The following is a 70,000-nucleotide window of genomic DNA, read 5'->3' as shown; positions in this document are numbered from 1 at the left end:
CTGGTCACATGACCCTGTCTCGTCCAATCAGTGCTGGTGCTGCAGACAGTCATGCCGGTGTTGGAGGTGTTCTGCAGCCTGATTGGCTGGTTGTGTCTGTACCTGCTGTTTGGTTCCGCCTTCCCCCTGCGTGGACCTGAGTGGAACTGTCGTCTGGTGACGCTGACCCATGGCCTCGCCATCGTCATGACGACGGCATACGTGGTCTTCATAGACGGACCCTGGCCCTTCACCCATGCAGGTGGGTGAGAGAGGAGGGGGGGGGGTAATTAATGAGGTCACAGAGGGGTGCAGTATTTGCTCAGTATTTGTAGGTGTGTACTGGTACTTCATGTTCTTGTACTCTTACTTGTACTCTTACTCCTCAGGTACTGCGAACACCCCTCTGCAGACCCTCTCCTTGTCCGTGTGCCTGGGGTACTTCTTCTTCGACCTGGGCTGGTGCGTCTGGTTCCGGTCCGAGGGTCCGCTCATGATGGCCCACCACGGCGCCAGTATCCTGGGCATCCTGCTGGCGTTGCTGATGGGCGTGTCCGGCTGCGAGACGTGCGCCGTCATCTTTGGCAGTGAGCTGACCAATCCGCTGCTGCAGAGCCGCTGGTTCCTGCGTCAGCTGAGCATGTACGACGGCCTGCTGGGAGACGCCGTCGACCTGCTGTTCATTCTGCTGTTCGCCACCGTCCGCGTGGGCGTGGGCACCGCCATGTTCTACTGTGAACTCACCTCCCCCAGGACGCCATTGGTCATGAAACTGGGGGGCGTGGTCATGTACGTCCTGGCCTGGGTCTTTATGGTGGACATCGCCAGGTTCGGATACAAGAAAAGCAAAGCCAAGTATAAAAGGTGGATGGAAAAGCTCCGCCTCCAAGAAAAGGACCACCTCCAGGAAATGGACTGCCTCCAAGAAAAGGACCGCCTCCAGGAAATGGACCGCCTCCAAGAAAAGGACCGCCTCTGAGAAAAGGACGGCCTCCGACAAAAGGACCGCCTCCAGGGAAAGGACCGCCTCCAGGAAGTGGACCGCCTTGAACAAAAGAACCGTTTGACAGAAAACCAGCATCAGAAACTGGATTTCAGCCTCACTGGGTTAGTTCTGGTTCTGGTTTGCCCTCACTACCCTAACCCTAACCCCGCTGTCTCCTCTGGCTTTGGTTCTGGTCCATGGATTTGTTTGGACTTTTATACTTTTTTAAAGGTGCTTCAAATTGTGGAATACTACCCCCCCCCACCCCAGTTTTGACTTCCACATGAAAATCGAACCTGAACGAGCTGAACAGACACTGAAGTCGTGTCCAAATGTTTACGAATGATGAGGGGTTTCTGAGTTTTGGACTGTCCTGCTCTCTTCTACTGACTGTTAATCATATACTGTTGTCAAATCAAGCTTTTACAGTTTTATATGTTTGTACGGACGTCAATTTGAACTGTTTTGAAAATGTTTATTTTAATTCTGGATTAATGTGCTGATTATTTTCTCCTTCACTTAAAGGATTTGGTTGGTTTGTAAAATCATGAAAACACTGACGAATAAAACTAATAAAATAAATAAAAAATAATAAAACTAATAGAATGAATAAAAACAAAAAATAATAAAACTAATAAAATAAATACAAATAAAAAATAATGAACCTAGTGTGGATCCAGGGCTTCTACATGTGCTAGTTTTTCTGCGGTTATGTATTTGTACACGCTATACCGCATTTGTCCAGCAGGCACCGCCAAAGCCTTCTGGTCATATATAAACACATATAGACACATGTATGACACACGTATGACACAAGTATGACACAAGTACGACATGTATGACACAAGTATGACACATGTATGACACAAGTATGACACATGTATGACACATGCATGACACAAGTATGACACATGTATGACACAAGTATGACACATGTATGACACAAGTATGACATGTATGACACATGTATGACACAAGTATGACATGTATGACACAAGTATGACACAAGTATGACACATGTATGACACAAGTATGACACATGTATGACACAAGTATGACACATGTATGACACATGTATGACACAAGTACGACATGTATGACACAAGTATGACACATGTATGACACATGTATGACACAAGTATGACACATGTATGACACAAGTACGACATGTATGACACAAGTATGACACATGTATGACACATGTATGACACAAGTATGACACATGTATGACACATGTATGACATGTGTGACACAAGTATGACACATGTATGACACAAGTACGACATGTATGACACAAGTATGACACATGCATTACACAAGTATGACACAAGTATGACACAAGTACGACACACGTATGACACAAGTATGACACAAGTACGACATGTATGACACAAGTATGACACAAGTATGACACAAGTACGACATGTATGACACAAGTATGACACATGTACGACACATGCATTACACAAGTATGACACAACTATGACACAAGTATGACACATGTATGACACACGTATGACACACGTATGACACATGTATGACACAAGTATGACACACGTATGACACAAGTATGACACACGTATGACACAAGTATGACACATGTATGACACAAGTATGACACAAGTATGACACAAGTATGACATGTATGACACAAGTATGACACATGTATGACACATGTATGACATGTATGACACAAGTATGACACATGTATAACACATGTATGACACAAGTACGACATGTATGACACAAGTATGACACATGTATGACACAAGTATGACACATGTATGACATGTATGACACAAGTATGACATGTATGACACAAGTATGACACATGTATGACACATGCATTACACAAGTATGACACAAGTATGACATGTATGACACATGTATGACACAAGTATGACATGTATGAGACATGTATGACACAAGTATGACACAAGTATGACACATGTATGACACATGTATGACACAAGTATGACACATGTATGACATGTATGACACAAGTATGACACATGTATGACACATGTATGACACAAGTATGACACATGTATGACACATGTATGACACAAGTATGACATGTATGACACAAGTATGACACATGTATGACACAAGTATGACATGTATGACACATGTATGACACATGTATGACACAAGTATGACACATGTATGACACAAGTATGACACAAGTATGACACATGTATGACATGTATGACACAAGTATGACACATGTATGACACACGTATGACACAAGTACGACATGTATGACACAAGTATGACACATGTATGACACAAGTATGACACATGTATGACACAAGTATGACACATGTATGACATGTATGACACATGTATGACACACGTATGACACAAGTACGACATGTATGACACAAGTATGACACATGTATGACACAAGTATGACACATGTATGACACAAGTATGACACATGTATGACATGTATGACACATGTATGACACAAGTACGACATGTATGACACAAGTATGACACATGTATGACACATGTATGACACATGTATGACACAAGTATGACACAAGTATGACACATGTATGACACAAGTATGACACACGTCTGACACATGTATGACACACGTATGACACATGCATGACACATGAATGACACATGTATGACACAAGTATGACACAAGTATGACACATGTATGACACAAGTACGACACAAGTATGACACATGTATGACACATGCATTACACAAGTATGACACAAGTATGACATGTATGACACATGTATGACACAAGTATGACACATGTATGAGACATGTATGACACAAGTATGACACAAGTATGACACATGTATGACACATGTATGACACATGTATGACACAAGTATGACACATGTATGACACATGTATGACACAAGTATGACATGTATGACACAAGTATGACACATGTATGACACAAGTATGACATGTATGACACAAGTATGACATGTATGACACATGTATGACATGTATGACACAAGTATGACACATGTATGACACACGTATGACACAAGTATGACATGTATGACACATGTATGACATGTATGACACAAGTATGACACATGTATGACACATGTATGACACAAGTATGACATGTATGACACATGTATGACACATGTATGACACAAGTATGACATGTATGACACAAGTATGACACAAGTATGACACATGTATGACATGTATGACACAAGTATGACACATGTATGACACACGTATGACACAAGTACGACATGTATGACACAAGTATGACACATGTATGACACAAGTATGACACATGTATGACACAAGTATGACACATGTATGACATGTATGACACATGTATGACACAAGTATGACACAAGTATGACACATGTATGACACATGTATGACACAAGTATGACACAAGTATGACACATGCATTACACAAGTATGACACAAGTATGACACAAGTACGACATGTATGACACATGTATGACACAAGTATGACACGTATGAGACATGTATGACACAAGTATGACACAAGTATGACACATGTATGACACATGTATGACACAAGTATGACACATGTATGACATGTATGACACAAGTATGACACATGTATGACACATGTATGACACAAGTATGACATGTATGACACAAGTATGACACATGTATGACACAAGTATGACATGTATGACACATGTATGACATGTATGACACAAGTATGACACATATATGACACACGTATGACACAAGTATGACATGTATGACACATGTATGACATGTATGACACAAGTATGACACAAGTATGACACATGTATGACACAAGTATGACACACGTCTGACACATGTATGACACATGTATGACACACGTATGACACATGCATGACACATGAATGACACATGTATGACACAAGTATGACACAAGTATGACACATGTATGACACAAGTACGACATGTATGACACAAGTATGACACATGTATGACACATGCATTACACAAGTATGACACAAGTATGACATGTATGACACATGTATGACACAAGTATGACACAAGTATGAGACATGTATGACACAAGTATGACACATGTATGACACAAGTATGACACATGTATGACATGTATGACACAAGTATGACACATGTATGACACATGTATGACACAAGTATGACATGTATGACACAAGTATGACACATGTATGACACATGTATGACACATGTATGACACATGTATGACATGTATGACACAAGTACGACATGTATGACACAAGTATGACACATGTATGACACATGTATGACACATGTATGACACATGTATGACACAAGTATGACACAAGTATGACACAAGTATGACACATGCATTACACAAGTATGACACAAGTATGACACAAGTACGACATGTATGACACAAGTATGACACATGTATGACACATGTATGACACACGTATGACACAAGTATGACACAAGTACGACATGTATGACACAAGTACGACATGTATGACACAAGTATGACACAAGTATGACACATGTATGACACATGCATTACACAAGTATGACACAAGTACGACATGTATGACACAAGTATGACACATGTATGACACAAGTATGACACATGTATGACACACGTATGACGTACGTATGACACAAGTATGACACACATATGACACATGTATGACACACATATGACACACGTATGACACATGTATGACACACGTATGACACACGTATGACGTGTATGATGTACGTATGACACACGTATGACACAAGTATGACACACGTCTGACACATGTATGACACATGTATGACACACGTATGACACACGCATGACACATGAATGACACATGTATGACACAAGTATGACACAAGTATGACACATGTATGACACAAGTATGACACATGTATGACACAAGTATGACACATGTATGACATGTATGACACAAGTATGACACAAGTATGACACACGTCTGACACATGTATGACACATGTATGACACAAGTATGACACAAGTATGACACATGTATGAGACATGTATGACACAAGTATGACACAAGTATGACACATGTATGACACATGTATGACACATGTATGACACAAGTATGACACATGTATGACACATGTATGACACAAGTATGACATGTATGACACAAGTATGACACATGTATGACACAAGTATGACATGTATGACACAAGTATGACATGTATGACACATGTATGACATGTATGACACAAGTATGACACATGTATGACACACGTATGACACAAGTATGACATGTATGACACATGTATGACATGTATGACACAAGTATGACACATGTATGACACATGTATGACACAAGTATGACATGTATGACACATGTATGACACATGTATGACACAAGTATGACATGTATGACACAAGTATGACACAAGTATGACACATGTATGACATGTATGACACAAGTATGACACATGTATGACACACGTATGACACAAGTACGACATGTATGACACAAGTATGACACATGTATGACACAAGTATGACACATGTATGACACAAGTATGACACATGTATGACATGTATGACACATGTATGACACAAGTATGACACAAGTATGACACATGTATGACACATGTATGACACAAGTATGACACAAGTATGACACATGCATTACACAAGTATGACACAAGTATGACACAAGTACGACATGTATGACACATGTATGACACAAGTATGACACGTATGAGACATGTATGACACAAGTATGACACAAGTATGACACATGTATGACACATGTATGACACAAGTATGACACATGTATGACATGTATGACACAAGTATGACACATGTATGACACATGTATGACACAAGTATGACATGTATGACACAAGTATGACACATGTATGACACAAGTATGACATGTATGACACATGTATGACATGTATGACACAAGTATGACACATATATGACACACGTATGACACAAGTATGACATGTATGACACATGTATGACATGTATGACAAAAGTATGACACAAGTATGACACATGTATGACACAAGTATGACACACGTCTGACACATGTATGACACATGTATGACACACGTATGACACATGCATGACACATGAATGACACATGTATGACACAAGTATGACACAAGTATGACACATGTATGACACAAGTACGACATGTATGACACAAGTATGACACATGTATGACACATGCATTACACAAGTATGACACAAGTATGACATGTATGACACATGTATGACACAAGTATGACACAAGTATGAGACATGTATGACACAAGTATGACACATGTATGACACAAGTATGACACATGTATGACATGTATGACACAAGTATGACACATGTATGACACATGTATGACACAAGTATGACATGTATGACACAAGTATGACACATGTATGACACATGTATGACACATGTATGACACATGTATGACATGTATGACACAAGTACGACATGTATGACACAAGTATGACACATGTATGACACATGTATGACACATGTATGACACATGTATGACACAAGTATGACACAAGTATGACACAAGTATGACACATGCATTACACAAGTATGACACAAGTATGACACAAGTACGACATGTATGACACAAGTATGACACATGTATGACACATGTATGACACACGTATGACACAAGTATGACACAAGTACGACATGTATGACACAAGTACGACATGTATGACACAAGTATGACACAAGTATGACACATGTATGACACATGCATTACACAAGTATGACACAAGTACGACATGTATGACACAAGTATGACACATGTATGACACAAGTATGACACATGTATGACACACGTATGACGTACGTATGACACAAGTATGACACACATATGACACATGTATGACACACATATGACACATGTATGACACACGTATGACACACGTATGACGTGTATGATGTACGTATGACACACGTATGACACAAGTATGACACACGTCTGACACATGTATGACACATGTATGACACACGTATGACACACGCATGACACATGAATGACACATGTATGACACAAGTATGACACAAGTATGACACATGTATGACACAAGTATGACACATGTATGACACAAGTATGACACATGTATGACATGTATGACACAAGTATGACACAAGTATGACACACGTCTGACACATGTATGACACATGTATGACACAAGTATGACACAAGTATGACACACGTATGACACATGCATGACACATGAATGACACATGTATGACACAAGTATGACACAAGTATGACACATGTATGACACAAGTATGACACATGTATGACATGTATGACACAAGTATGACACATGTATGACACATGTATGACACAAGTACGACATGTATGACACAAGTATGACACATGTATGACACAAGGATGACACAAGTATGACACAAGTATGACACATGTATGACACAAGTATGACACATGTATGACACAAGTATGACACAAGTATGACACAAGTACGACATGTATGACACAAGTATGACACAAGTATGACACAAGTACGACATGTATGACACAAGTATGACACAAGTATGACACAAGTACGACATGTATGACACAAGTATGACACAAGTATGACACATGTATGACACATGCATTACACAAGTATGACACAAGTATGACACACGTCTGACACATGTATGACACATGTATGACACACGTATGACACATGCATGACACATGAATGACACATGTATGACACAAGTATGACACAAGTATGACACATGTATGACACAAGTACGACATGTATGACACAAGTATGACACATGTATGACACATGCATTACACAAGTATGACACAAGTATGACATGTATGACACATGTATGACACAAGTATGACACAAGTATGAGACATGTATGACACAAGTATGACACATGTATGACACAAGTATGACACATGTATGACATGTATGACACAAGTATGACACATGTATGACACATGTATGACACAAGTATGACATGTATGACACAAGTATGACACATGTATGACACATGTATGACACAAGTATGACACATGTATGACATGTATGACACAAGTACGACATGTATGACACAAGTATGACACATGTATGACACATGTATGACACATGTATGACACATGTATGACACATGTATGACACATGTATGACACAAGTATGACACAAGTATGACACAAGTATGACACATGCATTACACAAGTATGACACAAGTATGACACAAGTACGACATGTATGACACAAGTATGACACATGTATGACACATGTATGACACACGTATGACACAAGTATGACACAAGTACGACATGTATGACACAAGTACGACATGTATGACACAAGTATGACACAAGTATGACACATGTATGACACATGCATTACACAAGTATGACACAAGTACGACATGTATGACACACGTATGACACACGTATGACGTGTATGATGTACGTATGACACACGTATGACACAAGTATGACACACGTCTGACACATGTATGACACATGTATGACACACGTATGACACACGCATGACACATGAATGACACATGTATGACACAAGTATGACACAAGTATGACACATGTATGACACATGTATGACACAAGTATGACACATGTATGACATGTATGACACAAGTATGACACAAGTATGACACACGTCTGACACATGTATGACACATGTATGACACAAGTATGACACAAGTATGACACATGTATGAGACATGTATGACACAAGTATGACACAAGTATGACACATGTATGACACATGTATGACACATGTATGACACAAGTATGACACATGTATGACACATGTATGACACAAGTATGACATGTATGACACATGTATGACACAAGTACGACATGTATGACACAAGTATGACACATGTATGACACAAGGATGACACAAGTATGACACAAGTATGACACATGTATGACACAAGTATGACACATGTATGACACAAGTATGACACAAGTATGACACAAGTACGACATGTATGACACAAGTATGACACAAGTATGACACAAGTACGACATGTATGACACAAGTATGACACAAGTATGACACAAGTACGACATGTATGACACAAGTATGACACATGTATGACACATGCATTACACAAGTATGACACAAGTATGACACAAGTACGACATGTATGACACAAGTATGACACATGTATGACACAAGTATGACATATGTATGACACACGTATGACACAAGTATGACACAAGTACGACATGTATGACACAAGTATGACACAAGTATGACACATGTATGACACATGCATTACACAAGTATGACACAAGTATGACACAAGTACGACATGTATGACACAAGTATGACACATGTATGACACATGCATTACACAAGTATGACACAAGTATGACACAAGTATGACACATGTATGACACATGCATTACACAAGTATGACACAAGTATGACACAAGTACGACATGTATGACACAAGTATGACACATGTATGACACAAGTATGACATATGTATGACACACGTATGACACAAGTATGACACAAGTACGACATGTATGACACAAGTATGACACAAGTATGACACATGTATGACACATGCATTACACAAGTATGACACAAGTATGACACAAGTACGACATGTATGACACAAGTATGACACATGTATGACACAAGTATGACACATGTATGACACGTATGACGTACGTATGACACAAGTATGATACACATATGACACATGTATGACACACATATGACACATGTATGACACATGTATGACACACGTATGACACACGTATGACACACGTATGACATGTATGACGTACGTATGACACACGTATGACACAAGTATGACACATGTATGACACATGACACATGTATGACACAAGTATGACACATGTATGACACAAGTATGACACACGTCTGACACATGTATGACACATGTATGACACATGCATGACACACGTATGACACACGTATGACACACGAATGACACATGTATGACACATGTATGACACAAGTATGACACACGTATGACACATGAATGACACATGTATGACACATGTATGACACATGTATGACACAAGTATGACACAAGTATGACACAAGTATGACACATGCATTACACAAGTATGACACAAGTATGACACAAGTACGACATGTATGACACAAGTATGACACATGTATGACACATGTATGACACACGTATGACACAAGTATGACACAAGTATGACATGTATGACACAAGTACGACATGTATGACACATGTATGACACAAGTATGACACGTATGAGACATGTATGACACAAGTATGACACAAGTATGACACATGTATGACACAAGTATGACACATGTATGACATGTATGACACAAGTATGACACATGTATGACACATGTATGACACAAGTATGACATGTATGACACAAGTATGACACATGTATGACACAAGTATGACATGTATGACACATGTATGACATGTATGACACAAGTATGACACATGTATGACACACGTATGACACAAGTATGACATGTATGACACATGTATGACATGTATGACACAAGTATGACACAAGTATGACACATGTATGACACAAGTATGACACACGTCTGACACATGTATGACACATGTATGACACACGTATGACACATGCATGACACATGAATGACACATGTATGACACAAGTATGACACAAGTATGACACATGTATGACACAAGTACGACATGTATGACACAAGTATGACACATGTATGACACATGCATTACACAAGTATGACACAAGTATGACATGTATGACACATGTATGACACAAGTATGACACAAGTATGAGACATGTATGACACAAGTATGACACATGTATGACACAAGTATGACACATGTATGACATGTATGACACAAGTATGACACATGTATGACACATGTATGACACAAGTATGACATGTATGACACAAGTATGACACATGTATGACACATGTATGACACAAGTATGACACATGTATGACATGTATGACACAAGTACGACATGTATGACACAAGTATGACACATGTATGACACATGTATGACACATGTATGACACATGTATGACACAAGTATGACACAAGTATGACACATGCATTACACAAGTATGACACAAGTATGACACAAGTACGACATGTATGACACAAGTATGACACATGTATGACACATGTATGACACACGTATGACACAAGTATGACACAAGTACGACATGTATGACACAAGTACGACATGTATGACACAAGTATGACACAAGTATGACACATGTATGACACATGCATTACACAAGTATGACACAAGTATGACACAAGTACGACATGTATGACACAAGTATGACACATGTATGACACAAGTATGACACATGTATGACACACGTATGACGTACGTATGACACAAGTATGACACACATATGACACATGTATGACACACGTATGACACATGTATGACACACGTATGACACACGTATGACGTGTATGATGTACGTATGACACACGTATGACACAAGTATGACACACGTCTGACACATGTATGACACATGTATGACACACGTATGACACACGCATGACACATGAATGACACATGTATGACACAAGTATGACACAAGTATGACACATGTATGACACAAGTATGACACATGTATGACACAAGTATGACACATGTATGACATGTATGACACAAGTATGACACAAGTATGACACACGTCTGACACATGTATGACACATGTATGACACAAGTATGACACAAGTATGACACACGTATGACACATGCATGACACATGAATGACACATGTATGACACAAGTATGACACAAGTATGACACATGTATGACACAAGTATGACACATGTATGACATGTATGACACAAGTATGACACATGTATGACACATGTATGACACAAGTACGACATGTATGACACAAGTATGACACATGTATGACACAAGGATGACACAAGTATGACACAAGTATGACACATGTATGACACAAGTATGACACATGTATGACACAAGTATGACACAAGTATGACACAAGTACGACATGTATGACACAAGTATGACACAAGTATGACACAAGTACGACATGTATGACACAAGTATGACACAAGTATGACACATGTATGACACATGCATTACACAAGTATGACACAAGTATGACACAAGTACGACATGTATGACACAAGTATGACACATGTATGACACAAGTATGACATATGTATGACACACGTATGACACAAGTATGACACAAGTACGACATGTATGACACAAGTATGACACAAGTATGACACATGTATGACACATGCATTACACAAGTATGACACAAGTATGACACAAGTACGACATGTATGACACAAGTATGACACATGTATGACACAAGTATGACACATGTATGACACGTATGACGTACGTATGACACAAGTATGATACACATATGACACATGTATGACACACATATGACACATGTATGACACATGTATGACACACGTATGACACACGTATGACACACGTATGACATGTATGACGTACGTATGACACACGTATGACACAAGTATGACACATGTATGACACATGACACATGTATGACACAAGTATGACACATGTATGACACAAGTATGACACACGTCTGACACATGTATGACACATGTATGACACATGCATGACACACGTATGACACACGTATGACACACGAATGACACATGTATGACACATGTATGACACAAGTATGACACACGTATGACACATGAATGACACATGTATGACACATGAATGACACATGTATGACACATGTATGACACAAGTATGACACATGTCTGACACATGTATGACACATGTATGACACATGCATGACACACGTATGACACACGAATGACACACGAATGACACACGTATGACACATGAATGACACATGTATGACACATGTATGACACAAGTATGACACACGTCTGACACACGTATGACACAAGTATGACACATGTATGACACATGTATGACACATGCATGACACACGTATGACACATGTATGACACATGAATGACACATGTATGACACATGAATGACACATGTATGACACACATATGATGCCACACTCCTGCCGTTTCCAGTCGGGCACTTAAACTCATGTATGAAGCTCTGAGTCACATGGACGTGAATGAAGCTGATCATATGCTTTGATGTGTAATTAGTTTCATCATTGATTGGAGTTGGACGTGTTGGTGGGTTTGTGTGAGTAATTAGACGGAGCGTGGCTCTGACAGAATCAGGACATCCTGATCAATAAGCTGACACTGACATCTGGATTCACACCAACAGTCCACTTCTGAACTGCTGGTCTCATCACTGCCCTTCACTCTGGAATTATGGGGATTCAGGCTTGAATTCATTTAACCTGCATTTGTGTTCTGTTTTATTTCAACCAGAACCAGTACATATGATCCATATAAACCAGTACATATGATCCATATAAACCAGTACATATGTTCCATATAAACCAGTACATATGATCCATATAAACCAGTACACATGATCCACATAAACCAATACACATGATCCACACAAACCAGTACATATGATCCACATAAACCAGTACACATGATCCACATAAACCAGTACACATGATCCACATAAACCAGTACACATGATCCACACAAACCAGTACATATGATCCATATAAACCAGTACACATGATCCACATAAACCAGTACACATGATCCACATAAACCAGTACACCTGATCCACACAAACCAGTACATATGATCCATATAAACCAGTACACATGATCCATATAAACCAGTACATATGATCCACATAAACCAGTACACGTGATCCATATAAACCAGTACACATGATCCATACAAACCAGTACACATGATCCATACGAACCAGTACATATGATCCATACGAACCAGTACACGTGATCCATATAACCCAGTACACGTGATCCATACGAACCAGTACACGTGATCCATACGAACCAGTACACGTGATCCATACGAACCAGTACACGTGATCCATACGAACCAGTACACGTGATCCATACAAACCAGTACACATGATCCATACGAACCAGTACATGTGATCCATACGAACCAGTACACGTGATCCATACGAACCAGTACACGTGATCCATACAAACCAGTACACGTGATCCATACAAACCAGTACACATGATCCAAATAAACCAGTACATATGATCCAAATAAACCAGTACATATGATCCATATAAACCAGTACATATGATCCATATAAACCAGTACATATGATCCACATAAACCAGTACATATGATCCATATAAACCAGTACATATGATCCATACAAACCAGTACATATGATCCATATAAACTAGTACACGTGATCCATATAAACCAGTACACGTGATCCATATAAACCAGTACATATGATCCACATAAACCAGTACATATGATCCATATAAACCAGTACATATGATCCACATAAACCAGTACATATGATCCATATAAACCAGTACATATGATCCATACAAACCAGTACATATGATCCACATAAACCAGTACATATGATCCATATAAACCAGTACATATGATCCATATAAACCAGTACATATGATCCATATAAACCAGTACATATGATCCATATAAACCAGTACACGTGATCCATATAAACCAGTACACATGATCCATATGAACCAGTACATATGATCCACATAAACCAGTACATATGATCCATATAAACCAGTACATATGATCCATATAAACCAGTACACATGATCCACACAAACCAGTACATATGATCCATATAAACCAGTACATATGATCCATATAAACCAGTACATATGATCCACATAAACCAGTACACATGATCCACATAAACCAGTACATATGATCCATATAAACCAGTACATATGATCCACATAAACCAGTACATATGATCCACATAAACCAGTACATATGATCCACATAAACCAGTACACATGATCCATATAAACCAGTACATATGATCCATATAAACCAGTACACATGATCCATATAAACCAGTACATATGATCCACATAAACCAGTACATATGATCCACATAAACCAGTACACATGATCCATATAAACCAGTACATATGATCCATATAAACCAGTACATATGTCACATGTCACTGGTTTTCTCTTCTGGATAAAAGACTTTTTTCTTAATAATTTGTTCAACAAAGTCAGTTCCACAGAAGAAATGAAAACACCTCCAGCTTCACTATTCATTTGTTTTTCTTCCCAGTTTAACCCTTTCATGCATACTGGTCACTCCAGTGGACAGCTATTCTCCAGCTGTTCTCCAGTATATTTTATATGCATATTATATTTTTAGGTTTTGTTGTTTCAGTTCCATATCAGCCGACACAGTGGACACTTCTGCACCATCTCATACACTGTATTTCAGACCAGTACTGTAACTGTGCTGTTCTACATAAACCTGATCTGCACGAACATGTTTGAGTGGAAATCAATTGTTAATTGTTAGACTGTAAATAACAGTTGTTTTTTTAAAACAAAAAGGTTTGTTTTTTTGCATATTATCTCCATGAAGTGAGTAATAACTAGTATTAGAATATGTTCAAATGTGAGAAAACATCAGTTTAGCTGCATTAAACATGTTTTTATTTCATTGTTTTCATATCACTTTCTGATATTGGGATTTAAACACGTTTCTTTGCTTCAAGAATAAAATTCATGGTGTAGATGAGTGGACAATTTTGTAAGTCTTTGAAAAAAAAAAAAAACCCTCAATCTCATTGTTTTTTTTTCAGGCCTAAGGAAAAATAAAAACACTATAAAAAAAAAAAAATAAATAAAAATAAAAATAAAAAAAAACTCGACTAAGGTTCTCATAATTCATGCATGAAAGGGTTAAATCTAATTATTTGCAGAAAATGACCAGTGGTCCAACTCCAGACCCATTCAGATGCTAAAGAACGTTTTCCTTGTTTGGACCCAAACCTGTGAACAGATCTGGAGCTGTGAAGATGGAATGCTGACCATGTCCACAGTGGGTTTCCCCGTCGTTGGATGAGTCTGGGCTAGGGCCAGGGTCTGGGTCTGGGTCAGGGTCAGGGTCAGGGTCTGGGTCTGGGTCTGGGGCAGGGTCTGGGTCTGGGTCTGGGTCAGGGTCAGGGTCAGGGTCTGGGTCTGGGTCAGGGTCTGGGGCAGGGTCTGGGTCAGGGTCAGGGTCAGGGTCAGGGTCTGGGTCTGGGTCAGGGTCTGGGTCAGGGTCTGGGTCAGGGTCTGGGGCAGGGTCAGGGGCAGGGTCTGGGTCTGGGTCAGGGTCTGGGTCTGGGTCTGGGTCTGGGTCAGGGTCAGGGTCAGGGTCTGGGTCAGGGTCTGGGTCTGGGTCAGGGTCTGGGTCTGGGTCTGGGTCAGGGTCTGGGTCTGGGGCAGGGTCTGGGTCTGGGTCTGGGTCAGGGTCAGGGTCAGGGTCAGGGTCAGGGTCTGGGTCTGGGTCTGGGTCAGGGTCAGGGTCAGGGTCAGGGTCTGGGTCTGGGTCAGGGTCAGGGTCTGGGTCAGGGTCTGGGTCTGGGTCAGGGTTTATCCTAAACTGTGTTCATGTAAATCAGGGCTGTCAAACTCATTTTCTTCCGGTGTGTGTGTGTGTGTGTGTGTGTGTGTGTGTGTGTGTGTGTGTGTGTGTGTGTGTGTGTGTGTGTGTTGGGGGGGGGGCACATTCAGCCCAGTTTAATCTGCAGTGGGCCGGACCAGTCATGATAATCATTAAATAATGACAACTGACAATGGTTTAGTGCAAACAATATTCAATTCTGCCAATATTTACACTTACAAACTGTCCAAACAAAAAGGATGTGAATAACCTGAAAAATGACATTTGTTAAGAAAAATAAGTAGAATTTTATCAATGTTCTGCCTGGACTTTTCATTTATACATGTGCAATACAGATCAGATCTTTGAAGGCACAAAACATTTAGTAACAGGCAGCATATTCTTCAAATTGCACTTATTTTTCTTAAGAAATTTCAGGTTGTTCATATTTGTTCAGGTTATTCACATTTCATTAAAGAATAGTTTCTTAATGTAAATATTTTCATAACTGAATGTTTTTTTTTGCTCTAAATCAGTTCTGTCAAACTCATGTTAGTTCAGTTTGATCTGCAGTGGGCCGGACCAGTGAAATAATACCAGTGAAAAAAGTTAAATTCTATTCTGATCAGGTTTACACCTACAAAGTTTCCTTAAAAATCTGAACAACATGAACAACTGGAATTGTCTTAAGAAAAACAAGTGTAATTTGAACAATATTCTGCCTCAGTTTATCAGTTTATCATTTACACATGTGCATTACAATCACACAAAACATTTAATAACAGACAGAATATTGGACAAACTGCATTTACTTTTCTTCAGACATTTCTGTTTGGTCATATTTGTTCAGGTTATTCACATTTTTCCTAAATGTACAGGGTGTGGAAGCCAAATGTACACTGAACATTTAGTTGTTTTTTCTCAGCAGACACTACGTCAGTTGTTTTGAACCCAAACATATACTGATGTCATAATCATACCTAACACTATTATCCATACCTTTTCACAAACTTTTGCCCATATGAGTAATCAGGAAAGCAAACGTCAAAGAGTGTGTGATTTGCTGAATGCACTCGTCACACCAAAGGAGATTTCAAAAATAGTTGGAGTGTCCATAAAGACTGTTTATAATGGAAAGAAGAGAATGACTATGAGCAAAACTATTACCAGAAAGTCTGGAAGATACTATTAAAGAAGAATGGGAGAAGTTGTCACCCCAATATTTGAGGAACACTTGTGCAAGTTTCAGGAAGCGTGTGAAGGCAGTTATTGAGAAAGAAGGAGGACACATAGAATAAAAACATTTTCTATTATGGACATTTTCTTGTGGCAAAAAAATTCTCATGACTTTCACTAAACTAATTGGTCATACACTGTCTTTAAATCCCTGCCTCAAAATATTGTACATTTTGCTTCCACACCCTGTACAGTTTGGTAATGGAAACATTTTCATGTAATTTTACTTTTTTTTTTTTTACACCAAAAAACAAAGAGAACATGTGGGGTTGTCATTATTTATAGGTTATTCTGATCATATTTTACTGGTTCTGACCCAGTTCAAATCTAACTGGACTGTATGTGTGTGTATGTGGAACCTGAATTAAAAGGATTTGGACACCATTGGTTGTTGATATCTTCAGTGTAATTTTTGCATTTCATAAATTCATCCCAGGGTCAGATTGGACCCTTTGGTGGGCTGGATTTGGCCCCTGGGCCACATGTTTGACACCTGTGGTCTACAGTATGAGCAGTAAAAGGACTGGGCCTGGTGTTGTGGGATGGTCTGGGGGTAAATATGGATGCGTGTGCGTCACTGGCGTTTGTTGTGTTCAATTATCAGATGCATCCTCATCAGTGGGTCTGTGTGGGTCCAGTTTCATTCTGCTGCCATCGTTCACAGGGTGAGTACATGTTCTGCACTCACACACACAAGTGAATTACAACCGATTCTGAACTGTCATGGAATAGTACCGAGGTTTTACTACTTACATCTGTACATTTATCAAATTATTGTGTGTGTTTTGTGTATGTATTTGACATGTTTAACCTCCTGAGACCCAGGAAATGTCAGCGAAGCAAGGTAGTAATAGTTCTGGATTTTTCATTCTAGTTTAGTTTTATTTAGTTTGGACTTTTTTCCCCCTCTAATTCAGTTTGTTTTAATTCATTTTTAGAGCAGGTTTGGTGGTTTTTATTAGTTTTCATTGTTTTCTAAATCAGTGGTTTCCAACCTCTTTTGCCTCCTGACTCCATTGTAACATCACAAATTTCTGGCGACCCCAGACGTTCAAAATGGAGACTTTTTTTTTGTGTTAAAATCAGTTTGTTTTTGATCATGTAGTAGTTTTCTATACTATGTTGCAAATAAACATTAATTTTAGTCGACATTTAGTCTGTATAATGTCTATTATTGTGGACAGAGGCAGTAAATCCAGGTGTAGATTTCTGCACAAAGGGAGGGTTGGATTTTCCTCGGTCAGGATCTGTCCAGTCAGTCCAGCTGTGATTCACAAGGAGGACAGTTAAAGGTGGGCTCTGAGATGGCTTTCAGGAGCATTTTTTATTATATTCCTTAAAATCCCCTTCACACCCCGATTACCACTAATTAATTAAATGCTCTAACACAAAAATTTTAAAGTCACCTGTGGAACGGACAGGACTGAAAAACACCAGCCAATCATTTTGAGCGCCCACTGGAAATGATTGAACGGTGATATGTCAATCAAACTCAACTGTCATTCACCCCTCCCCCCTCTGCGCGTTCCCAGAGGCTGGAACACTTATACAGGAAGTGAAGCCAGAACCTGGTTCTGTTAGTTCTATTAGGATGGAAAGTTCACCAGAAATGGACCATTAGTCCCATCGGTCTGAACTGGGGCTGTTCTGGAAGAGTGGGGGGGTTAGAGGAGACCGAAGGAAGTATCCATGGATACACCTGCTGGAGCCTCAGGTGGGGCTGGAGCCGGGGGAGGAGCCTGAGGTGTATGGGAGCGAAGCAGGGGGCGGAGCCTCAGCCGGTGTCGGAGACAGTTCAGCCGGACCGGACCGGACCGTAGACGGCGTCGGAGCCCAACCCGGGTCCAGAGCAGAACCTCAGCTGGTGAAGCCTCGGGAACAAGCACTGGGCGTGTCACTACTCTGGAGGCGTGGCTTCAGAGGGACGTCTGAAGAAAGGGGGTTGGACTGTTGAACGGAGGATTTTCAAAACCGTTTTTCCAAGATCTCAGACCCACCTTTAATACTGAACAAACTAGAACTGAAACTATGAATTATGAAAGAGCTGCAGCATCTGAAACTGACCACAGTGAACATGTGACACAAACAGAACCACAGAGCTGCACTTTCACAACCACAGTTTGTCTGTTATGGATGGGATTGGCTCTGTCAACTCAACATATATTTTTTTTTGTAATTTTCTCTTAATTTTCATCAATTACTAGACATTTCAGGCGACCCCATGTGGGGTCCCAACCCAAGGTTGAAAAACACTGTTCTAAATGCTTAGTTGTAGTTCAGTTGTAGTTTAGTTGTAGTTTAGTTGTAGTTCAGTTGTAGTTCAGTTGTAGTTTAGTTGTAGTTTAGTTGTAGTTTAGTTGTAGTTCAGTTGTAGTTCAGTTGTAGTTCAGTTGTAGTTTAGTTGTAGTTTAGTTGTAGTTTAGTTGTAGTTCAGTTGTAGTTCAGTTGTAGTTTAGTTGTAGTTTAGTTGTAGTTTAGTTGTAGTTTAGTTGTAGTTCAGTTGTAGTTCAGTTGTAGTTCAGTTGTAGTTTAGTTGTAGTTTAGTTGTAGTTCAGTTGTAGTTCAGTTGTAGTTCAGTTGTAGTTTAGTTGTAGTTTAGTTGTAGTTTAGTTGTAGTTCAGTTGTAGTTCAGTTGTAGTTCAGTTGTAGTTTAGTTGTAGTTTAGTTGTAGTTTAGTTGTAGTTTAGTTGTAGTTCAGTTGTAGTTCAGTTGTAGTTCAGTTGTAGTTCAGTGGTCTCTTTTCTCTTCTTCTCTGTGCTCCTATTCAAATCAATCCCAGACAGGACTCTGCTGCTTTAGTCTCCATGTTTCCAGGTAGAGTGGGGACCAGAAGACGACTGGAAACCACAAGTGAACACAAGTGACGGAGCAAAAAGTGTCGTATGGAGACAGCACAGAAAACTGAGAGAGACAAAGAAATCCATTTAACATCAATCTGACATTGACAAAGACCAAAACCAAGGGAATTGGATCCAGAATTTGTATCTGTTTTAGTTAGTTTAGTAAATACACAATACAGTTTCAGTTAGTTCTGTTTTTTTCCTTTTAATTCTAGTTTTTATTTATTTCAGTTAACGAAAATGTTTTTACAATTCTATACTGACAGTCAATAGAAACTTTGAGGTGTAAATGTCTGCATATTTCTACTTGTAGGGGGGTGTAATTACTCCTTGTGTATTTCTTGCTGTCTTAGTGCTGGGGTAGTTCAGATAATGATCAGTTGTCATGTTGTCACTGTTCATTGCACATGGGTTGGTCTCTTTGCAAAAGTGGACCAAATACACACTGAGCAGTACTCAGTGGGTCTGTGCATAATTTGAGGATTGGTTTGGAAGGCCTATATAAAGGCCCAAAAAAGGACACCACTGTTAGTCCGGTGAACGGCATCATGCTACGTCTGTCACCTGAACAACGTCTGCGGGTTGGCACTGGGTATGGTGGAGGCCGCTTTGAGCTACGCTGTCTGTGAAAAGTGCTCTATAAATAAAATGAATTTAGTTACTTACTTACTTATTCACTGATATAGCCAGGCCTATGGATGGGCTGTTCCCAACCCACAATCAGAAACCTGGTTGAACGCCACAACTACCACAGGCTCTGTTGACCATAGACCAGGGAGAGAGAGAGGGACGACTGCCGACCAGGACCACTACTGTTGGGACTGTGTGTTTGGCAGGTGCCATTTTCTTTTAAGTTTTGTGTTTTGAAATTCTTCTTGAAACTTTAGATTTTTGTTTCTGTATGCCAATATCCCAAACAAATGATTCATATGAAAAAATTCCAGTTTAGGGTTTCAAAATAAAAATTATCTCGAAAAATATGGTCTCAAAGTTTTCATTGACTGTGGGTATAGTTTTCGTCTAGAGATGTAACGATATGAAAATTTCATATCACGGTTATTGTGACCAAAATTATCACCGTTATTATTATCACAGTATTGTTGAAACTGTGCTCAAAATGTTGAAAAAGCACTAATACACACACTGAAATAATTTAACCAAGTTGTATTTAAAAAAAAAAAAAAAGATAAAATAAATACATAGAATAACAGTCCCACTGTCCCTTCTGTGTCAGAAACATTCCCATATTAACCCTTAGTGGTCTGAGTCTATTCTGTCTGTTTTTCAGTCCTTTTGATTTGGCCTTTATATACTATAGAAACAAATGTTTACTATACCCATGTTTGGATCTGTTTTTTCAGCACAACTTCATCGGTATCATCTATCTATTATTTTTTCACTTTAACCTACGATAAAAACATAAAAGGACAAAAAACACACAAAAAAAAACTGATTTGAAAAATGTATATAATTTATTACATAAATAACACACAGATGTTTAACGAACCTTTTCAAAGACTTTAAAAGTGAATATTGGTTCCAAATATTAGGTATAGAAAATTAAAACTATAATAAATTAAACTATACTCAAATATTTGACATAAAAGCAGATCATTACAGGCATTTTTTCCCCCAAAAGTGCGGTAATCAAACACAGTTATCATGAGAATTAGAATTTAAATGGTAATACTAACCGTCTGTGATTTTACCACCATTTATTGTTATACCGGTAATCGTTACATCCTTATTTTCGTCATTTCATTATTTTCCGTTAACGATAATAACCTTGCAGCAAAGTACCAGCTTTTTTTGTTTTTTTATTAAATCAGTGCCTATATTGGAAACCATCATGATGCAACAGTTTGTTCAGATGAATTTTTTAACATTCTTATGGAATGTCCTTTGTGGTGGACAGTTTCTTTTTTTTTTTTTTTGTATAAAGTTATGAAACTCTTCTCCACAAATGTGGACAGAAAACCCAGAGCTGGGTCTGAGGAGGTGAAATCATACTTACGTCAAATTTGGAACAGATCTAAGGCTCATGCTTTTGTTTGATAAAGCTGTTGTTCCAAGTCTGTTAGCAATTGTCGACTTTTTTGTGTTGTTAATTTAACACATAACAGTTCTGTTCTCCCATCAATAAAGAACAAACATAGGCTCATTACATAACATACAAGACTACAGTGGAGTGTTCAAATGGTTTTACACAGCACCGTATTTTCTTTTCTTTTTTTTATTATATATAACATAATAATATGTATATAAAATACATATAAAACATATAAATATATATTAAAAAAAAGCACTGTATTTTTCATATTTGAAGTTATCGTGTATATGTTGTAATTTGAAGAAAATGTTGGTCAAATATCAGAAAACCAGTCTGTCAGAGAACTGAAATATTTTTCAAAGAAGTGAAATATTTTTTGGAACAGGAAACTACTTTCCTGTCGTCTGCAGACGTCTGGGGATGGAGACGCACGTTAAAGCTTCACGTCGTCATCAGGAGGTCAAATCCAACAAAGATCATCAATCTGAAATGTGCGACGACCAAAAGGACAAACACGGAAAGTCTGAGCCACTAAAGCGTCATGGCGGCCGTTATCATTACCAGAGTCCCAAAGCAACACGCCGACATTCAGAGGACGACGACAGTCTGGAGTGAGTCCAGCAGCTTTTCATCTGCTACACTGCAAAAAAAAAAAAACACATCCTGTTATTTTAACAGAAAAACTGGCAGCTGTGTTTACCTGAACAATACTGTAAAAAACACATCCAACTGTAAACATATTTACAGTTTAAACCTGTAGATTTAACAGTTTAAACCTGTAGATTTAACAGTTTAAACCTGTAGATTTAACAGTTTAAACCTGTAGATTTAACAGTTTAAACACGTAGATTTAACAGTTTAAACCTGTAGATTTAACAGTTTAAACCTGTAGATTTAACAGTTTAAACCTGTAGATTTAACAGTTTAAACCTGTAGATTTAACAGTTTAAACCTGTAGATTTAACAGTTTAAACCTGTAGATTTAACAGTTTAAACCTGTAGATTTAACAGTGGATTTAAATGGTAAATGTTCTGCACTTCTTTAGCTCATTTTCTCCTCCTTCATGGTGTCCACAGCTCTTTCCAAATCCTCCAGGTCCAACTGGGACCAGTTTAGGGTTCAGTGTCTTCCATGGACACTTGGACATATGGACAGTCAGAGCCAGGATTGGAACCACCAACCCTTTGGTTATTGGACGAGCCGCTCTACCAACTCTACCAACCCATTCATTTACACATTTAAAATACTATATTGTTAAATGTTCACTTTTTTAAATAATTTTTATTATAAAAAAGCAAATACGCTGTTATTTCAACATTATGGTCTTTGCAGTTTAAACGTCACCACATTGTTTTTTACAGTTTTATTTTCTAAAAACAATAGAAATCCATCATTTCTACATACTAATCTGCTTTTGTTCACATACTCGTCCTGTTAAAACTACAGCTGTATTTGATTTAATCGTTAACACAAAAATCTTTTCAAATAAACAACTTTGTATTGTATTGTCACTGACAGTTTTTTATGTTGCAATTTTACAACTTTTTGGTGTTAATTCTACAGTCATTTTTTACAGCGTATTTAATGAATATGGACTGGTTTCATCTTTGTCTGAGCTGTTTTTTTTCTTACTTTTTGATTTGGAATAGGAGCCATTCAACCACTGAGGACAGTGTTTTTAATGATCATCACCATCACCGTGACAATCACCATCACCACAAACATCCACATCAGCACCAAAATGAGCAGAATCATCGTTGTCAGTCTTGCTTTTACCGAGGCAAACCAAACCATCTTTCAAAGACTTCCTTGAGTTCTTCCGTGGGTTCATCCTCCACCTCTTCTTCTTTTTCTTCTTCTTCTTCGTCATTTTCATCCACATCCTCCTCCTCCTCTCCTTCCTCTTCAGTATCGTCGTCTTCCTCCAGCCTTTCCTCTGAGCCCAGCGCCGATGCTTCTCCGCTGTGGAAGTCCCAGCATTCTCAGTCCTGTACAGATGTTTCTCGAAGACACGGGTTCATTGAAGACGACAACGACGACACCGTCCCGCTGATCGGTAAAGGAGGATGCCTCAACAGACCGTCCGCCAAACACTACCACGAACAGCTGAAACCCTCTGACAACAGCCCAACCGAAGGCACTCTGAAGACAAACAGAAGCACGGGAAAAGACGGAAGTGTCCGCAAAGCGAAGTCCATGGAGTCCCTGAGTCGACCGAAGGAAAAAGACCGACATGGAAACAAGGACGAAAACCAAGAAGAACGAAGAAAAAGTGACGCCAGAAAGAATTTAATGGAAGAAAAAATGAAATTCTCCGCCTTCCTTAATGAGATCACGCGACAGGTTCTGAGTCCGTTGAGACTCAATACTCTGGGTGTGACGGACGCTCGAAGACCGCCAAGTCCGGGACAGGCCTCGGTAAGGTCCAAGAGGACGGAGGACGACGCTGGGAGACGCAGACAGTCCAGCAGGACCGACTCCATCAGCTCCAGCAAACACTCACAGAGAACCGCACGCTCCATGGACCCGCCCACCGCCAAATCTGTCAATCGTCAGAAGAGTCACCGATCGGCAGATTCGCCGCATCGGACACGAGACGCCTGCGCCGACGTCAGCTGTTCGAAAAGACACCACTCATGGTCTCAGACTCATCGACATCGCTCCCACTCACCTACCGATAAGCAACACCATCATGGTCATCATCGTCACCAGGGAGACCAGCACAGACCATTTGATCAGCACAGGGACCACCATAACACCAGTCATCATCCCCACCGTCACCATGGAGACCACCACAGGGACCACCGTAACACCGGTCGTCATCACCACTGTCACCTCTCCAGCTTTCATCATGGGAAACAACAGAGCCCATCTTGTTACCAAAGCAACCACCACAAAAGGATGCATCACCAAAGAAACCACTGTGACCATCGTCTCCATGGAGACCACCTTGATACTGGCTCTGATCCCACAGACTGCTCTGAGCACCGCAGGACTCCTCCACATCACTACCACAGCCATCAGCACCCAATGCACCAGCACCATGGAGATTGCCACGGCAACACTTATCACATGACAACCCGCTGCCATCAGCATCCAGACCATCACAACCCATCCCACGACGACCGTCCCATGACACCGCGTCACCTCAAACAACACACGGCCGCCGCCGCCGGAGAACACTGTACAAAAAACCACCGGCACTCTGACCATGAAAACCACCACCATCTGACGCATCACCATGGAGACCACCAGAGAGATGGCCATCATCATCACCATAGAGACCATCACAGTGAGCCCTGTCATCACCATGGAGACCATCAGATTGACTCCCATTCCCATCACCATGGAGACCACCACAGTGAGCCCCGTCATCACCATGGAGACCATCAGATTGACTCCCATTCCCATCACCATGGAGACCACCACAGTGAGCCCCGTCATCACCATGGAGACCACCACAGTGAACCCCGTCATCACCGTGGAGACCATCAGATTGACTCCAATTCCCATCACCATGGAGACCACCACAGTGAGTCCCGTCATCACCATGGAGACCACCACAGTGAGCACTGTCATCACCATGGAGACCACCACAGTGAGCACTGTCGTCACCATGGAGACCATCAGATTGATTCCCATTCCCATCACCATGGAGACCACCGCAGTGACATCCATTCCCATCACCATGGAGACCACCACACTGGCTCTCAGCGACACTGTGAAGATCTCCATAGTATCCAGAGCCTTCAAGTCCACTTGGAACCATCCGTAAGTCCTGGTCCTGACCACACTGACCGTCATGTCCAGAATGTGTCCTTAGAGAAGACCTTGGACTATGTCTCATCCAGAAACTCCAGCAGCTCCTCCAGTCACCACCAGGAAGACCTGACCTTCACAAGCTCAGTACAGAAGGTACGACACCAGCCTGAAACTGACCACAGCACAGCTAACCCTAACCCTGAAACTGACCACAGCACAGCTAACCCTAACCCTGAAACTGACCACAGCACAGCTAACCCTAACCCTGAAACTGACCACAGCACAGCTAACCCTAACCCTGAAACTGACCACAGCACAGCTAACCCTAACCCTGAAACTGACCGCAGCACAGCATGTTCACCCACAGGTGACCCATACGTCAACAATATCAGTATTTAAATGACTGATCATCAGTTTATGGAATAATGTTCCACACACTGGTTTTCCAGATGCTTTGGAGACACTTGGCATGTTATTGTGGACAATAGATTAGATCAGACTAGACTAGACTAGGTTAGACTAGATTAGATTAGACTAGACTAGATTAGATCAGACTAGACTACACTAGACTAGACTAGATTAGACCAGATTAGATTAGACTAGATTAATTTATCAAGGATCAGATAGTCCCAAACCTCATCTCACTTAAAAAAAAAAAAAAAAAAAAAAAAAATCACCTGATTTTTTTAAATGAAAAATCCTACTGTTCAGACTTTTCAAAATTTTAGCCCTCCGAAAAGGCTGGACGGACAGCACACAGTGTTACAACTCGTGTTTATCCTTTTCTTGCTTAATTCATTTTTGTTCTTCACAGGATTTATCACAGGTCATAAACCTTTGAATAAAAACAGACACACAGAAATTCATAATTACAATGCACTCTTCACACATAAAACACAACAACAAGCAAACAAAGTCATCTCTCACATGACAACCAGACTTAAAAGACAAACACATTAGACTAATAACTACAGTGACTGTATTACCCTGGAAACTACATTACCCAGAAGGCTTAGTGTCCTTGGAGCATGCGCAAAGCACATCCCAGCGCCACCGTAGCCCTTTTTATGAATGGGAGCCCATGGGCTAATAACTACACATGCCGACCACAACGTAAACAAAGCCAAAATGCGCCGCAGCGCGACATTGTTACAGATTACGAATTAAACGTTGTCGCTTACTACGGCGTTTACAATGGCAGTCGCCAGAATCATTAACTTAAAGAATATTCAAGGCAACGTAAGATACAGTTAGCATTGATAATTAGCACTCACGCCACAGCCGAACTTCCGCATTCCCGCAACTCAGTTAAACAACACAAACATCCTTCCACTGCAAAGTAACGCTAACTTAGCATGACAAATGATAACATACACAAGCATCTATTAATGATTAAACACCGTTAGCAGTCTACATTAGCTGACAGCGTTTGTTACATACCAGTGGGCTGTGTGCTTCTGCCGATGGTGAACAGATCAATGAATGGGTTGATTAGGATGGGCCACAGCCGCCATATATAACCTCAGGCAACCCCGCCTGCTCATAAATATAAATTGCCAGACTTATTAAACCATAATATAAACATTACTATTATTAACAAAATTAGACAAAAATATGTAAACATATGAAGAAATTTAAAGAAACCAAACAATTACAATTTTCAACAGTGAAGTTATTTAAACCCATTTACTCAGTCTGAACAGCTTTGTCGTTTCACCCAGAAGTCTTAACACCTACATTTAAATATTTGTGTTTTTTCTACAGGAAACAGGACATGAGCTGGGACAAATAATGTAAGTGACGTAAAAACGTGAATGTGACTCAATGATGTGAATGTGACATATCAATGTGAGTGTGATGTAATAACATACGTGATGTAATAACATGATGTAATAACTGTGATGTAAATTGTATTCTACACCTGGCAGTGCAACCTGGACACATTATCAGTGAAGGCCCTGGCATCATTGGGTGTTTGGGGTCATATCTTCAGACACCCTCTTCCAGGTGCCCCAGCTGAGGGTTAGGGTTAGGGATCAGTCCTTAACCTGTGTCCAGGTAGCTAACTGCACCACTTGTCACCCATCTTCATCCAGAGCCAACGGGAGCCTTTTCAGCAGCTTCCAACATGTTCTTGGTGGGTTGTTGTCTCTGCTGCCCACAGATTCCACAGAGCCCCAAGACCCGGTGTAATGATGGCCCTGCGAAGCCCCTGTAACCCACTTCAACAGGCTCACAACGGGCCTTCCACCCCTGCCTTCGACACTCTGCTATTAAAGGTGTATATGTGGCTCTCTTTCTCTTGCGCCTCTTCCATTCTGTCTTCCCAGGGGACAGTTAGTTCCAGCAACACCTCTTACTTGGTTGTCTCAGACATCAGGACCATGTCAGGCCTGAGCATGGGTGATATAATTGTGTCTGGGAACTTCAGCTGTCTTCCGAAGTCAGCCAGGAAGTGCCAGTCATTTGCTGTTGAGTGAAGTCCTCCCTGGGCCTTTGGACCAGGTTGAGGCTTCTCTCCAGCATGAACAACAGAGATGGAGCACCTGGTAGGATGTTGTGACTTGCTGGAGCTGATGCCAGTACAGATGGCAACTTCTACTGCCCCCAGGACTTGGTCATGGTGCCACCAGTACCCCCCCTCTCCCAGGGTCTTAGAATAATGACTCAAGATGTGCTCCTTAGACCCCTTCTTCTGGCACAGTTGACCGGCAGGTAAGTCCACCAGGCCCCAGGTGAACAGATTGGAAGTGTTTGTCTTTAGGCCACCACTCCAAACACCTGGTGAAGAACTGCTTCTTCCAACTTCACAACATCTCCAAACTCAGGTCTATGGTGTCCATAAATGGGCTTGAGATGACCATCCACGCATTTGTGTCTTCTTAGACTACTGGAACAGCCTGTTCACAGGTTTAAACAGAAGGAGCTGGCCCATCTACAGTTTATCCAGAACTCTGCTGAAGGCTTCCGACCTGCACAAACAGGAGAGCCCACATCACTCCCATTCTTAAATCACTCCACTGGCTCCATATTTTATATCGCTTTCATTTTAAAATTCTGGTGTTAACTTTACAGGCTCTACATGGCCAGGGCCCTGCATACACTACTGCCCTGATTCAGCCCTACAGCTGGGCTCGTAGCCTGAGGTCTTCAGAACAGAACCTGCTGATGGTTCCACACACCTGCTGACGGTTCCACACACCCGCTGACGGTTCCACACACCCGCTGACGGTTCCACACACCCGCTGACGGTTCCACACACCCGCTGACGGTTCCACACACCCGCTGACGGTTCCACACTCCTGTTTCAGCACACGGGCTGACAGGTCCTTTAAAGCTGTAGCTCCACATCTGTGGAATGACCTGCCTCTACACTTACGGTCCATGGACTCTGTAGAGAGTTTTAAAAAACACCTCAAAACCCTCCTGTTCAAACAGGCTTTTTAGTCTCCCAGCTGACTCAGGGCTGCTACAAACTGACTGCACTTTATATATTTATTATATTTGAATTGTATTTGAATTGTATTTGATTGTGTTTTAATGGTATTTTAACCCTTTCATGCATAGTGGTCACTACAGTGGACAGTTATTCAAAAGCTGTTCTCCTGTATATTTATGGGTTTTGACGTTTTAGTTTCCAACACAGTGGGACGCTTGTACATGATCCCATACACTGTCACCTATTGGCCAGTCATGGGAAGTGCTTTTTTTTTTTTTTTTTTTTACTCATAACCAAGATGGGTGACAGGAAGTCAGAAATGCTGAACATCCCGGGAATATCTTGTAAATCCTTCCATATCAGGACAGCCCTGTAGGTAGAAAAAATATGCTTGCATCAAGTAACATCTATGGATTAATATCAGTGTTAAAAATTCCAGATATTTATTTTATATTGGAAGAAATTTGCAATTAATCATGTCCAGTAAATTGACGCCATGCATCACTGGCTGTATTTCAATTGCAATTCATACCATTAGTGAAACTTTACTGTTCTTGTTAAATTGATTGATCTGCAGTAACATGTTTTAGTGCAAATCAATTGCTAATTGTTCTTAGAGTGTAATTAACAGTTGTTTTTTTTGTTGTTGTTTTTTTTTTTTGCATAATATCTCCATTAAGTGAGTAACAACTAGTATTAGAATACGTTGAAATGTGAGAAATCATCAGATTAGGAGCATTAAAAATGTTTAATTGCATAGTCTTCCCACAGTAGATCATTTTCTGTGGTTGTTAAATACACATTTCTTTGCTTCAAAAGTTAAAAGTATGGTGGACATTTTGTAACACCATGAAAAATAGGTTCATGAATAAAATATTAAAAATGCATTTGCATTGTTTTTATACGCCTAAAGAGGAATAAAAACACTCCGGAAAAAAGTCTCAACTAAGGTTTTCATAATTCATGCATGAAAGGGTTAATTATATTTTTATTTGTACTGTGTATTTGTACTTTGCACTGTAACGCACTTTGTGACTCTGTCTGTGAAAAGTGCTCTATAAATAAAATGTACTTCCTTACTTGGGAGGACATCATAGACTGACTGGACCAGGAACTTGAAGCAGCGCCGTTCCCAACAGGATGTTAGACCACAGCCTTATGTCAGCTCGGTGGACCGCTTCCTGGGCACACCATTTCATACCCGTTCTGATTTCCACACCCAACAAACAGACCTTGGTGTCAGTTGAGTCTCGGTAGACCAGAACTTCTTTGGCTCTAGTCACCTTGAACTCCTCCGCTTGACTCCTCGATGGGAGCTGCAGCTTGATGTTATATCCATAAAGGGCGACTGCTGCTGAGACTTCGTGGCAGGCCCACCTACCTGCACAGGAAATGGTTTATCTTCTTTTTGAAGCGCTCCACGGTGCTAATTGGGACTTCATAGACCAGAAGAGGCCAGAGCAGTTGGGGCAGGGTTCCATGTTGGTAAATCCAGGCCTTGAATTTCCCAGGAAGTCCTGACCTATCCACGGCAGAAAACAAGAGCTGAGGTCATCACTGGTCGACCGGGCAGATGTGATGTCCTTCAGGTCACAGGTAAAGAGCTTCCCTAAACGCTTAATTGGCTTCTCAGACACAGTTGGAAGCTTTGCAACCCCCCGAGAGAATTGTTAGGGAACCCTTTCTGAGGACAACAGACCTGGATTTGGCAGGGTTAGGGTTAGGGTTCGCCTGGATTTGGCAGGCGCGAAGCTCACTCTGGCCCTTCTTGTAACAATGTGAATGTGATGTAATAATGTGAGTGATGGAACAATGTGAGTGTGTTGTAATAGTTGTAGTGTTTTTGGGTTTTTTGCATCGTAGGATTCTTCAGGAGCAGAATGAAGATCTGCAGCAGACGATCCTGAAAACAGCCGAGAGGATGGAGAGTTTAGGAGAAGAATTCATGAGCAGCCAACGGCTTTTAGAGGAGGAGCTTCAGCAGACCCGCACAGAGCTCAGCAACCTCACCCACAGCTTCAAAAAGTAAAGAACCACACTTTGCACCCTAACCCTAACCCACAGAATGGTCCAGTTCACACAGACTAACCCGAACCCAAACACACACTAGTGTCATTTATGAAACAGACACTGAACAAAAATACAAACAACACTTTGGTTTTTTTCTCCCATTTTTCATGAGTTGAACTCAAAGGTGTCAGACTTTTTCTCATGTTCACAAAAGGCCTTTTTCTGTCAAATATTGTTGATGCATCTGTCTAAATCTGTGTTAGTTGGACACTTGTCCTTTGTCCAGATCATCCATCCACCTCACAGCTGGGGCAGATCCAGGTGCTGATTGAACAGCAGGACTATTGGACAGGTGGGCCTTAGGGTGGACACTATAAAAGGACAGGACTATTGGACAGGTGGGCCTTAGGGTGGACACTATAAAAGGACAGGACTATTGGACAGGTGGGCCTTAGGGTGGACACTATAAAAGGACAGCACTACTGGACAGGTGGGCCTTAGGGTGGACACTATAAAAGGACAGGACTATTGGACAGGTGGGCCTTAGGGTGGACACTATAAAAGGACAGGACTATTGGACAGGTGGGCCTTAGGGTGGACACTATAAAAGGACAGGACTATTGGACAGGTGGGCCTTAGGGTGGACACTATAAAAGGACAGGACTATTGGACAGGTGGGCCTTAGGGTGGACACTATAACATGGACAGTTTGATCACTGCACAATGACACCAATGTCACAAGTTTTGCAGGAGCATGCAGTGGTCATGTGACTGCAGGAATGTCCACCACAGCTGTTGGACGTCCACTGAATGTTCATGTCTCTACCGTAAGCCGTCTCCAAAGGCGTTTCAGAGAATTTGGTAGTCTGTCCAATCAGCCTCACAACCACAGACCACATGGAACCGAATGGAAGCACACCAGCCCAGGACCTCCACATCCAGCATCTGCACCTCCAGGACCATCTTAGACCGTCCACCTGGACAGACCGCCCACCTGGACAGACCGCCCACCTGGACAGACCACCCACCTGGACAGACCATCCACCTGGACAGACCGCCCACCTGGACAGACCGCCCACCTGGACAGACCATCCACCTGGACAGACCGCCCACCTGGACAGACCGCCCACCTGGACAGACTGCCCACCTGGACAGACCATCCACCTGGACAGACCGCCCACCTGGACAGACCATCCACCTGGACAGACCGCCCACCTGGACAGACCGCCCACCTGGACAGACCATCCACCTGTCTAATAGTCCTGTCCTTTTCTAGTGTCCACATTTCCACCGATTTGTGAACAGTATTAGACACAAACAGTGAAAAAGTTTGAGATCTGAGTTCAACTCATGAAAAATGTGGAAAAAAAAACAAAAAAAGAGTGTCATTTCTATTTTGTTGAGTGTATTTGATATTTTGGCTTAAATTACCAGAGACAGTCTTGTTTTGGAAATTATACTGCTAATTCCATATTTCAGTGATGAACTTGTCCCTTTCTGTAGATTACATGAGAACTGCTCGTCCAGTCAACAGACGAATAATCTGCTGGAGGAAAAGCTTCAGTTAATGGTAAGATTCCTCTTTTCAGATTTTAAAATTTAACCCTAACCCACAAGTACAGTCACTAAAGTGAAGTACAGTCACTAAAGTGAAGTACAGTCACTAAAGTGAAGTACAGTCACTAAAGTGAAGTACAGTCATTCAAACCCAAATGCAGTGATGTGTCCAGTGGGTTCCTTCAGGTTCTGTCTGCTCTGTTGTGTTGGTTTTGTGTCTAACCCTAACCATGTTCCTAACTCTAACGCTTGGGTTTTTTGTGTAAGACTCAGAGTATCGAAGGTGAACGTCAAAGACTCAACCAGCGAATCACAGCTTTAACAGAACAGCTGACTGAAGCCACCTTCACCAACAGTGTGGAGGCCTTGAATGTAAGTGACCCTAACCCTTGTGTCAGATTCCTGTATTTAGCCTGTGGTGGACACACTCATGACCTCACACACACTCATGACCTCACACACACTCATGACCTCACACACACTCATGACCTCACACACACTCATGACCTCACACACTCATGACCTCACACACACTCATGACCTCACACACTCATGACCTCACACACACTCATGACCTCACACACACTCATGACCTCACACACTCATGACCTCACACACACTCATGACCTCACACACTCATGACCTCACACACACTCATGACCTCACACACTCATGACCTCACACACACTCATGACCTCACACACTCATGACCTCACACACACTCATGACCTCACACACTCATGACCTCACACACACTCATGACCTCACACACACTCATGACCTCACACACTCATGACCTCACACACTCATGACCTCACACACACTCATGACCTCACACACACTCATGACCTCACACACTCATGACCTCACACACTCATGACCTCACACACTCATGACCTCACACACCTGTTGGTTCCAGGTGATATCGATGCTGCACACACCTGGTCATGATGTCATCAGTCAGGTGGTCCTGCCCATCACCCCCCCACCTGCCCAGTTCATGGACGGTCAAAGCTATGGGAAGGACAACGGCCCTGGGCAGGAACAGTGTCTGGGGGCGGTCCCAGAAGAAGAGGAATCTGATTGGTCAGAGATGGGAGAAGACACGCCCACATTTACACTTCGAGGGTCAAACCGAGGTCCAGCGTGGAGACCCCTGGAGATGGACACAGACAGAGGCAGCGAGACAGGTGAGGACACCATCAGACCATACCCCCCCAAACCCCTCCCACCTGTGACCTCCGTCATCTGTCTGACTCCAAGGGGAACACAGTGACTGGACCCCCACCCCACCCCCCGCCAAACCCCTCCCACCTGTGACCTCCATCATCTGTCTGACTCCACAGGAGAACACAGTGACTGGACCCCCCCCTGCCCCCCCCCACTGGGGTCAGCCCTGCTCTTGCGATCAGCCAGTCTGGAGGAAATCCCCCTGGGACGACGCCCCCCCACGCAAAGGGATGTCACCATGATGGACATGATGGAGCTCCGCCTCCCAGGATGTGGACACGCCCACAGTTCAGGCAGTGACTTTACGTGTCACTGGAGAACGACGCAGGTGTCAGAGGGTCAAAGGTCAGAGGGCACTGAGGTCAAAGGTCAGGGGTGTGTGGGGGGGTGCGGTTGGAGAGGAAGCATTCCTGATGAGGTGTTAAACGGAGAACGAACACAGCTCTGACAGAACCAGACCAGAACCACAGCGACTCAGTCCAGACCAGAACCACAGCGACCCAGTCCAGACCAGAACCACAGCGACTCAGTCCAGACCAGAACCACAGCGACCCAGTCCAGACCAGAACCATCAGAGTCATGAATGTGGGATTTGAGGAAACTTCAGCTGCGTTATGTTCATTTAACACAAACACCTGAATACTGTACTCAAGTACTGTACTGTACTCAAGTACTATACTCAAGTACTGTACTCAAGTACTGCACTGAAGTATTGTACTCTACTCGGGTACTGTACTCAAGTACTGCACTGTACTCATGTATATACTGTATTCATACTCATACTTTACTCATATATATATGTGTGTGTGTGTGTGTATAATCTCATAGATACAGACTGAAGCTTTTCCTGTTCCGTAGAAAAACTGACGCATCTGTGTTAAAGTCTATGTTTAATATTAGACACTGTTCCATTATGTAAGTGTTATTAAATATGAAGTAGAATGTTCTGGTGTTAAATATGAGCAAAGGCTTAGACTGTAGACCACCTTCAGACTGTAGACCACCTTTAGTCTGTAGACCACCTTCAGACTGTAGACCACCTTTAGTCTGTAGACCACCTTTAGACTGTAGACCACCTTCAGACTGTAGACCACCTTCAGACTGTAGACCACCTTTAGTCTGTAGACCACCTTTAGACTGTAGACCACCTTCAGACTGTAGACCACCTTCAAACTGTAGACCACCTTCAGACTGTAGACCACCTTTAGACTGTAGACCACCTTCAGACTGTAGACCACCTTTAGACTGTAGACCACCTTCAGACTGTAGACCCCCTTCAGACTGTAGACCACCTTCAAACTGTAGACCACATTTAGACTGTAGACCACCTTCAGACTGTAGATCACCTTCAAACTGTAGACCACCTTTAGACTGTAGACCACCTTCAAACTGTAGACCACCTTCAGACTGTAGACAACCTTTAGACTGTAGACCACCTTTAGACTGTAGACCACCTTCAAACTGTAGACCCCCTTCAGACTGTAGACCACCTTTAGACTGTAGACAACCTTCAGACTGTAGACCACCTTTAGACTGTAGACCACCATCAAACTGTAGACCACCTTTAGACTGTAGACCACCTTCAAACTGTAGACCACCTTCAGACTGTAGACCACCTTCAGACTGTAGACTACCTTCAGACTGTAGACCACCTTCAGACTGTAGATGACCTTTAGACTGTAGACAACCTTCAGACTGTAGACCACCTTTAGACTGTAGACCACCATCAAACTGTAGACCACCTTTAGACTGTAGACCACCTTCAGACTGTAGACTACCTTCAGACTGTAGACCACCTTCAGACTGTAGACCACCTTTAGACTGTAGACAACCTTTAGACAGCAGACCACCTTTAGACTGTAGACCACCATCAAACTGTAGACCACCTTTAGACTGTAGACCACCATCAAACTGTAGACTACCTTCAGACTGTAGACCACCTTTATACTGTAGACCACCATCAAACTGTAGACCACCTTTAGACTGTAGACCACCTTCAGACTGTAGACTACCTTCAGACTGTAGACCACCTTTATACTGTAGACCACCTTCAGACTGTAGACCACCTTTAAACTGTAGACCACCTTTAGACAGCAGACCACCTTTAAACTGTAGACCACCTCCAGACTATAGAACACCTTCAGACTGTAGACCACCTTTAAACTGTAAACCACCTTCGGGCTGTAGACCACCTTTAGACTGTAGACCACCTTCAGACTGTAGACTACCTTTAAACTGTAGACCACCTTTAGACTGTAGACCACCTTTAAACCGTAGACCACCTTTAGACTGTAAACCACCTTTGAACTGTAGACCACCTTCACACTATAGACTACCTTTAAACTCAAGGCCACCTTTATACTGTAGACCACCTTTAAACTCAAGACCACCTTTAGACTGTAGACCCCCTTCAGACTGTAGACCACCTTCAGACTGTAGACCACCTTAACTGTTGTAATAGTTGGACATGTACCCTGCATAAAGAACACTAACTCTAACCCTTTAACTCTAACTCTTTAACTCTCTAAAGCTAACATTTTAACTCTAACTCTCTAACTCTCTAACTCTTTAACTTTAACTCTCTAATTCTAACTCTCTAATTTTAACTCTTTAACTACCTCTTTAACTCTCTAAAGCTAACATTTTAACTCTAACCCTTTAACTCTAACTCTTTAACTCTCTAAAGCTAACATTTTAACTCTAACTCTCTAACTCTTTAACTCTCTCTAACTCTAACTCTTTAACTCTAACTCTCTAACTCTAACCCTTTAACTCTAACTCTCTAAAGCTAACATTTTAACTCTAACTCTCTAAGTCTTTAACTCTAACCCTTTAACTCTAACTCTAACCCTTTAACTCTAACTCTTTAACTCTCTAAAGCTAACATTTTAACTCTCTAACTCTTTAACTCTCTCTAACTCTTTAACTCTAACTAACTCTTTAACTCTAACTCTTTAACTCTAACTCTTTAACGCTAACTCTCTAACTCTAACATTTTAACTCTAACTCTAATAAAACTCTTGACTCAGTGTTGGTTTCAGTGTCGTTCTTTGTGGGACTTCATGTCACCATTCCTTCGCCTTCCTTTCGTGTCGATAATCTGATTCCATCTGTTTCCATCAAATACTTATTTTGTACAGAATAATTCAGTGGTTTCCATGACAACGATGAAAAACACAATCCTGTAGTCAGTGATTATTTCAAATTAATTAGAAAATGAACGGTTTGTTATTTCTAATGCTGATCTATAAGTCCTGAACCTGTGGGTCCAACAGGGTTCATTGGTTTGGTCTTTTCTATAGTTTTTATTTTCACTGTTTCATTATTGTTTAATAAATAATGACAGTGTAGTTTACCATTCTATCTATCTATCTATCTATCTATCTATCTATCTATCTATCTATCTATCTATCTATCTATCTATCTATCCATCTATCCATCCATCCATCCATCCATCCACACACACACCACTACTCTGGGTTATGGTTATCCTACCACTCCAGTGGGGCTAACCCTGACCCTAACCCAGGATTAGGGTCAGGGTTAGGGTTAGGGTTAGGGTCAGGGTCAGGGTCAGGGTCAGGGTTAGGGTCAGGGTCAGGGTCAGGGTCAGGGTCAGGGTCAGGGTTAGGGTCAGGGTCAGGGTCAGGGTTAGGGTCAGGGTCAGGGTCAGGGTCAGGGTTAGGGTCAGGGTCAGGGTCCACTCCATGCCTGCAGCCCAGGGGTAAAAACCACAGGATTCAAGGCACACTGCTTCGTTTTGCTGTTTAATGTCCAGTCAAACATGAGGAAAACAGACAAACAGAACATGTGAACACGCCCATAAATAATCAGTGTATGAGTGAATCTGCTGGGGGGGGGGGGGGGTCCTTCTCCTCTACATGTCATCAGGATATAAATGTGCAAAGGTTACTGCACATGCTCAGTACATACAGATGTCCTTCCTGCACATGCTCAGTACATACAGATGTTCTTCCACGTCCACAGGGTTTATTTTGACTCCATTTCAGATGGAATACATGACAAAGGTCCAGTCACTGTCTCCTGAACCGGACCCAGACTCAGGTACTGGACTCGGTTCTGGCTTCTCCAGTCGGGTCTCCTGATTCTTGGTGTTTCTGGTGTGAACCGGGCCCAGGCCCATCGGTGCTGTTTAATGGACTCTAGTACCACGCAGGTTTCCATGGTGACCAGCTCTGTGTTGAGTGGAGGTGAAGGAATGGCGTCCCCTGCTGGGCCTGGGTCCACAGGATCCACAGGGGTCCGCTGGGCCCAGGTCGACAGGGGTCTACTGGGCCCGGGTCCACATGGGTCCACTGGGCCCAGGTCCACAGGGGTCTGCTGGGCCTGGGTCCACAGGGTCTACAGGGGTCTGGTGGGCCCAGGTCCACAGGGGTCCACAGGGGTCTGATGGGCCCGGGTCCACAGGGGGCCAAAGGGTCCACAGGGGTCTGCTGGGCCCAGATCTACAGGGTCCACAGTCCAGTTACAGCCCGGCGCTATGGAACATCAGTATTTGCCAACGCGGATGTTGGGGTTGAGGAGAGGGTCTAAGTTTGGGTCAGAACCAGCAGAGGCTCGTCCCAGTTTCGCCATAATGATGATCAACGTAAAGAATCCCAGAACTCCGACCAGGAGGAGCATGAAGACCCGCTGCTTCCAGGACAGAGACGCCCGTTTGGGCCCGGTCCGGTTCCTGTAGAGAACACAACAGAGATGGATCACAGACCATGGACCCACAACCAGAACCACAAGCACAACCACAACCAGAACCACAACCACAACCACAACCACAAGCACAACCAGAACCACAACCGGTCCAAGCGCAGTACTGACTTGAGGATCTGGGCGAACCAGCCGAGCGCTGGGCGGCGCCGGTATTTGTCATCGTCAAAGTCGATGTGCGTGGCCGAGCTGCGAGCGGCGTCACGGGTGTCGTAGACTTTTCTTGGCGATGAAGCTGAATTGAAGAACAACAGAGTCAAGTTTGAATGAGTCAGTCACAGATTCAGATGAATTAACGTTCAGATGAAGGATCAGACCTTCGACAAAGCTCTGAACACTTTGACTCGCACCCATTCATCGGCCACGACCTGGAACCGGCCGCTCAGTCTGAAGTGGACCCAGAACCAGACCTGGGCCTGGGTCCAGATGGTCGTATATGAGGAATGTGAATGGGACACATGGGGGGGTGGGGGTGTTCCATGCCGTACGTACCTCACACCACCACACTAGGGATGTAACCATTACCGGTATAACGATAAACGCGGTAAAATCGCAGACGGTTAGTATTAGCGTTTAAATTCTAATTATTGTGATAACCGTGTTTGATTACCGCACTTTCAGGGGAAAAAAACGCCTATGAAAAGATCTGCTTTTATGTCAAATATCTGAGTATAGTTTTAATTTATTACAATTTTAATTTTCTATATTTTTAAATTAACACATTATTCTGATAATATTATGGCTTTATTGTTGGAATATGACGACTTTAATCTCATAAACGAATGACATTTTAGTTAAATTATGAGGGTTTTTTATGACTGCGACTTTATTCTCATAACATTGTAATTCTTTTTGTATTCGACTTTATTCTCATAAAATTACAGGTTTTATCTCCATATTTTCTGACTTTCTTCTGGTAGTGCCCAGTGTTTTTCTTTTCTTCTGTGGTCCTAATACTCCGTCGTAGCTTTATTCTCCAGTTCCCTGTATTTGTAAAACTAGGTTGGCCTCAGTTTCAGTTAGTTTACTAATCATGTAGGAGCACAAGGTTCACAATCACAAAATGAAGACAAAAACCAGGAAAGATCTGATCATGAAACCAAGAGCTGCACTAAGAAGGAACGTTAGCCAAAACAATAGGTCATTTCAGGTCTGATTGGACCCAAAAATTCAGCTTAAATGAATGTTAGCTGACACCAAACAGGATCCACAGATATAGGTTTGGTTTCCTGGATTTGTGGATCCATCTCCTTCTCTTTTCTTTGTCTTTCGGTGTCTGTAAACGATAGCTCCCACTGCTTTAAGAACCTGAAAATACAATCAATCTCAATGTCCAAATGTCCAACGCTAACATGGACTTGATTAGTTTTTAGCTTTTCTTACTAACTGAAGACGTTCAAACAGGTGCTGGTTGTCTTGACGGTTACCATGGTTACCTGTGTGTATGGTGAGGGTGTCACTGGTGTTGGGTGTGGTGAAGTTGACGACGGTGTGATCCTGCAGATCTGAGGCTCCATTTGGACCGACACCGCCCACGTCATCCTGTGCCGGAGCTGAGATGGAATCGGCCGATTGGCCGAGGCCAGGGCTGTAGGCGTGGCCTGGGCTGTAGGCGTGGCCTGGGTACAGTTCAGGTGATTCTCTGGCTGTGGCATCAGAAGAGAACAAAAACATACCTGGATCAAAACGTCCCCTTCAGTCTGAACTGAACCCATTTCCAGACCACCCTCCATAACCACATCCATGTTCAAAGACTCACCATCGAACATGGACCAGTCGTTGTAGTCGGTGACATCAGCAGGCCCCACCTCCTCCGGGACCCCCATTGGTTCTTCCATCTGTCACAGGTCACATTGGTCAACGCTCCGTCACATCCGTCCACATCCCTTCAACACCAGAACAACACAGTCCTTACCAGGGGCAGCCCTAGCCCGGCTCTGGCCCAGTTCACCGACGACAGCTGCTCTCGGAGGACGTCTGCGATTGGACTGGCCAAGTTGGGGGGCGGGAACAGCGGGCCCTGACAGCTGGGACACTGGTATCCGGCCGGCGCCGTGTGGACGGGCAGCCGCGAGGACAGGTCATTAAGACAGGACCAGTGGAAGACATCTGTGGACAGTCCAAACAGAACCATCAACTGGGTTCACACCAGTACAACCACTACCCACGGAGTCCACCCCAGTACCACCACTACCAATGGAGTCCACCCCAGTACCACCACTACCCACGGAGTCCACCCCAGTACCACCACTACCAATGGAGTCCACCCCAGTACCACCACTACCAATGGAGTCCACCCCAGTACCACCGCTACCCACGGAGTCCACCCCAGTACCACCACTACCAATGGAGTCCACCCCAGTACCACCGCTACCCACGGAGTCCACCCCAGTACCACCACTACCCACGGAGTCCACACTCAGACACACTTTAATGGTTTAACTCTGTCTTTGGAGCTAGGTTCGGGTTGGTGTAACCTGGGTTAGGGTCAGGGTTAGGGTTGGTGTAACCTGTCCCTCGTTGGTTTAATAACCCTTCTATTAAAACCACCTCATGTCCAACATCAGTAAATGACAGTAAAGGAACAGATTCAACTGCACTGATAGTTGGACACAGATGAAAGCGTCCATTTACCGTAACAGACCAGTCTGACGGTGTCTTGTGCATTCAGTGGATGATCACAGAGGGCACAGTTTGGATTGTAGTCGCTGTCCTGAAGCCACTGTAAGTACGACTGGACGATGCACTGAAAACACAAACAACAAACAGTGTGAGGGTTAGGGTTCTGTCACTGGGTTCTTCTAATGCTGGGTTCTTCTAATGCTGCTTTTCCACTACATGGAACTGACACAACTCTACTCAGCCTGTTTGTGTTTCCATTACATCAGGGCTCTCAAACTCATTTTCTTTCAAGGGCCACATTCAGCCCAATTCAATTTTAAGTGGGCTGGACTAGTAAAATAATAACAATAATAACCTATAAAAAAATGACAACTCCAATTTTTTGTCTCTGTTTTAGTGCAAAACAGCCCCATTTAATTGTGAAAATACTTTATAAACTATCCAAGCAAAAAAGATGTGAAAAACCTGAAAAAAACTGAAATTTCTTCAGAAAAATCAGTGTAATTTTACCAATCTTCTTCCTCCACTTCTCATTAGTCCATGTGCATTCTGGATCAGATCTACAAAGACACTAAACACTGAGGAACAGGAAGAAAAGAGTTCAAACTGGACTGAATTTAATACGGACATTTCAGGTTGGACACATTTGTTCAGGTTAGTCACATTTTATTGGTACAGGAGAGTTTGGAAATATTTTCATAATTTATTATTTTCTGCACTACAACAAAGAAAAAAACATTAAAGTTGTCATTATTTATAGGCATAAATGTAATATAATTTTTTTCACATCAAACCGTGAAGAAAGTATGAAGTAATTAGTTTTTATAGGTTATTATTTTACTTGAGATCAAATTGGTCTGTATGTGGAAAATGAGTTCCACAGCCTTGACTGTGGAATTTTTACACTTTGTAAATTCATCCCACGGCTTGCATTGAAACCTTTGGCGGGACGCATTTGGGCCCCGGGACACATGTTTGACACCCCTGAATTACATAAAAGAACCCGGAATCTCAGACCTGGTTCTATGTTTTTAATGTCTGCTCGGCCGAGGTTCCAAAATGGGTGAAGAGATACATGTGACACGCCATTTTTAAAAAAACAAGACTGGGAAGTTTATCATAAATATAGCAGTAGGTTAATCCATAATGCACACCCACAAAACCACACTGTGTTCGGTTGAGGAGGTTCTGACATTTCCGTCCTCTGTGGATGATGAAAAGATTCAGTGTGAACCAAGGTTCTAATAGTTTTGGATTTTTCATTCTAGTTTAGTTTTATTTAGTTTGGACTTTTTTTCTCTAATTCAGTTCATTTTAATTAGTTTTTAGAGCAGGTTTGATAGTTTGTATTAGTTTTCATTTTTTTCGAAATGCTTAATTTTAGTTCAGTTGTAGTTTAGTTTTAGTTTAGTTGTAGTTTATTCGTCTCTTTTCTCTTCTTCTCTGTCGTCGTATTCAAATAAATCCCAGACAGGACTCTGCTGCTTTCTCCCAATTTTAGTCTCCATGTTTCCAGGTAGAGTGGGGACTAGAAGACGACTGGAAACCACAAGTGAACACAAGTGACGGACCAAAAAGTGTCGTATGGTGCCATTAGCTAAAAGTGCTAGAGCGAAATAAATCAATTTTGTATCAATCCGACCTTGCCAAAGATGGAAACAAAGGGAATTTCATCCATAATTTCTGCACGTTTTAATTAGTTTTGTAAATACACAATACAGTTTCAGTTAGTTATGTTTTTTTTTTTTTTTTAATTATAGTTTCTATTTATTTCAGTTAGCGAAGATGTTTTTTCAATTCTAGTTTTCGTCATTTCGTTAGTTTTCGTTGACGATAATAACCTTGGTGTGAACTTGACGGGGCAACACGCAACAAACAAGTTTATCAGCAACTCTCAAAGAAGATGACAAAACAAGGCATGATGTTGGGGAAGTTAGGCGCAGCATCGCTACGACGACCAGGTCCTCTAAAGTGGGTAGTTTTTTCTGTTGAGAAAATCAGTATTAACAATACTGTAAATGGAAACTGTCTGCAGGAATAGTTCCTGGTACCAGAGTCAAGTCGAGTCAGTACCACGTAGTGCACAGGCGTCAAACATGCGGCCCGGGGGCCAAATCTCCACATCTGTGTGGAAAAAACTGAAGTGAAAAAACCCCCAAAAACATTACACTGTGAAAATATTTACATTTACAAAACTATTTTTCACAATAAAATGCAAATAAATACATAAATAAAAACAAAAATAAGAACAACCTGAAATGTGCAATCTGAACAATATTCTGTCTGTTCCTAAATGTTTGGTGCATTTATGGATCTACTGGGATCTGCAGTTGTGTTCATAATAACAGATGGAATATTATTTAAATTGTTCAAATTTTCGTTCCAAACTCCAAAATTTGAACAATATTCTGCCTGTTCCCAAATGTTTATGGAACACTGTGTGTAAATGTACATGTAGAAATAAGAAGTCCAGGCAGAATAGTGTTCAAATTGCACTAATTTTTCAAATGAACTTTCTGTTTTTTCAGGTTATTCACATCTTTTTCGTAAAATGAAAATATTTTCATAATTTAACTGGGGTTTTTTTTGTACTAAAACAAAAAGAAAAAACTATTAAGTCATTATTTTACTGGTTCTGGCCCACTACAGGTCAACTTGGGCTAAATATGGAACTGAACTAAAATGAGTTGGACAGCCCTGACGTAGTGGAAAGGCGGCATAAGTCACAAACCTTGTTGTGGTTGGAGACAGGCAGTGTTCGCACACATTGACGCGATGTTCAAAGCAGAATAAGTTGGTCACCTTCCTCTTCGGACACTTGCACAGACCCATGTCCACCTGTTCTGTGACGACAACAAAGCAAAAAGGCAGAAGAAAGACACTGGTTGAGCTGGAAAAGCACAGAGCACAGCATCAGTTCAGAGTTCCAGGATGTGAGAGGGTTAAACAGCAGTGGTCGTGTGTCGGAATAGTCTTATATATAGTCTATAAGTCTGAATAGTCTTATATCCAGTCTTTCAGTCTGTATAGTAGTCTTATATATAGTCTTTCAGTCTGTAAAATAGTCTTATATATAGTCTTTCAGTCTGTATAGTAGTCTTACGTATAGTCTTTCAGTCTGTACAGTAGTCTTACGTATAGTCTTTCAGTCTGTACAGTAGTCTTACGTATAGTCTTTCAGTCTGTATAGTAGTCTTATATATAATCTTTCAGTCTGTATAGTAGTTTTGTATATAGTCTTTCAGTCTGTATAGTAGTCTTATATATAGTCTTTCAGTCTGTATAGTAGTCTTATATAGTCTTTCAGTCTGTATAGTCTTATATATAGTCTTTCAGTCTGTATAGTAGTCTTATATATAGTCTTTCAGTCTGTACAGTAGTCTTATATACAGTCTTTCAGTCTGTACAGTAGTCTTATACATAGTCTTTTAGTCTGTATAGTCTTATATATAGTCTTTCAGTCTGTATAGTAGTCTTACATATAGTCTTTCAGTCTGTATAGTAGTCTTATGTATAGTCTTTCAGTCTGTATAGTAGTCTTATATATAGTCTTTCAGTCTGTATAGTAGTCTTATGTATAGTCTTCAGTCTGTATAGTAGTCTTATATATAGTCTTTCAGTCTGTATAGTAGTCTTATATATAGTCTTTCAGTCTGTATAGTAGTCTTATATATAGTCTTTCAGTCTGTATAGTAGTCTTACATATAGTCTTTCAGTCTGTATAGTAGTCTTACATATAGTCTTTCAGTCTGTATAGTAGTCTTATATATAGTCTTTCAGTCTGTATAGTAGTCTTACGTATAGTCTTTCAGTCTGTATAGTAGTCTTATATATAGTCTTTCAGTCTGTATAGTAGTCTTACATATAGTCTTTCAGTCTGTATAGTTGTCTTATGTATAGTCTTTCAGTCTGTATAGTAGTCTTATGTATAGTCTTTCAGTCTGTATAGTAGTCTTATATATAGTCCTTTCAGTCTGTATAGTAGTCTTATGTATAGTCTTTCAGTCTGTATAGTAGTCTTATATATAGTCTTCAGTCTGTATAGTAGTCTTACGTATAGTCTTTCAAGTCTGTATAGTAGTCTTATATACAGACTTTCAGTCTGTACAGTAGTATTATATATAGTCTTTCAGTCTGTATAGTCTTATATATAGTCATTCAGTCTGTACGGTAGTCTTATATATAGTCTTTCAGTCTGTACGTAGTCTTATATAAGTCATTCAGTCTGTAATAGTAGTCTTATATATAGTCTTTCAGTCTGTATAGTAGTCTTATATATAGTCATTCGTCTGTATAGTAGTCTTATATAGTCTTTCAGTCTGTATAGTAGTCTTATATATAGTCATTCAGTCTGTATAGTAGTCTTATATATATAGTCTTTCAGTCTGTACAGTAGTCTTATATATAGTCTTTCAGTCTGTATAGTAGTCATATATAGTCATTCAGTCTGTATAGTAGTCTTATATATAGTCATTCAGTCTGTATAGTAGTCTTATATATAGTCATTCAGTCTGTATAAGTAGTCTTATATATAGTCTTTCAGTCTGTATAGTAGTCTTATATATAGTCATTCAGTCTGTATAGTAGTCTTATATATAGTCTTTCAGTCTGTATAGTAGTCTTATATATATAGTCTTTCAGTCTGTACAGTAGTCTTATATATAGTCTTTCAGTCTGTATAGTAGTCATATATATAGTCATTCAGTCTGTATAGTAGTCTTATATATAGTCATTCAGTCTGTATAGTAGTCTTATATATAGTCATTCAGTCTGTATAGTAGTCTTATATAGTCCATTCAGTCTGTATAGTAGTCTTATATATAGTCATTCAGTCTGTATAGTAGTCTTATATATAGTCTTTCAGTCTGTATAGTAGTCTTATATATAGTCTTTCAGGTCTGTACAGTAGTCTTATATATAGTCATTCAGTCTGTACAGTAGTCTTATATATAGTCTTTCAGTCTGTATAGTAGTCTTATATATAGTCTTTCAGTCTGTACAGTAGTCTTATATATAGTCTTTCAGTCTGTATAGTAGTCTTATATATATTCTTTCAGTCTGTACAGTAGTCTTATATATAGTCTTTCAGTCTGTATAGTAGTCTTATATATAGTCTTTCAGTCTGTATAGTAGTCTTATATATAGTCTTTCAGTCTGTATAGTAGTCTTATATATAGTCTTTCAGTCTGTATAGTAGTCTTATATATAGTCTTTCAGTCTGTATAGTAGTCTTATATATAGTCCTTTCAGTCTGTATAGTAGTCTTATATATAGTCATTCAGTCTGTACAGTAGTCTTATATATAGTCATTCAGTCTGTACAGCAGTCTTATATATATTCTCTATATGAGTCAAATGTCCTTTTACCGCCGCCCTCCTCCTTTTCTGTTTCTAACTCGTACTTCCTGAAAACCTCGGCTTCATAATCGTGTTTACTGAGACTAACGCCGAAATACACTTCTGTTCAACACACTCTGTCTGAACCCGGAACCCGAACCCGAGCCCGTTTCCCAGTAGCTTTATGGAAGTTGTCGGGTAGCGACCATTAGCAGCTAGGCTAATGCTAGCTTGCTAACTTAGCCTAGGCCGTTGTTTCCGTTGTGGTAAATGAGGTGCCGTACCTTTCACAAAGCCTTCCTCTGCTTCTGTAGATGAAGTTCCGCTCTCATTTGTGTTTCTTTGTCCGAAGCAGATGGACTTTCTTCAACTTCGCTGCTCCGCTTCTTCACTGTTTTTGTGCCACGTCTCTTCCGGTTCGGTGTCTTCTTCGTGTTTTCCTGTCACAGTCCGAAGTAAATGAGCTTCCGCCTCCTACTGGACCGGAGTGGACCTGCACCTCCCTCTGCTGGACCGGAGTGGACCTGCACCCCCCTGCTGGACCGGAGTGGACCTGCACCCCCCTGCTGGACCGGAGTGGACCTGCACCCCCCTGCTCCAGGACATGGGCATAGGTTGATGCACTGGTTTCCATCCTTTTTTGGCTCCTGACTCCATTTTAACATCACAACTTTCTGGCGACCCCACACATTCAAAACAGAGACATTTTTTTGCTAAAATTAATTTGTTTTGATCATATAATAGTTTGCTTTAGTATGTTGCCAATAAACATTATTTTAACCCATATTAGCCTATATATAATAATGTATATAATGCACCTTTTTAAAATTTGTGTGTGTTGTTTTAAAGCTCTACCGTATGATGTGGCATTTTTACACTTTTCTTTTGTCATCTTAAAATGCTCCTAATAAGCGTGTGTTAAACTAAAATGTAAAAGAAATCCACCAGGTATTGAAACTCAAAAATGTTTAATTCTCATATATTTCTGATAAAGTCTGACCAATCATTTTATTCGGTCCGAATAAATAATTGGCCGAACCTGGCTAAGCCTCCTGTCAATCATCCATTACGGCCGTCCAGCATCCGATCCATTATCGCTGTCTCCGCATCCGATATGTGTCCCTCTGAATCTGACGCATCACTCGCGCTGCTTCTCCTGTCACTGACCACAGTCTCTCTAGGATGTGTATGGATAGAACTCAAATGCACATGTGGAAGGGAATAAACGGATTATGAACAGAAACAACAACTAAGGAGAACAAACAGGAGTCTGATGAATGAAGGATGGAGATAAAAGTCCGGAAGTCAGCTGTACTGGACTGAACAGGTCTGCATAAAGTTCAGCTTTTCTGACGGTGGGACTCATACAGGTACATGTACCTGGTGTCACACATGTAGGATTATGTAGGATGATAACTGTATGGACTATGAAACCTCAAATGTCCACGGAAAAATTCGCGGAGGCCACGCGTTCACAGTGCGCGCGCCCGTCGCCTGGGCACCTCATCTCCGTGGTGCAGTGAAGACCCTGACCCAGAACTGCACAGACCACACCCTTAAATACAGACCACACCCTTAAATACAGACCACACCCTTAAATACAGACCACATCCTTAAATACAGACCAGACCCTTAAATTCAGGGTCTACTGATGGAACAGGGGCTGCGGGCCCGCGGCAGTTGGATGATGCATCTGATTACTGAGGGAGGGGTCCGCGGACACACCGAAGTGGACCGGAAGTGGACCGGACCTGCCCCTCCGCTTCCTCCGCGTGCATCAGGTGAGAGGAGGCGAGCATCAGAGCTCAGGCAAGGGGAAGTGGGCGGGGCTTTGGAGGAGGCGGGTTGTTCATGTTCAAACTTTACTAAGTGCTGTGAGAAATGCCACATCGATAGGTAGAACTTTAATTATAATGACATATATATTGAATCATTATTCACTACAACATATTTTTATTATTAGTTGTTTTTTTTTAATCAATTACTATAAATTCAAGTGACCCCATTGAATTCCAGGTGACCCCATGTGGGGTCCCGACCCCAAGGTTGAAAACACTGGTTTATGGACATGGTTTGTTTGATTTCAGACCAACAGCATCTCACAGTCCAATGACAGAAACATGTGGAAAAGAATATGATTAAAAAAAAACACACAGAAAAAGTAAAGCAAATACAATAAAACAAAGAGAATTAGAAAAAAAAAACATATTAAACAAAGCCAGACCTTTCATTTTAATTAAGAGAAAATAATGTTTAAAAAGACAACCCTAACCCTCCACTTAACACCCAGGGTTTGGGTTAGGGTTTCACTGGGGTCAGGGTTTGGGTATATATACAGTATATAATCAAGTATAGTGAGTTGTCGTCTGTGTGTTTACAGCCGTCTATGATGGAATGGAGCAAAGGCTAATGTGTGACAGCACAAGTTCAGTTTTTTCTGACATTTGTTTGATTCCACTGAATAATGAAAGATTTATTCACCAATTTATGACCAAACTCCTTTGTATTTAAGAAGTTAAGAGTGTTGTGTCATAGGTAGTGTAATGGAGGTTATCTGGGAGACGCATGGCAACATCCTTCAACTGCAGTGAAATGTAAGTGGAGTTGAGTAAGTCCACTAGTACAGGAGTAGTCAGGACATGGGAAGAGTTGGGATCAACTTCTTCATGTGGAGTGGGCTCACTCAGCACCAGTGTTTTTCAGTCTTGGGGTTGGGACCCCATGTGGGGTCACCTGGAATTCAAATGGGGTCTCCTGAAATTTCTAGTAATTGATTGAAAAAAATACAAATAAAAGTTACTAATAAAAAATATATGTTGAGTTGACAGAGACAATCCCAATCCATAACAGACCTGACAAACTGAAGCTGAAACTGCAGCACTGTGGTTCTGCTTCTGTGTCCAAATGTTCACTGTGGTCAGTTTCAGATGCTGCACGCTTCATAATTCATAGTTCAGTTCTTGTTTGTTCAGTATTAATTGTCCTCCTTGTAAATCACAGCTGGACTGACTGGACAGATCCTGAGCCTTTTGTGCAGTAATCTACACCTGGATTTACTGCCTCTGTCCACAATAATAGACATATATAACTAAATGTCCTCTAACTTAACATTTATTTGCAACATAGTATAGCAACTATAACATGATCAAAAACAAATTAAATTTAGTAAGAAAAAAGTCCTCTGTTTTAAAGGTCTGGGGTTGCCAGAAATTTGTGATGTTAAAATGGTGTTATGAGCTAAAAAAGGTTGGGAACCATGCTCAACACTGAGTGCCTCCATTTTATAATGTTAGCATCTGACTGTAGTTGGCACTGCTTTATTATCCCAAGGCATTCAAACAACAGACACTTCTAATATTTGAACAGAATCAGATTTGAACCCTTGATATATTCGATCATGAGGTGAAATGACAGGTTCCAGTAATAACAAGATTATAAAACTTTATTGATTCCCTCTGAAGATTAATTTATAAAGCAAATTCCACACACATCTCAAGTTCACATCATTTTAAGCAAAGTTATGGCACCTTTACTTTCTATAACTTCACCAGAAAAAATATTCAGTTGTCTGTGGGCCATGGATTATTTATACAAATGATGAGGAAGTCTGGATTCGACCAACTATAAAATAGCAATTACACCATTTCAACATTCCCCAAAACACGATGAATCAGGCCAGCAGGATGTGACTGGTTTGTGTAAGCCCATGGTTTTGGATGCAAGCTCAAATATACATTCCAGTGACATATGTCTGACACCAGTGTGAAACTGTCAAACACAAGAGTCGAGGAAGCACAACTGTTTCCCTTTTTGGAAGCAACACAGTGGTAAACGACTGATGGACAGTATTCAACGTAAGGGGAGAAGCCCAGGATGACAACCAGATTTATGCACGGGTGAACGCCGTCCAACCACAGCCATCAATTCCGCATCTTCGTCGGTGCCTGGAGATGTTTGCTTCAGCTCCGTGTCGGCAGGCCGTCATTACTTTTATCCCCATTCTCTGCTAAGTGCTAATACATTTACATTTTTAGTGCTGCTCAGTAATAAAAGAGGTGGAATGAGTGGAGGCCTTTACCCTTCCAAAAACCAACATCGATGAAGTCCCCTGACTGAGGCGTCAGCTCCATCCACCCCCCCACTCCAGCCCCCACCCCACCACCACCTGGCCACTGCCCCACAGTGCAGGTCAACAGTGTTTCGGTTTGAGTCTCCTCGGTTTCGCTCTCATTGGACGTTCCACAGTAGGATGTCGTCCACTCTCCATTCTCATCATCCTTGCTGGTCGTCTGTTTTAAAATGTGCAGTAAACATAACTTAAAATCACAGGAAAAGCACACAGGCACAGAAATGAGGAGGGGGGGGGGTGGGGGGGGGGCATGCTGGTCTGTGGGTGGGGTCTGTAATTTTCAGGATATTTTCTTCACTTTCTTATTACATCAATCAGTCCATTGTCTCCCAAAGGTGGGTTTCATTATTGATGACAAACTTGACAGAAAAAGTGTAAAAAGCAAAAAAAAAATTAAATTAAAGGAACAAAAAGAATAAATAACAAGAGCTGTGCAGGATTTGATTACCAAACAAACCACTGATACAAAAAGCAAAGCTTTGTTCAAACACAAGCTCAGTCGGTATCGAAGTAAATTATCTACACGTTTGCGCTGCATCTTGTCTGATGCAACTTTACAATACTGAACTCAGGGTGAAGGACCACTAGAGGTATAACCACGGCCGACCAGCCCTGATAACATGTCCACCCTGCCAACTAACAATAAGGTCATAACAAGTCTACTTTAAGACAAGTGGTTATCAGGGTCGTTGGAAATAGAACCATTCACAGCTTTACAAAGCCCTTTCCTTAGCTAGCCGGTAGGGCACAATAATAGAGTTGAGGCATTGGAACCAATGAACTGATAAGACTACACATACTGTATATGAGCAGTGATGAGGACCGTGAGTACCAAAACAGTCCATGTGTCACCATTCATCCATGTTGAATTGACTGCTGTGGCTCCTGTGTTAGAACGAGGAGCTCGACCTGCACCTTTGCTGAAACGGACCTTTTCCACAGCGTATACATTCTTCGTGTACATGTCACAAGGAAAGATCAGAAAACAAACATACACAGGCCATTACTAAGACGGTGAAGAAACAGTCAGCTGTGCATTACACCTAGGCCTCCTGCAGTCACTGTTCCCACACAGTTTCAGGCCTAGTTAATCACACACTTCCATTGCAGTGAACAGCAGGTAATTTGGAATGGGAGACCAGAAGAAGGCACAGAGGGGTGCTTCAGTGTTCATGATGCGAAGGGAACTTGTGCATCTATACAGTTTACCAATAACACTGTGAGTAGGGTCTGGTACATCATGTGTAACAGTAGTCTACATCTGGGATTCCCCCTTCTCTGTAGCCTCGGTTGGTACCAGGTCCTGCATTAGAAACATGGTTGGCACCTTTGTACAGCCCAGTGCCGTTGGAAGGGAAAATGGTATGAATAATGTAATCCTCTCGTAGTGGTTTTGGCTGCAGTGGCTGGCACGTCGCCATGGGTGTCATTTGGAATCCTGGACCTCGAATCTCCAAGATGGTATTGTCCTTTTGGTGCCAGACTCGATGTAGTCATCATAGTTCTTGCTTTTTCGGGAGCTGCTACGCGTATAGTGATCACGGGAGCACAAATGTCCAGTCCTATGGCATACCAACAGAAGACACCAAAGATAAGAGCCAAAGACACAATAGCAGTAGCTCCACCAATAATTCCTGCCAAGGGCAGCACTGTCATCTGTTTAGACTCTTCATCCTCCTCTTCCTCCATAGGGTTGAGGTCTGAGGTTTCAGCCTTTGCACACACAAGAGCTTCATCAGAATCTGTATCTCCAGGAATGACACCTTTGTTCTCTGAACTTGCCGGCAGGGGCACCATGCAGATGATGTAACTAGAAACGTGGTTGCAGGGAAGTGAGCAGGATAACTCTCTACGGTCGCCCCTGACCAGCGTCTCTGTGATAGATCCCATGGCGTTCCGGTTCCCTGTCGCAGCCAGCTCAGCCTGAAGGACGAGCTGGGCTGGGCGACGCTCCAGGTGACCCGGACACTGTTGTGGACAGGGGCTTCACGTTGAGCGCCAGACTCTTCCCCACACCACTGCTGCTTAGTGTGTAGTCCAGGTCCAGAGTCTGGAAGCCCCAGGCCCGGGCGCTTGGAGCGAAGCGTGAACAGAGATCCCTGTGGGGGGGTTGTTGGTAGTAGAGCTTTCCACTCCACCTCCACCCACAGCGCTCTCTGTTTCCTGCCCCGAACCACCTCACAGTCCTCCATCTCACTGGTCAGGTCTATCAGGGTCCATGTCCTCTGACCCGATCGGGCCCATGGCAGGTGAGACCCCTGACAGTGATGAGTTACCGCGGGCCTGAAGCCAGTCATAAAGCCAACGCAGGTTACAGCCCAGTGCCAAGGATTGCCTCGAACCAGCAGCTGTCCAAGGTTGTCCAGGTCTTTGAAAAGCCCCCTCGGCAGCGTGGTTAGGTTGTTCCCGGACAGATCCAGTCTCTGCAGCCGGCGCATGCCATCCAAGGATCCCGTGCATGTGATCAGGGCATTGTCCTGCAGAGACAGACGCTGTAATGGGAACTGGGCAGGTTGACAGGTGGCGTCTGGAGGGAGTTTCGTACCAGAGACAACTCCGTCAAGTTGGAAAGGCGAGAAAATGTGTCATCTGCAATACGCTTGTTCGCCAATAGGTTTCCATCCAGAACAAGACATCGAAGGGAGGTAAGGCCTCGGAAAGCATGGGTTGGGATGGGTGGAGATTCTGTGGTCGTCCAGTCGGAGTTCTTCCAGAGAGGCGGGCAGGCCCTGAGGGGATGCTAGACAGATGGTTGCGTGAAAGGAATAGTAGGCGCAGTCCGCGGGTTGTCAGCAAATGCCTGATCCTCGATGCTAACAGTGGAGATGGAGTTGTCATCCAAGTGAGTTTTTCCAGCAAAGGCATCCTTGCCAGCGCACTGCGAGGAATAGTGCGTATGTTGTTGTCCTGCAAATGCAGTTCACGGACAGATGGTGGAAGATGCATCGGGATTCATCGAGTTCATTATCATAGAGGTAGACCACACGCACAGCCAGATGGTGCTCCAGGGACGTGGGAAGGCCTGGGTTGTTTATGTGGTTGTTCGAAGGTAGAGCACGGATGCAGAGGGAGGAAGTGATGGGATAGAGCTTAGGCCACGATCATTACAATAAATAAAGTCCTCATCACATCTGCACACAGATGGACAAATGTCTCTGTCCGCCGACGTATCCTTGTATTGTAGCGGCAGCAAAGTGAAGCACATCAGCGTGAAGTGTCCAGCTCACAGTCACGAGCAAGAGCCAGGTCTGGAGTCGGACCACGTCCAAAGCGCCATCGTGGCCAAAGTCAGCCCTCCGTCTTTTGTCACGCGCGTCGTTATTCACAAATCTTCACCAAGAGCTGAAATCCTGTGACCTCCACCCTGAGAAAGACAGGAAAAAAGAAATGACACCAATGAGGCGGAAACACAGAAAAATAATACAATAAAATTAAAGGGTTTGGAAATAATCAGTATTTTGTGTTTATGTGATCATTTAAATCACAACAGCAGAGGTGAGAAAAAGACACACGTCTAAAAAAAAACAAAACAAATGAAGAAATAATCAACTAACAACACAAGCAAATACAGAACACTACGATTTATTGAAGTTCATCAAACTGATGATGATCTTTATTTGCTTGAGTTCTATTTCTTTATGTGTCTTGAACACAATATTAAACACATGTGGAAACAGAGACACTGCGATATAAATAATAATAAAGAACTTGTATCATATGATCAGAAACACAGGGACGGATCTAGCAGAACATTCAGATGTAAGTACGGGGGACATGACGGGGACAGGACTGGGACATGACTGGGACATGACCTACTGGTTCCACTGGGGTTTCCAGGGACACAGGTAAAGAAGCACCATCTGGACTTTCAAAGTTGATCTGTCCAACGTCTATAAACTGGCCGTCCTCAGGGCAACAGGAAATGTGCCCTCAGATCGACGGGAGGTGTGTCCTCAGGTGGACAGAAGGCGTGTCCTCATGTGGACGGGAGGGCGTGTCCTCAGGTGGATGGGAGGCGTGTCCTCAGGTGGAAGACGGGAGGTGTGTCCTCAGTTGGGCAGGAGGCGTGTCCTCAGGTGGGCAGGAGGTGTGTCCTCAGGTGGGCAGGAGGCGTGTCCTCAGGTGGGCAGGAGGCGTGTCCTTGTCTCCTGGGTTTCACTGCTCTGATTGGACGTCACCGCTGGCTTCAGACATTCTGTGTGGACAAAGACAGAAGCGTGGGTCAGTTCAGTACCAGGGTTAGGGTCAGTGTCCACATAGTGTCCTGCCGTGTCCCTGGGTTTCACCCTCAGGTTTTATTTCTTTTCTTCATCTGCTTCAGGATTCAACGACTCACTGATAAAAACTTTACTGAATTCACAACAAACCAATCAGACACAAGCTGGAAAAGACTGGGATGGAACTAACCCTAACCCTAACCCCAACTAACCCTAACCCTAACTAACCCTAACCCTAATCCTAACCCTGCTGTTAAAGTGGTTTTAAAGCCAATGACATAAACACAAACTCATCAAACTTAAAGACTTCATCCTTTATCTGTGGATTTTCAGCATCAGCTTCAATATGTGGACTTTAAGGGTTTCCATAATGGACCCCCCACCCTCCAACTACAAACTACACACACACACACACACACACACACACGACAGAACCAACTACAAACGACAAAGATGTAGTAAAACTCTTCGAATCTATTAGAACTGACATGTTAGGGTTAGGGTTAGTGGGCTTAGGGTTGTGGGGTTAGGGTTAGTGGGGTTTAGGGTTAGTGGGCTTAGGGTTAGTGGGCTTAGGGTTAGTGGGGTTAGGGTTAGTGGGGTTAGGGTTAGTGGGCTATAGGGTTAGTGGGGGTTAGGTTAGTGGGGTTAGGGTTAGTGGGCTTAGGGGTAGTGGGCTTAGGGTTAGTGGGTTTAGGGTTAGTGGGGTTAGGGTTTAGTGGGGTTAGGGATAGTGGGGTTAGGGATAGTGGGCTTAGGGTTAGTGCGGGGTAGGGTTAGTGGGGTTAGGGATAGTGGGGTTAGGGTTAGTGGGCTTAGGGTTAGTGGGGTTAGGGTTAGTGGGGTTAGGGTTAGTGGGCTTAGGGTTAGTGGGGTTAGGGTTAGTGGGGTTAGGGTTAGTGGGCTTAGGGTTAGTGGGTTAGGGTTAGTGGGCTTAGGGTTAGTGGGTTTAGGGTTAGTGGGGTTAGGGTTAGTGGGGTTAGGGTTAGTGGGCTTAGGGTTAGTGGGGTTAGGGTTATTGGGTTTAGGGTTAGTGGGGTTAGGGTTAGTGGGGTTAGGGTTAGTGGGCTTAGGGTTAGTGGGGTTAGGGTTAGTGGGCTTAGGGTTAGTGGGGTTAGGGTTATTGGGCTTAGGGGTAGTGGGGTTAGGGTTAGTGGGCTTAGGGTTAGTGGGGTTAGGGTTAGTGGGCTTAGGGTTCGTGGGCTTAGGGTTAGTGGGGTTAGGGTTAGTGGGCTTAAGGTTAGTGGTCTTAGGGTTAGTGGGGTTAGGGGTTAGTGGGCTTAAGGTTATGGTCTTAGGGTTAGTGGGGTTAGGGTTAGTGGGCTTAGGGTTAGTGGGGTTAGGGTTAGTGGGGTTAGGGCCTTTTCCATCTTCGTTATCATTCTGTTCAAAAGTCAAGGATGAAACCTCAACAGTCATCAATGATAACAGTACAACAGTACATATAGAATACATGTGTGTGTATATATATATATATATATATATATATATATATACTGAACAAAAATATAAACGCACCACTTTTGTTTTTGCTCCCATTTTTCATGAGCTGAACTCAAAGATCTAAAACTTTTTCTGTGTACACACAAGGTTTATTTCTCTCAAATATTGTTCCAAAATCTGTCTAAATTGTGTTAGTGAACACTTCTTCTTGCTGAGATAATCCATCCACCTCACAGGTGTGGCAGATCCAGATGCTGATTAGACAGCAGGATTTTTGCACAGGTGTGCCTTAGGCTGGCCACAATAAAAAGGCCACTCTAAAATGTGCAGTTTTATCACACAGCACATACCACAGATGTCACAAGTTTGAGGGAATATGCACTGGTCATGTGACTTCAGGAATCTCCACCAGAGCTTTTGCCTGTGAACTGAATGTTCTTTCTCTACCATAAGCCATCTCCAAAGCTGTTTTCAGAGAATTCATGAAGAAGACTGTGCGAGGAGAAATGGTGGTCACACCAATACTGACTGGTTTTCTGACCCCCCCTGGACCACCCAATACAGTAAAAGTGCACATTTTAGAGTGGCCTTTATTGTGGCCAGCCTAAGTCACACCTGTGCAATAATCCTGCTGTCTAATCAGCATCTGGATCTGCCACACCTGTGAGGTGGATGGATTATCTCAGCAAAGGACAAAGGAGAAGTGCTCACTAACACAGATTTAGACAAATTTATGAACAATATTTGAGAGAAATAGGCCTTTTGTGTACATAGAAAAAGTTTTAGATCTTTGAGTTCAGCTCATGAAAAATGGGAGCAAAAACACAAGTGGTGCGTTTATATTTTGTTCAGGTATATATATATATGGAGAGAGAGAGAGAGACATAGATAAAGATATATAGATATATATATAGACATATCTATATCTATCGATCTATAGATAGATTGAAAGATAGAATAATAAATAACTACAAACTGAAAAAGCCAGTACAGTTACAGTACCACGTACTCCTAATACTACAGTACCATGTACTGAAATCACTGATAAGGCCCAGGTTACAGATAGAGAGGAGCTATCTAACCCTAACTCTAACTGTAACTGTAACTCTAACTGTAACTGTAACTCTAACTCTAACTGTAACTCTAACTGTAACCCTAACCCTAACTGTAACTCTAACTGTAACTCTAACCCTAACCCTAACTCTAACTGTAACTCTAACTCTAACTGTAACTGTAACTCTAACTCTAACTGTAACTCTAACCCTAACCCTAACTCTAACTCTAACTCTAACTGTAACTCTAACTGTAACTCTAACTCTAACTGTAACTCTAACCCTAACCCTAACTGTAACTCTAACTGTAACTCTAACCCTAACTGTAACTCTAACCCTAACCCTAACTGTAACTCTAACTCTAGCTGTAACTGTAACTCTAACTGTAACTCTAACTGTAACTCTAACTCTAACTGTAACTCTAACCCTAACCCTAACTGTAACTCTAACTGTAACTCTAACCTAACCCTACTCTAACTCTAACTGTAACTCTAACTCTAACTGTAACTCTAACCCTAACCCTAACTCTAACTCTAACTCTAGCTGTAACGGTAACTCTAACTGTAACTCTAACTCTAACTGTAACTCTAACTCTAGCTGTAACTGTAACTGGAACTCTGGTGGTTTGTTTCCTTCAGATAATCCATGTCCTCACTACATTGTTTTCTCATCTTAATTTCTTTGTTTTATAACATCCCTCCTCTTCTGTCCATCGATGATCATTGTCCCTTGAAAGCCCCCCCCCCCCCCAGCCAAGGCTCTGCAGTCTCTCTCTCTCCCCCCCCCCAGTGCCCCTACCTCACTGACCACTGTATATACTTCATTACAGTGCCCCCCCCCCCCCCCCCCCCCCCCCCCCCCACAACCACACACACACACACACACACTCACACACTGGCTGCTGTATAATACTTCATTAGCGTTATGGTTTGTTATGGCCCGTTCCTGCGTCCTCAGTCACATTCACTGCCTTTGTCTCTGTTGAAAACCTCAGCATCATAAACAAAGACAATAACTTCAATGTCAAAACACTTTATGTTTTCCCGACATTTTCTTTAATCTGCAATTCATCCTTTTATTGTGTGGAAGCGTGTGTTGGAAGTGATCCACGGCCACGTTGTGAAAAAAAGACTAGAAACACATGTGAAGGACTCCAGGGTCCAAGATCCAGTTTGATGAGCAACGAAAGAAGAAGACCCCCCCCCCCCCCCCCCGCCGGAAAAAGGAGGGCATGGACCCTACAGTTAGGGTTAGGGTTAGGTTAAATCTAGGATTAGGGTTAGGCTAACCCTAACCTTATTATTATTATTATTATTATTTTTGATTGTTATTATTATTAGCTCAGTTTCCCACAGCTGAATAATCAGTCATGATCATTTTCCTGAACCTTTGGATCGTCCGTGGCTGTTTTCTTGGTGTCTTTTTGCTGCTTTGTGTTTGGAAATGACTCCTTCAGTCGTATTATTCCCTTTAATGGCTTCTCTCTGACACTTGGTGAATTATTCATTCAGACTTGATTGAACAGAGGATTGAATTACATGACTGATTGATCAGCCTCATAAAAAAACACTCCCAGTGACCACGGAAACCGACTGAGGGGTGGAGCCTCCTCAGCCAATGACGCCTCACCCATCCAAAACTCATCCATTCAGTTTGAGCTGCTGAAGCTTTTCTCTGAAACATGAAAGAAAGGAGATCCAGACTGAGACAGAAAGACAGGAATTCAACCAACAACCCACCAACCTGTTCTCCATCATCATCATCAGATAAACTCCAACTAAAGGTCATTGACCCCAGGGTCAGACTGAGGTCATTTACAACCACAGTCAAACTGCACTGAAAAATCAACTATTCATCAGTTCATCATTGATCAATTCACTGATTAGATGGTTGGTTTAAAAACACATGAGAAGTGATGATCATTGGTTAAATGGGTTAAATCTGGTTATAAGAAGTGAAATAGGTTAAATGTGGTTAAAAAGGTTAAATGTGGTGCATTTACATGGTGGACCTGCTACTCCTGTTATTTCATCTGTGTAGTCACTAAAATAAACACAAACATGTCGGTGAAAATAAAATGTGGTGACTGAAAATCCGATCTTTTAGGAAACTTCATAAGCAATTTTATGTAGTTTTTCTCAGTGAAAATGAGATGTAAAAAAGTAGATTTGTCCTAAACTGGTGCCTGGTGTCAGTGTCCATCCACCCTGTGGTCCAGTGCACAGCTTTAAGCCTTTAATGCATGGTGGGTCATGGTGGTCCACGTACAGGTTCAGGTGGCAGACTATACTGTACTAACTCTAAGCCCGGTTCAGGTTCAGGTGGTGGACTGTACTGTACTAACCCTAAGCCCGGTTCAGGTTCAGGTGGTGGACTGTACTGTACTAACCCTAAGCCCGTTTCAGGTTCAGGTGGTGGACTGTACTGTACTAACCCTAAGCCCGTTTCAGGTTCAGGTGGTGGACTGTACTGTACTAACCCTAAGCCCGGTTCAGGTTCAGGTGGTGGACTGTACTGTACTAACCCTAAGCCCGGTTCAGGTTCAGGTGGTGGACTGTACTGTACTAACCCTAAGCCCGTTTCAGGTTCAGGTGGTGGACTGTACTGTACTAACCCTAAGCCCGGTTCATTTCCGGTCCGGTCCGTCTGTATTTTAATGACCTCGGCGCTGATGTATTCCACACACACACAGTCACACTCCAATGTGGGTTTTCTCCAGTCACTTGGCAAATCCACGTGGTTGGTTTGGCATGGCCGCTGTACCCTACTGCTGCCAGCTGTCATTCAGGAAGATGGGGGGGGCAGATATAGAGGAGTGGTGATGATGTGAGGACACCAGCCCCGAGGCCTTCGCTGTTTCATTTCTCATTTGTCTTTGTGATGAAAACAAAAACATGTCAGCTGAAAAGAGGAGAGGGTCGACATCGGAGGAAAAAGGAGAAAACAATGCAAACGGAAAGAAAAAAGCTCAGTGCCCAAGAAATACGACCAAAATATGGAAGAAATACCACAGAAATGCAGCCAAAATATCAAAGGAATATGGCTGAAATATCACCAAAGTACCACAGAGATACCACAGTAATACAGACGAAACATGACCGAAATATCACAGAAATACAGCAGAAATACAAAAGAAATACCACTGAAATATAGAAGAAGTACAGCAGAAATACCACTGAACTAAAGCAGAAATACAACTGAAACACAGAAGAAATACCACTGAAATACAGAAGAAATAAAGCAGAAATACCACTGAAATATAGCTGAAATACAGCAGAAATACCACTGAAATACAGCAGAAATACCACTGAAATACAGCAGAAATACCACTGAAATACAGCTGAAATACCACTGAAATACAACAGAAATACCACTGAAATACAGCTGAAATACAGCAGAAATACCACTGAAATACAACAGACATACTACTGAAATAAAGCAGAAATACCACAGAAATACAACAGAAATACCACTGAAATACAGCAGAAATAACACTGAAATACCACTGAAATACAGCAGAAATAACACTGAAATACCACTGAAATACAGCAGAAATACCACTGAAATACAGAAGAAATACAGCAGAAATATACTGAAATAAAGCAGAAATAAAGCAAAAATACCACTGAAATACAGAAGAAATACAGCAGAAATACCACTGAACTAAAGCAGAAATACCACTGAAATACCACTGAAATACAGCAGAAATACCACTGAAATACAGCAGAAATACCACTGAAATACAGCAGAAATACTACTGAAATAAAGCAGAAATACCACTGAAATACAGCAGAAATACCACTGAAATAAAGCAGAAATACCACTGAAATACAGCAGAAATTCCACTGAAATACAGCAGAAATACTACTGAAATAAAGCAGAAATACCACTGAAATACAGCAGAAATACCACAGAAATACAACAGAAATACCACTGAAATACAGCAGAAATACCACCGAAATACAACAGAAATACCACCGAAATACAGCAGAAATACCACTGAAATACAGCAGAAATACCACTGAAATACAGCAGAAATACCACTGAAATACAACAGAAATACCACTAAAATACAACTGAAATACCACTGAAATACAATAGAAATACCACTGAAATACAGCAGAAATAAAACTGAAATACAACAGAAATACCACTGAAATACAGCAGAAATACCACTGAAATACAGCAGAAATACCACTGAAATACAATAGAAATACCACTGAAATACAACAGAAATACCACTGAAATACCACTGAAATACAGCAGAAATACCACTGAAATACAACTGAAATACCACTGAAATACAACTGAAATACCACTGAAATACAGCAGAAATACCACTGAAATACAATAGAAATACCACTGAAATACAGCAGAAATACCACTGAAATACAATAGAAATACCACTGAAATACAACTGAAATACCACTGAAATACCACTGAAATACCACTGAAATACAACTGAAATACCACTGAAATACAACTGAAATACCACTGAAATACAACAGAAATACCACTGAAATACAGCAGAAATACCACTGAAATACAATAGAAATACCACTGAAATACAGCAGAAATACCACTGAAATACAATAGAAATACCACTGAAATACAACAGAAATACCACTGAAATACAATAGAAATACCACTGAAATACAATAGAAATACCACTGAAATACAACAGAAATACCACTGAAATACAACAGAAATACCACTGAAATACAATAGAAATACCACTGAAATACAGCAGAAATACCACTGAAATACAACAGAAATACCACTGAAATACAACAGAAATACCACTGAAATACCACTGAAATACAACAGAAATACCACTGAAATGCAGCAGAAATACCACTGAAATACAATAGAAATACCACTGAAATACAGCAGAAATACCACTGAAATACAGCAGAAATACCACTGAAATACAGAAGAAATACAGCAGAAATATTACTGAAATAAAGCAGAAATAAAGCAAAAATACCACTGAAATACAGAAGAAATACAGCAGAAATACCACTGAACTAAAGCAGAAATACCACTGAAATACCACTGAAATACAACAGAAATACCACTGAAATACAGCAGAAATACCACTGAAATACCACAGAAATACAGCAGAAATACCACTGAAATACAGCAGAAATACCACTGAAATACAGCAGAAATACCACTGAAATAAAGCAGAAATACCACTGAAATACAACTGAAATACAACAGAAATACCACTGAAATACAGCAGAAATACCACTGAAATACAGCAGAAATACTACTGAAATAAAGCAGAAATACCACTGAAATACAGCAGAAATACCACTGAAATACAACAGAAATACCACTGAAATACAACAGAAATACCACTGAAATACAGCAGAAATACCACTGAAATACAACAGAAATACCACTGACATACAGCAGAAATACCACTGAAATACAACAGAAATACCACTGAAATACAACAGAAATACCACTGAAATACCACTGAAATACAACAGAAATACCACTGAAATACAACAGAAATACCACTGAAATACAACAGAAATACCACTGAAATACCACTGAAATACAACAGAAATACCACTGAAATACAATAGAAATACCACTGACATACAGCAGAAATACCACTGAAATACAACAGAAATACCACTGAAATACAACAGAAATACCACTGAAATACCACTGAAATACAACAGAAATACCACTGAAATACAGCAGAAATACCACTGAAATACCACTGAAATACAATAGAAATACCACTGAAATACCACTGAAATACAGCAGAAATACCACTGAAATACAGCAGAAATACCACTGAAATACAGCAGAAATACTACTGAAATAAAGCAGAAATACCACTGAAATACAGCAGAAATACCACTGAAATAAAGCAGAAATACCACTGAAATACAACTGAAATACAACAGAAATACCACTGAAATACAGCAGAAATATCACTGAAATACAGCAGAAATACCACTGAAATACAGCAGAAATACTACTGAAATAAAGCAGAAATACCACTGAAATACAACTGAAATACCACTGAAATACAACAGAAATACCACTGAAATACAGCAGAAATACCACTGAAATACAACAGAAATACCACTGAAATACAGCAGAAATACCACTGAAATACAACAGAAATACCACCGAAATACAGCAGAAATACCACCGAAATACAGCAGAAATACCACTGAAATACAACAGAAATACAGCTGAAATACAGCAGAAATACCACTGAAATACAACAGAAATACCACTGAAATACAGCAGAAATACCACTGAAATACAATAGAAATACCACTGAAATACAGCAGAAATACCACTGAAATACAATAGAAATACCACTGAAACACAGCAGGAATACCACTGAAATACAGCAGAAATACCACTGAAATACAATAGAAATACCACTGAAATACAACAGAAATACCACTGAAATACAGCAGAAATACCACTGAAATACAACAGAAATACCACTGAAATACAGCTGAAATACCACTGAAATACAGCAGAAATACCACTGAAATACAACAGAAATACCACTGAAATACAACAGAAATACCACTGAAATACCACTGAAATACAGCAGAAATACCACTGAAATACAACAGAAATACCACTGAAATACAACTGAAATACCACTGAAATACAACAGAAATACCACTGAAATACAGCAGAAATACCACTGAAATACAATAGAAATACCACTGAAATACAACAGAAATACCACTGAAATACAATAGAAATACCACTGAAATACAACAGAAATACCACTGAAATACAATAGAAATACCACTGAAATACAATAGAAATACCACTGAAATACAGCAGAAATACCACTGAAATACAACAGAAATACCACTGAAATACAACAGAAATACCACTGAAATACAACAGAAATACCACTGAAATACAACAGAAATACCACTGAAATACAATAGAAATACCACTGAAATACCACTGAAATAAAACAGAAATACCACTGAAATACAACAGAAATACCACTGAAATACAGCAGAAATACCACTGAAATACAACAGAAATACCACTGAAATACAATAGAAATACCACTGAAATACAGCAGAAATACCACTGAAATACAACAGAAATACCACTGAAATGCCACTGAAATACAGCAGAAATACCACTGAAATACAGCAGAAATACCACTGAAATACAACAGAAATACCACTGAAATACAGCAGAAATACCACTGAAATACAACTGAAATACCACTGAAATACAATAGAAATACCACTGAAATACAACAGAAATACCACTGAAATACAATAGAAATACCACTGAAATACAATAGAAATACCACTGAAATACAATAGAAATACCACTGAAATACAACAGAAATACCACTGAAATACAATAGAAATACCACTGAAATACAATAGAAATACCACTGAAATACAGCAGAAATACCACTGAAATACAACAGAAATACCACTGAAATACAACAGAAATACCACTGAAATACCACTGAAATACAACAGAAATACCACTGAAATACAACAGAAATACCACTGAAATACAACAGAAATACCACTGAAATACAATAGAAATACCACTGAAATACCACTGAAATACAACAGAAATACCACTGAAATACAACAGAAATACCACTGAAATACAACAGAAATACCACTGAAATACAGCAGAAATACCACTGAAATACAGCAGAAATACTACTGAAATAAAGCAGAAATACCACTGAAATACAGCAGAAATACCACTGAAATACAACAGAAATACCACTGAAATACAACAGAAATACCACTGAAATACAGCAGAAATACCACTGAAATACAACAGAAATACCACTGACATACAGCAGAAATACCACTGAAATACAACAGAAATACCACTGAAATACAACAGAAATACCACTGAAATACCACTGAAATACAACAGAAATACCACTGAAATACAACAGAAATACCACTGAAATACAACAGAAATACCACTGAAATACCACTGAAATACAACAGAAATACCACTGAAATACAATAGAAATACCACTGACATACAGCAGAAATACCACTGAAATACAACAGAAATACCACTGAAATACAACAGAAATACCACTGAAATACCACTGAAATACAACAGAAATACCACTGAAATACAGCAGAAATACCACTGAAATACCACTGAAATACAATAGAAATACCACTGAAATACCACTGAAATACAGCAGAAATACCACTGAAATACAACAGAAATACCACTGAAATACAGCAGAAATACTACTGAAATAAAGCAGAAATACCACTGAAATACAGCAGAAATACCACTGAAATAAAGCAGAAATACCACTGAAATACAACTGAAATACAACAGAAATACCACTGAAATACAGCAGAAATATCACTGAAATACAGCAGAAATACCACTGAAATACAGCAGAAATACTACTGAAATAAAGCAGAAATACCACTGAAATACAACTGAAATACCACTGAAATACAACAGAAATACCACTGAAATACAGCAGAAATACCACTGAAATACAACAGAAATACCACTGAAATACAGCAGAAATACCACTGAAATACAACAGAAATACCACCGAAATACAGCAGAAATACCACCGAAATACAGCAGAAATACCACTGAAATACAACAGAAATACAGCTGAAATACAGCAGAAATACCACTGAAATACAACAGAAATACCACTGAAATACAGCAGAAATACCACTGAAATACAATAGAAATACCACTGAAATACAGCAGAAATACCACTGAAATACAATAGAAATACCACTGAAACACAGCAGGAATACCACTGAAATACAGCAGAAATACCACTGAAATACAATAGAAATACCACTGAAATACAACAGAAATACCACTGAAATACAGCAGAAATACCACTGAAATACAACAGAAATACCACTGAAATACAGCTGAAATACCACTGAAATACAGCAGAAATACCACTGAAATACAACAGAAATACCACTGAAATACAACAGAAATACCACTGAAATACCACTGAAATACAGCAGAAATACCACTGAAATACAACAGAAATACCACTGAAATACAACTGAAATACCACTGAAATACAACAGAAATACCACTGAAATACAGCAGAAATACCACTGAAATACAATAGAAATACCACTGAAATACAGCAGAAATACCACTGAAATACAATAGAAATACCACTGAAATACAACAGAAATACCACTGAAATACAATAGAAATACCACTGAAATACAATAGAAATACCACTGAAATACAGCAGAAATACCACTGAAATACAACAGAAATACCACTGAAATACAACAGAAATACCACTGAAATACAACAGAAATACCACTGAAATACAACAGAAATACCACTGAAATACAATAGAAATACCACTGAAATACCACTGAAATAAAACAGAAATACCACTGAAATACAACAGAAATACCACTGAAATACAGCAGAAATACCACTGAAATACAACAGAAATACCACTGAAATACAACAGAAATACCACTGAAATACAGCAGAAATACCACTGAAATACAACAGAAATACCACTGAAATACCACTGAAATACAGCAGAAATACCACTGAAATACAGCAGAAATACCACTGAAATACAACAGAAATACCACTGAAATACAGCAGAAATACCACTGAAATACAACTGAAATACCACTGAAATACAATAGAAATACCACTGAAATACAACAGAAATACCACTGAAATACAATAGAAATACCACTGAAATACAATAGAAATACCACTGAAATACAATAGAAATACCACTGAAATACAACAGAAATACCACTGAAATACAATAGAAATACCACTGAAATACAATAGAAATACCACTGAAATACAGCAGAAATACCACTGAAATACAACAGAAATACCACTGAAATACAACAGAAATACCACTGAAATACCACTGAAATACAACAGAAATACCACTGAAATACAACAGAAATACCACTGAAATACAACAGAAATACCACTGAAATACAATAGAAATACCACTGAAATACCACTGAAATACAACAGAAATACCACTGAAATACAACAGAAATACCACTGAAATACAGCAGAAATACCACTGAAATACAACAGAAATACCACTGAAATACAACAGAAATACCACTGAAATACCACTGAAATACAGCAGAAATACCACTGAAATACAACAGAAATACCACTGAAATACAGCAGAAATACCACTGAAATACAACAGAAATACCACCGAAATACAGCAGAAATACCACTGAAATACAACTGAAATACCACTGAAATACAATAGAAATACCACTGAAATACAACAGAAATACCACTGAAATACAATAGAAATACCACTGAAATACAATAGAAATACAACAGAAATACAACAGAAATACCACTGAAATACAACAGAAATACCACTGAAATACAATAGAAATACCACTGAAATACAGCAGAAATACCACTGAAATACAACAGAAATACAACAGAAATACAACAGAAATACCACTGAAATACAATAGAAATACCACTGAAATACAGCAGAAATACCACTGAAATACAACAGAAATACCACTGAAATACCACTGAAATACAACAGAAATACCACTGAAATACAACAGAAATACCACTGAAATACAATAGAAATACCACTGAAATACAGCAGAAATACCACTGAAATACAACAGAAATACCACTGAAATACCACTGAAATACAGCAGAAATACCACTGAAATACCACTGAAATACAGCAGAAATACCACTGAAATACAGCAGAAATACCACTGAAATACCACTGAAATACAGCAGAAATACCACTGAAATACAACTGAAATACCACTGAAATACAACAGAAATACCACTGAAATACAGCAGAAATACCACTGAAATACCACTGAAATA

At 41.0% G+C, this 70,000-nt stretch overlaps 3 protein-coding genes and 1 pseudogene across 6 annotated transcripts in view; 2 read left to right on the top strand and 2 right to left on the bottom strand.

Annotated features, from left to right (window-relative positions):
• Positions 1–1,011, top strand: part of LOC115433600 (transmembrane protein 136-like) — a 2,052-nt gene extending 1,041 nt beyond the window's left edge. Inside the window, exons 2-3 of one of the 4 annotated variants that reach the window (XM_030155087.1) lie at positions 41–241; positions 369–1,011. In XM_030155087.1, coding sequence (XP_030010947.1) covers positions 52–241; positions 369–958 — 780 coding nt within the window. In that variant the 5' untranslated portion in view covers positions 41–51 and the 3' untranslated portion in view covers positions 959–1,011. Of the gene's footprint in view, positions 1–31; positions 242–368 lie in introns of all 4 variants that reach the window. The other 3 variants (XM_030155085.1, XM_030155086.1, XM_030155084.1) reach the window with 3 other exon arrangements.
• An 18,326-nt stretch (positions 1,012–19,337) lies between these two features.
• LOC115433145 (LIM domain-containing protein A-like) lies at positions 19,338–36,309 on the top strand. Its single transcript, XM_030154410.1, has 11 exons — positions 19,338–19,359; positions 23,970–24,195; positions 25,235–26,350; positions 26,405–27,500; positions 29,112–29,140; positions 32,650–32,811; positions 34,300–34,366; positions 34,621–34,725; positions 35,273–35,543; positions 35,700–36,065; positions 36,147–36,309. Exons 2-10 carry the CDS (start codon positions 24,005–24,007, stop codon positions 36,029–36,031), a joined length of 3,369 nt encoding a protein of 1,122 aa, XP_030010270.1. The 5' UTR covers positions 19,338–19,359; positions 23,970–24,004; the 3' UTR covers positions 36,032–36,065; positions 36,147–36,309.
• Positions 36,310–39,323: 3,014 nt separating this feature from the next.
• Positions 39,324–48,741, bottom strand: LOC115433146 (zinc finger protein-like 1). The gene is given in 9 exon segments (XM_030154411.1): positions 39,324–40,279; positions 40,420–40,543; positions 41,736–41,954; positions 42,068–42,146; positions 42,224–42,417; positions 42,943–43,054; positions 45,662–45,681; positions 45,684–45,773; positions 48,551–48,741. Coding segments are annotated over 8 exon segments (1,014 nt in total). The 5' UTR covers positions 45,763–45,773; positions 48,551–48,741; the 3' UTR covers positions 39,324–40,092.
• Positions 48,742–53,582: 4,841 nt separating this feature from the next.
• Positions 53,583–55,676, bottom strand: LOC115432671 (leucine-rich repeat transmembrane protein FLRT1-like; annotated as a pseudogene).
• Between the last annotated feature and the right edge of the window lie 14,324 nt (positions 55,677–70,000).

Source organism: Sphaeramia orbicularis, chromosome 14, assembly GCF_902148855.1.
Source record: "Sphaeramia orbicularis chromosome 14, fSphaOr1.1, whole genome shotgun sequence".
NCBI classification, from domain to species: Eukaryota; Metazoa; Chordata; class Actinopteri; order Kurtiformes; family Apogonidae; genus Sphaeramia; species Sphaeramia orbicularis.
Note: the sequence above shows the minus strand (reverse complement) of the source record. Positions and strands in the feature narration are given on the sequence as shown.

Coding starts and splice junctions, on each gene's coding strand:
- LOC115433145 (XM_030154410.1), top strand. CDS start 24,005: ATGGAGACGCACGTTAAAGCTTCACGTCGTCATCAGGAGGTCAAATCC. Junction 29,141..32,649: donor CATGAGCTGGGACAAATAAT/GTAAGTGACGTA, acceptor TTTGCATCGTAG/GATTCTTCAGGAGCAGAATG. Junction 34,726..35,272: donor ACAGTGTGGAGGCCTTGAAT/GTAAGTGACCCT, acceptor TGTTGGTTCCAG/GTGATATCGATGCTGCACAC.